Below are 72,089 nucleotides of genomic sequence, written 5' to 3' on the forward strand. Positions count from 1 at the left end.
ACAGGGAATTGGGGATTCCAAGTCCAAAATGAGAAACAATCTCTGCCCTCAAGGAGCTTATCTTCTACCAACAGGCTGCCACTTGTAAACATATAAGTATGTTTGTAATAGTAGATGCTTAATAATTACTGGTTGCATTTAATTATTTAGTTTAGTCCTTTATTTTATTTTATTTTTTTGCTTTGGACTGGATCTTTGATTTCACTGGCATAGGGTCCTGGCTTCTATCAATGTAGATTAACCCCTGTTCTGTAATTTATAATCTTAGAGTTGCCTGAGGTCACATGGTTTGTCCAGGGTCACAGAGTCAATTGAATTGGAAGAAAGAGCAGTCCTAAATATCCAATGTCATGCTGCCTTTATTCTTTATATTACAGATGAGCCCAAAGAAGTCAAGGACACACAGCTATTAGGTACCAAGGACAGGGACTGGATTTGAGGTTTTCTGGCTGGACATAATGCTGGGTATCTCCTCCCCCTCTCTGTGCTCCTAGACTCTGAAAATCTTTATTGAAGAAGAGGGAAACTTGGCTGATAGGGTGAGGGGGGCTGAAGCCAGTGAGACTCTGACCTTTATATGTATAAGGATCTCTTGGGGTTTGGGGTATGGGGTGTTAATTTTCCATCAAGCCTTGCTAATCCCTACCCTGAGGAACTGAAGCTGCTGGGCAGGCAATGGAATCAGATACTATAATGTGGTCCTCTTAACAAGATACACACACATTCTACATGAAGCCTCATTCCATAAATCAGGTTAACCTTTTCAACAGGCTCAGAGAAAATTAATTGTTCATATCGAAGCACATGACCTTTTCCCAGGCCAGGATGAGTGGCTTTGGCTAGGTTTCCTCCGCCTTTGGGAGCTCAGCAAATGCCTCGTTGGTCCTGCACTCAGAGATTCAACTGTGGGCAGCCAGTTAGTTGTTCTGGGGTTCCTTGAGTCTGCTGGCTTGCCTGGAGCAGGTGAAGTGGGGTTCAAGTTTGCCATAAAATAAGTACTTGGTTCAGGCCAGTTTGTATGGGAGGGGCATTTTCCTGAGAAGTCCTTCCTGGTGGGTTGTGAATTAAGTTCTCCTCTCCCTCAGGGAGTGAAATGATTCATTCCCTCCTTTCCTTTGTCATCCTCTCTCTTTCTCTTTCACATATCTGTAGTGGCCCAGCCATTGCATTGAGGGCTATCTCCAGTAGTCCAGATTTATATCTTGCCACTGGACCCAGATGGTTCTGGAGGGGAAAGTGAGGCAGGTGATCTTACACAGCCCTCCCTCACTTAAATCCAATACACTTGCATGTCATGGCATCACCTCCCTGATGTCATGGTCTTTTTGAGAACAAAGGACAAACAACAACCTCTGTGTAGATCTGACCCACAAACTGGAATTGGAATTAATCAGGAGTTCACTGGATGGGCTTATCTCCTCACTTAGACTGAAGGCTGCCTGAGTACAAGGCTCATCTCCATCTCAGACTGCGGGTTCCTTGGAATTAGTCAAAGTTCACTACTTAGATTAGGGGCATTACGAGAGTAGAGACTATTCTTTCCCTATGACCAAGAGCTTTCCAGGACAGGATCTCTAGTTCCCTCTCAGATTGGGGGTTCTCTGAAGGGGAGGAACTGTGGTTCCTCCATTTTACCTCTAAGGATCCTGAGGGTAGGTCCTATTCCTATTGGAAGAGAAGACTCATATGATCATAGAATGAATGAATGAAGAGGATTGGTTAAGTGTATATTATGTGTCAAATCCTGAAGATACGAATACAAAAGAGGGATAGGATAACCTTTTCATTTAGGGAAATAATCTCCTTCATTTTACAGAAGGGAAATTGAGGCACAGAGACATAAGCTGACTCACCCAGAGTCATACACATAGTAAATAGCAAGGCAGAGATTTGAACCTAGTTCTACTGATTTCAAATTCAGCACTGTTTCTGCCGTACCAGCTTAGGTAGGTGCCTTGACAACAATTATAATTATAACTGACATTTATGTAACACTCTTTAAGTTTTACAATGCACTTTACATAAATTTTTTTCATTTATTTGTCATAGAATCCGAGCAGATCAGAGATTTAGAGCTAGAAAGGACCTTAAGAGTTCATCTAGTTTATCTCCTCTCATTTTACAGATGAAGCAATTGGAGCCCAGAGAAATTCATAGATTTACCCAATGATTAATAGATGGTAAATGGCAGAGCAATTTGATTGGGTGTCTTATTCCTTCTTATGGTCTACAGAATGACAGCAGAGAAAGCCAAGAGCCTAGGGCAGATGGGGATGCTGGATGAGCTCAGTAGGTGGGTTTTCTTAGGGAAGGTCATCGAGGAAGAGTCACTTAGTTCTCAGGGACCAGTGCAGGTTTCAGACAACTGGTGGGCTATAATTTCAGTGACCATTCATTCTTAGCATAGGAATGCCCCAAGGAGCTTGTTCTCAAAGATGAACAGCTCCTGGAATTTAGGAGTGCTTAGCCCTTTAGTAGGCAATAGTGTGGATCCTGGTGGAAGGGCATCTTCTCTTTATGGACCCAAGACTAATCCCTAGGAATTCACAGATTATAGAATTTAAATTTGGCAAGGATCTTAGAAATTCCCTCTAGTCCAATCCCTTCTTATTAGAAATGTAGAAGCTGAGGTCCAGAGAATATCAAAGATCATAGCTTTAGGGATGGAATGTTCACAGAAATGATCTAGTCTAACCTCATTTTATAGCTGATGAAACTGAGAATCAGAGAATTCATTCATTCATTTATTTATCTACCTATTTTTATTTATTTACTTTTCTATCTATTCATTCATTCATTTATTTATCTACTTATCTATCCATTCATTTATTTTTCTACTTATCTATCTATTTATCTACTTTTATATCTCTCTTCATTAATTTATTCATCTACTTTTCTATTTATGCATTCATTTATTTATCCACTTATCTATGTGTTCAGTCATTCATTTATTTATCTACTTACATATTGATCTACTTTTTATCTATTTATTCATTCTTTGATTTATTTATGTACTTATCTATTTATCTACTTTTCTATTTATTTATCTACTCATCTATTTATCTACTTATCTACCTCTTTACCTATCTACCTATATATTTATTTATCTACTTTTATATCTATTTATTTATCTATCCATCTATTTATTTATTCATTAATTCATTTATTTATTTTGGGAAGCCATTGGGTTGTAATTTGCATTGGTTCATACAGCTAGTAAGTATTGAGTGTCTGGTACTGGATTTGAACACGGATGCTCCTAACTTCAGGGCTGTTCCTCTATCCATCATCTAACTGCCTCCATACCAGAGAATTTAAGTGAGTACACAAATAGCTAGTGGAAGAACAAGAAATCAAACTCAGCATATCCTTCAGCTCCCTTGCTGAATTACCTTGCCTCTGTAATTACCTTGCCTCTGATTTTCCATCTACCACTGGTACGACCCCCAATAGGCATGATACTAAAGATTCCTGCCTTTGACCAAGGACCCACAGTGACTTTCACCTTTGTTTATAGTTGGGGGTAGGATTAAGGTGTAAGGGACACTTCTGTAGTGATTTGTGTCCTAATCCCATAATTTGATGTATTGGGACAGGTCCCAAGTGGGCTTCTTGTCTTTGCTAGTTTTATGCCATATAGGTCAAGTTCAATCTTCACCACATGATGGCTCATTTTCCACCCAATAGCAGTTGATCTAAATTCCTCTTCTTGGCTTCCAACTCTAGGTCCTTGGGTCCAACGTATTCTTCAGTCATAGTACTTTATTCTCAGTGACCAGTATGGGGGTGGAGTTTACTTTCCTCCCTTACACTCCAAAACTTTCAGCAAAAACACCTGCACTTTCAGATTTTTCTTTCTTGCTTTCTTGCAACCATACTAACACATCAAGTATGGGTGATTTTTGAGTAGATATTCCAGTAAGATGGGTATTTGTCCAAAAGAACAATATGTTATGGTGGAAAGAATCAGAGGATCAGCATTCAAATTGCTTTTCTGACAGACTCACTCTGTGACATTCGACAAGGTCACTTCTCTGGGACTCATGATGCTCATTATCTTTTAAATGAGGGAGTTGATTGGATGGCTTCTAAGGTCCCTTCTAATTGCAACTCTATATGGTCCTATATATGTGTGTGTATATATATATATATATATATATACACATATATATATGGTTCATAAATTTAAGAAAAAATATTTTAATCACACCATTTCAATAAAATTTATTTACTTTGTAATCCTATGTATTTTATTTTGTGCATTTAAACACATTATTCTGAGAAGGGATCATATAATCCCATATCCATGTGGGATCCATAGCTTTTACAAGACTGTTGAGGGGTCCAAAATTCATAATTCAAAAAAAGTAAAAAAAAAAAAAACCTTTACTTGAAATCTTTCCAAACAGAGTCAATGACTAAGGCACTCTTAATCAATCATATTTAGTCACTTTATATTTGTTCTTTATGGTTATGCCAAATGTTTAAAAATCTATTTATTGATGTTTATTTTTCAAATGGAAATTCCTTTTAAAAATTGTTCTTTTACTTGAATTCTTTTCCAAGTAACTTGTGTCAATATAGCATCTCATAGATGACAAGGAACTGAAGGATCACCTGGTTCACTTAAAACATTTCTAAAACATTCTTAGAATCCTATCTACAGTTGCCTGAGAAGGTGTGATCCTGACTTCCAGGGGTAACTCTCAAGGATGAAGATGTTAACATCACTGGAGAAAGAATGAAAAAAAGGAGACAATTTGGTGAGATGAATGAGAAAGTTGTCCAGGGAGTTTACATGGGTGGCTAGCATTTAAATGGCACTTCAAAGTTTGCAAAATGCTTTGCATATGTTATATGTTTACAATGACCCTTGGAAGTAGGTGCTATTATTATCCTAATTTTGCATTTGAAGAAATTTAGGCATAGAGGATCACACAGCTATTAAATGTCTGAGGTTGCATTTAAACTCAGATCTTTTTGACTCTGGGATAGGTAAGTAGTGCATTGGATAGAATACTTGGACCTGAGTCAGGAAGGCTCATATTCCTGAGTTCAAGTCTGATCTTGGACACCATTATCTGTGTGAGCCTGGGCAAGTCACTTAACTCTGCCTCAGTTTCCTTATCTGTAAAATAAGCTCGAGAAGGAAATGGCAAATATCTTTGCCAAGAAAGTCCCACTCATACCAAAGGAAAGTGAGTTTGGGGAAGTTATTCTCATAGAGGTTTGAATGGAAATTATGGGAGTGAATGGATAAGGGAGAAAAAGTGGTGAGGTGCCATCTCAAATATCAAAAGGAGAAGTCCACCTAGATATCCCATAGATGCCTGAAACTAAACACCTCACCTCCTCTTCCCATCATTCCAGCTCCCCTTTTCAGTTAATGGCATGTCTGTTGTCCTCTTTACCCACGTTAGAAACCTAAGAGTCAGCTTAGCTCCTCCCTCTTCAGTCTTCAGGGATCTTTCTCTCTTGCTAAACTCCTGCAGCCTGCACGGCCTGTGCCATTCACTTGGCAATTAATCATGTACTGCCTGGTGATAGCTCCTCTCCTGTTCTACTGAACCACAGCTTCTCCCCTGTGTTGCTATTTAGTTTTTAATTTGTTTATGTCTTGTTTCCCCTAAAAGATTCTGAGCCCCTCGGGGGCAGGGGCTGGGTTTTATTCAGATCTGTATTCTTTGGGCAGCACAAGACTGGACACACAGCTGGAGGTCCACAAGTGTTTGTGGGATGCTGGACCATGAATCCTGAGAGAAACAGACTTGGATTGGAGCCATAGAATGTCAGAGTTGGAACATAGGATATCAGAGATAGAAGGAAAAAGAACAAAGAATGTTAGAAATGGGAGGAACGTTAGAACAAAGAATTGTAACAATGGAAGGGTCCTTGAAACACAGAATGCTAGCAGTGAATGGGACCGTAAAACACTGGAGAGGAACCTGAAAATACATAATGTTGACCTAGGAAAGATTTTAGAGATAATCTAGCCCAATTTTTCCATTTTAAAAATGGAGGAATTAAGACCTACAGAATGGAAGAGATTGTTCAAGGTCATAAAAGGCAGTGTGTATGATGGGAGGAATTCTGGCTTAGGAGGCAGAGCACCTGGCTTTGAATCCTGGCTCAGCCATAGGTTAGTTGTATTTCTGGAGTACAAGTTGCTGGAATGGCACTGGTTGGCACCAGGAGCTTGTGGAGGATCTCCCCTCCCCACAACCCTTACCATGAGGTAAGGGATAAGAGGAAAGTGGACATCCAGTGAGAAAGCAGTTTCTTTGCTGGGAAGACCTCAGGAAATAGGGCTCTGGGGTTCCCTTTCCTGGCTTTTGAAGCTCAAGGGAGCTCTGCAAAGCAGAACCCCATAAACTAAGCAGAGGCAGCAATGACTCAAGGAGGGATGGGAAGAAAGAAAGAGAAAGGAAGGGCAGAGGAGATAGAATAGGAGAATGGAGAGGAGAGATGGAAGTGGAGGGAGGAGGAGGGAGGGAAAAAGAGAAAAGGGATAGAAAGAAAGGGAAGAGAAGGAAGAGTAGAGGTGAAGGGGGCTGATGGAGATGGGGAAGGGAGAGTAAAAGAGAGGGGGGTGGGAAGGGAAAAGAGGAATGGAATGGAAAGGAAAAGAGAGAAGGGGAGGGAAGGAAGGAGAAAAGGGAGGAGGGCAAGGCCCAACTGACAGCCCTCCTTCCTTCCCCTCTTATCCTCTCTTCTTCCTTCTCAGTCTCCCCCCCCCCCCACCTTCTCGGTGGCCCCGAGTTTCCCTCGGCCCCTCCCATCGCTGCTCCAGATGTTTCTCCAGCACCTCCCGCAAATCAAACAAACAAATGAAAAATTAAAGCCATTGTTACCCAGAGACTGCACCCGGGCGGCTGCGCCTCTGGCCGCCGCAGACCGTATTTCTAACGCCCCCTCCAGCAGCCCGTCCAGCAGGAGCAGATGGCGGACGGCTGGGATGCACTGCCTTACCTACCCGCGGGCGGGCGGGGGGCTGGGCAGGCGGCCATAGTAGAGGGAGTTGGGGCGGGGGGAGAGAGAGAGAGAGAGAGAGAGAGAGAGAAATGTGTCACTTTGGAAAGTTATTCTCGACTTGCGAGCAGACGGCTGCATTTCACGGTAGCGCATCCCCCCCCCCCCCCCCCCCCATCTTTCCCCACCCCATCCCATCGCTCATTGCATTCCAGCAGAGAAGCCATTTACCCGCAGGTTCTGAGTCTGTTGGATGGATGCGCAGCGCCCCCCGCCCCCACCTCTGCCTCTTCCCCAGCACGCACGTTTCCTTGTTGGGCGAGGATGGGCACCTGTTTCCGTGCGATTTACAAATAAATGTATACGCTCACCTATCGAGGAACTCGCGAAGCTCCTGAGCTCTGCCCGGACCGGGAAATCCTAGAATTCAGTTCTGGGGGAGACCTCGGAGTTTTAAAGGCTAGAGATAAACTGTTAGATCATGAAGGGACTACTGAAGAGGGACTGTCAGAGGTGGGAGGGCCCTTAGAACACAGAACGGCAGAGGTGGGAGGGATCTTAGAACGTAGAAAATCGGAGCTGAAAGGGACCGTTAGGGATGGAAGGGACGTTTACACAGTATGGCAGCTCTATTAGGGGCTGTGGATTATAGAACATAGAATGCCATTCCTGGAAGGGTCATTAAACCATCTTGTCTAGAACCCCATTTTGCAAAGGAGGAAACTGAGCCCCAGAGAGAGGAAGGGCCTAGCTCAAGTCAAGAGCTAATAGGGACAAGAACTCTATCTTCAGTACAGCAGTTGTCTCTGATAGAGATGGACATTAGACTATCGCTAAATGCTCTATACTACTACTTAATGGGAGAAAAGAGGGGGGTGGGGAGAAAAAGAGAGGGACATAAAGAGATAGAGACAGAAATAGAGACACAGAGACATAAGGACAGAGGTAGAGATGAAGACAGAGACACAGACATAGACACACAAAGAGGAAAGAGATAGAGAGATAGAGAGCAGAGACTGAGAGACAAGGAGACAGAGACATGGACACAGAGACAGAGGACAGAGATAGAGACAGAGAGACAGGCAGAGACATAGAGAAAGAGACAGACAGCGATAAAGAGGAGGCATTCATACAGAAATACAGACAGACAGACAGACACACACACACACACACACACACACACACACATGAGATGTGGGTGTAGTCTTCTGTCCCTAGACTAGTGCAAACTGCATAGTATTCTCTCATCTGAATTTTTCCTGTGGACCAGAACAAGTAATTTGAAATGAAAAACCATAAAATAGTGTTGGGGAGGGCAATAATTGTTATTCTCTCAGTTGTAGTAAACAGCTCTGCTAGTGGGTTCTGTAAATTCTAGCTCCCCACAGGTGTGAGGCTGTTGGAGGGCTGGAACAAGGAGGTACCAGGTACTTGCCAGGCTTTTCAGTGGAGCTTCCCTGGGCTCAAGAATGGTATGGGCCGAGAGTACCATCAGTTCAAGTCTGCTGTTATTGAAGGACCATCTCTCACAAGCTGTGAAATTAAGGTAACATAACAGACCCAAGAAAAATGTACATCTTTGGTCCTAGTGCTGGATTAAATGATCTCTGCCCATTTGTTTCTGGTGCCATGATGGCTTATGTTTGGTTAGTTGACTTGGATTCTGTGTGCAGCTATGTGCATATTTGTCTGATCGTCTCTGTCTTTCTGTTTCTCTCTGTTTCTCTGTCTCTGTCTGTCTCTATCTCTCTCTCCCCTCCCTTTCTCTGTCCCTCCCTCCCTCTTTCCCTCTTTGTCTCTGTCTCTGTGCATCTGTCTCTCTCTCTGTCTCTCTCTCTGTCTCTGTGTGTCTCTGTCCCTTTGTCTCTGTCTCTGTCTCCATGTCTCTGTCTTTCCCCTCCCTTTCTCTGTCCCTCCCTCCCTCCTTCCTTTTTTGTCTCTGTTTGTCTGTCTCTATCTCTATCTCTGTCTCTGTCGCTGCTTTTCTCTGTCTCTGTGTGTCTCTGTTCCTGTGTCTCTGTCTCTGTCCCTATGTCTCTGTCTCTCTCTATTTGTGTGAGTACTAAATACAAAGCTCAATTTATCATCTTTGATTCCTTGTCATGAAGGGCAGAAACATCTGTTTAGGAACCTTCCCCACATTGCTTCTCTTCCCATAAACCTTTTCCTATCCTAATTTCTCTCTTCCAACATTCTCTCTCTCCCATAAGCTTCACTTTCCCCCTATATCTCCTGCCTTTCCCCAAGCCTTCTTCCCTTCACATTACTTCTCCTTTCTCATTCCCTCTCTACTCTTATACCTCTTTTCTTTTCTCATCCCACATACATATACATATCCCATATACAACTACACAGCTGTGTACAGGCTGCAGGGTAACTAAAGTCAGCTAACTAAACATATTCCCATCATAGCAGCAGAAACATCTGGGTAGAATACAATACCAGGGCCATTTAAGTGCATTTACCATGAGACTATCATCTTACTTTATTTTTTCTCTTTTCCAAACCCTGAATTCCTAAAATATCCCTCTCCTGTACCTTTTTAAAAATTTCTTCTTCTATCCCATCTCTTCTCCTGCATGTCTTTTTTTTTCTCATAGCCTCTTTCCTCCCACATTCCCTCTCCTCTCAGAGGCCTTCCCTTCTCTCATCTTCTCTTCTTTTGCCTATTCCTTCCACTTCACTCTTCTCTTTCCTTTCCATTCATTCTCCTTCAACATCTTCCTTCTACATTTCTATTCCCTCCTCTCCTCCATCTCCTTTCTTCTTTCATTTTCTTCTCCCCAATCTCTTTCCCTTTTCCATACTCTCCCTTTTCTCATCTTTCCTCTATTCTCTCACCCCTCTCTTCTCCCTTTCATTCCTTTCTTTTTTCCTATCCTCCTTTCCTCTCTCACCCCTTTCTTCTCCTTTTCTTCACACAACTCTCTCCATTCCCATTTTCTATCCTTTACCCTTATTCCACATTTCAGTTTCTAATCCTCCAAGTTATTACTTTATTAAGAATGATTTGGAGTGATGAGACTGGTTGCAGGGAGGCCAATTACAAAGCTTTTGGAACAATCCAGGGGAGAGGTGATAAAGACTGGGAATAGGGTTGTGGCCATGTGAACAGAGAGACAGGATATAAGGGATATCCTGGAGGTGGAAAAAGCAAGCTTTGGCAACTGAGTGGATATGTGTAGGATTAGAAAGACAAGGAGTTGAGAGTAACACTTGAGGGGGTGAATGGACTCCAGAGGCAGCCTGTTCTACTTTTATATGACTCTCATTGATAGGAAGTTCTTCATCCTATCAGACTTCAACAATAATTCTGTAATTTTCATTCTTTGCTTTTAGTTGGACCTTCTAGGATGAAGCAGGAGAAAATGGATTCTCTCTTCCATAAGATAGTCCTTTCAAATATTCGAAAGTGGCGGAACATACCCTCTGCTAAGGCTTCCTTTCTCTAGGTTGGAGTCGATCTCTCTACTTTGTACTTCTTATTTATTTATTTATTTATTTATTTATTTATTTATTTTATTTAATAGCCTTTTATTTACAGGATATATACATGGGTAACTTTACAGCATTAACAATTGCCAAACCTCTTGTTCCAATTTTTCACCTCTTACCCCCCCCCCACCCCCTCCCCTAGATGGCAGGATGACCAGTAGATGTTAAATATATTAAAATATAAATTAGATACACAATAACTACTTTTTACTTCAACCCTATGGGGGTATGGCTTCTAGTTCTTCCAGCCTTCTGTTTGCCTTTCCTGAACTTCATCTTTTTAAAAATGGATCTCCTTTAACTAATACTAATTTTAACCCCCAACACTACATCTTGAGTGGGGGACCTGAAACGGCAATCTTGGCTTTATATCTCTGTAGATTTGGTCAAATTGCTTACCCTCTTGGGGCCTCAGTTTCCTCAATGTAAACTATGGGGGTTGGATTAGATGATCTCTCATATCTCCTCCAACTTTAAATCTATAAACCTAAATAGATAGTTTGACCAGGAAAAAATACAACAGGACTCTTCTACTTAACTATTCTGCTCTACTTCCCATATTCCCTGTAATGAAACCTAGGACATTGATTTTGGGGGCTGCTGTATTGTATTGTATTGTGGGGGTGGGGTACTGATTTTTACAGTTTTTTACAGCTGCAATGATCCACAAAATGGGAAAAAGCTTAAAAGTCACTCCTTTTAGCCCTTTTATTTTATAAGAGGAAAATGAGTAGTAAAGAGAAAGAACTCAGATTAAGTGATTTATCCAAGAACACTTAGTTAATAAGAGTTAACAACAGAAGGTGATATGGGGACCTCTGACTCCAAATTCAAAAACTCTGCCATCATCCCTGCAGAATAGCATTAAGAAAATAAATCTGCTTCCCCCATTCTCTGTCAAGTAACAATGATTTGGTATTATCCAGTATTTGAGGGACTAGCTGCCATCATATATTTTACACAGGGGAACTGATTCCAGATTGGCATTTAGGATTGACAGAAGTGTATATGGATAAAAACAAGAGTGGACAGTCTGGAGAGTAGGAAGTAGCTCCTAGACCTGGGAGGGATCTGGGTTTCCAAATAAGGTCATAGATTTAGCTAAACTGGTCTGTTAGCCTGCCTACTCCTTTCATTTTAGGTGAGGCAGCCCAGTCAGAGCATCCTGCATTATACATTACACTGGTGGAGGCCTGGGCTTGGGCTCCATAGAAGCTGTCTGCTTATTTACATGAATATAAATTAACCACTTTGATCTCTGGTAGTTAATTAAAAAAACTAAGTGGGGAAGCGCTCAGGAAGGACCAGTGTGGGGAGAAACCTTTCAATGAACAAATCTGGGCAGTTGGAAGCGAGGTTCGGGGCAAGGGGAAAGGGCTGAGATTTTGGTAATTGCAGGAACAAATTGGACTTCTTGCCCTGGTTGAAACCTTTGAAACTGTTGTTATAGCAAGAGGTGAACAAATGAAAACACAGAATCCTGCAAAGAGAGACTGCTGTTCCTAGAAGACCCCAGAGACTTAGTTTCCAAATTTGGTTCAGCCCACTAACTCACCTTGACATATAGATTGCTAGGCAAGTCAGAGTTCATATATGGAGAGCTGGAGGCGACCTCAGAGGTCAGCTTGTCCAAGCCCTTCAAAGGATCCATCATCAGTCCTGAAACCTATCAATGCTATTAATTAATAGGTGGAAAAACTGAGGCCAAATGATGTTGAATAACTTGCCTAAGGGAGTTCATAAAATGACAGAGCTGGGGTTGGAGTTCAGGCCCTCTGGCTTCAAATCCAGTGATTCATGTCTTTCCATGCCATTTATTGTTTTGCTATTCTCTACTTCTCTGTTCAAGGACCTTCAATTGCCAGTAGAATAAGGTCCAAACTTCTTAGCTCTTTGTGGTCATTCATTACCATCCCCTTTCTCTCTTTTTTCACTGTCTCTCTTCCCTTGTCTCAAATATACTCTTTCCTCATCTCTACCAATTAAATTTGTTTTTAATGCTCAACCCATGTATTATCTTGTGCATGAAACATTTTCTTCTCTTCCCAAAGTGAAAGCTTGTCTTCTTTCTAAAACGTACCAGAGCACTTTGCTTGGCTTTTTTTTTGTTGCTCCTATCACATTTTCCCATATTTTATATTTATTTGTGTAAATGTTTACCATCCCCCCAAGAGATTTTAGATTTTAAGCTCCTTTGAGCACAGAACCTATATGGTCTCTTCCAGTCAGAACCAAGTCCTCTCATCCTCTGCTACCCAAAACTCTTGGTCAGTGGAGCAGAATGTCTGATGCTCAATGCATCCATGCTGCAGTAGGGGCTTCTAGGGACAGCTGCCTCTTTCCTTCCCTCTGCCTCTTTTCTAGTTCGTTGCACATATCGATTGGCCCAGCCAACAATAATTAATTAATAAATGGAAGCCTCTTGGTCCCTGCCAGCCTTGGGCTGTTTGCTGGGCAGGTGAGGGAGGTGGGCAGGGAAAAGAGGGAGGGGGATGGAGAGTGGAGGCTGATAAGGTTTCCACTCCCTTCTTTCCAATCAATGGTAACTGAATTCCTTGACCTAATAGATTGCTGTCATTTTAATTGGAACAGAGACTCTGGGCTGTAAAACTGCCAATCAGATTCTCTTGAACCCCATATACCGGCTTCCCTTTCTCAGCCTGCTCCCCAGCACAGGTGACATTAATATTCTGAAGGCAGCTGTTTTAGCGTAAGTGATCAATGCGTTACAGATGTTGCTGGCAGATTCAGTAAATAGAGTATGGGAGAGATTGTCTCTAGGTAAAATTGACTGCATTTGCTGGGCCTGGCTTGGGGGGCTGACTCAGCACCTGCCCCTATTGAGCATTAGGCATGCCAAGAACAAGGAAAAAGGGGAGAAGGAATAAGTCCTTGGCCTCTGAGCTTGGGCACAGCCAATTTGTGAGCTTGTACGGGGGCAAGAAAAAAGCAGATGTGGTTTTTTTTTCACTATTTGTATCATTGGGTCATTCATCATCACCTCCCCTCCCACCCCCAAGTTGGAACCTTCCTGTAAGAATTCACTTTCATCCTTCATATTAAAAAAAAATTCCTTTTCCTGGCCAGGGGCTCATAAAAGTGCCTTCCCCCCCTCATATAGAGTGGTGGGGGATCAGATATTCTTCCGATTTTGAGAGTTGTGCATCCTTGGTGTCTTCCTCAATGCCCAGTCCAGGCTTTTCCCTCATGAGTGAGTACTTAATTAGGGATGGTGACTAATGTCTTCTTACAGCTTTGTCTGGTCACTTTAAACATTCCTTTCATCAACATGTTGTTTCCCTGCTCAGAATCCTTCAGTGACTTCCTATTGCCTATAGGATAATAGCTAGGTATAATCCTTATTCCTTTGTGCATTTGGACAGGCACACTTGCTTTCCAATACCCTCTTCTCCTTACCTTGTATTTATTTTTTATATTGCTTACATTTACTCTTATATATGTTGTATCCCTTATAGAATGCAAACTCTTTGAGGGCAGAAATTGTTTTTGTTTTTTCTTTGTATCCCTAATGCTTTCTCTTTCAGATTACCCTCCCTACTCTGTATATATTTTGTAGGTACATAATGATTTACACATTGTTTCCCCCATTATGTTGTATGCCCCCTGGGGTTAAGAATGTTTTTTCCCTTTTGCTTATATTCACAGGGTAGTATCCACTTTATTGTAGCAGTCCAGTGTCTGGCATGCAGCAAATGTTTAATAAATTTTTGTTAAATGATTGGCTAATTTATCATCTACATTATCACTACTACCATCATTATCATTAAATTATAGAATCTCAAGAGTTTTGAGTGACTTTAAAGAGCTAAGTCTTTGTTTCTCCAACTTTGTGGTCTTGGGACCTCTTTACACTCTTAAGAATTATTGAAGACCCCCAAAAGCTTTTGTTTATATGGGTTACATATACTGATATTTGCTATATGAGAAATTAAAACCAACAAATTAAAAAAGCACTGATTCATTTAAAATAAGCTCATTACATGTTAATATAAACATTTTCAATGAAAAATAAAAATATTTTCCAAAACAAAAAAACTTAGTGTGCAGAATGAACTTGTTTCACATATTTTTGCAAATTTCTTTAATATCCAATTTAATAAAAGACAGTTGGATTCTTGTGTCCATTTCTGCATCCAATCTGTTGCAATATATTGTTTTGGGTGAAGTATGTGAAGTATAACCAGCCTCACACAGATGGGTAGTTAGAAAAGGGAGACATATTTCAATAAAAAATAACATCTTAATATTGTTATGAAGATAGTTTTGACCCCTGAAAAGCTCTAGGGAGGGTACCCCTTAGAAGACCAAACTGAGAACTGCTTCTCTAGTCTGAATGAGAAATCTCCATAGAGTAACCCTACTACATAGTCCTACAGCCTCATTGGGGTTCCATATGAGTGGGATTCCATCTCTTGGGGGAACCAATTTTACTTTTTGATTTCTCTAATTGTTAGTAAGTTTTTTCTTTCATTTGTTTGATTATTTTTAAAAGAAATATGTACAATCAAGCAAAACAAATTTCTATTTTGGCTATATAAAATGTATGTTTCATTCTGTATCTTGAATCAATCAACTTTTCTATCTGAAGATGGATAGCATTATTTGTCATCATTGGTTTTTTGAAATTGTGTTTCAGCATTGTGTAGAGTTCTCACTGTTATTATTGTATAAATTGTTCTCATTTTACCCACTGTATTCTGCATTGGTTATAAAAACTCTTCCATCTTGTAGCTTTTAATATTTCTCTGGAAAACTTGGAAGTCCTTTTTCTTTAAATTTAGCTTTCTGGAATATCATATTCTAGAGTTTCTACTCCTTTATAGAGATGGCAGCTAAGTCTTATGTGATCTGTTTCTTTTTTTAGTTTAAATTTTTTTTAAATAATGGCTTTTTAATTTTAAAAACATGAAAAGATAGTTTTCAATATTCATCCCTGCAAAACCTTGTGTTCTAAATTTTTCTTCCTCCCTTCCTTCCCTTCCCTAGTCAGCAAGTAATTTCTACATTTATCATGCTGCACAAGAAAAATCAGACAAAAATGAAAAAAAATGAGAAAAAAAAATCCCAGCAAACAATAACAAAATGGTGAAAATAGTATATGGTAAAAATAGTCCCCTTTTTGGATGTAGATGAATCTCTCCATCATAAGTCTACTGGAATTGGTCTAAATCACCTCATTGTTGAAAAGAGCCAAGTCCATTACAGTTGATCATCACATAGTCACGTTGCTGTATACAATGTTCTCTTGGTTCTACTCATTTCACTTAGCATCAGTTCATGCTAATCTCTCTAGGTTTTTCTGAAATCATCCTGCTGTTTGTTTCTTATAGAACAATGATATTCCATGTAATCCCTTTCTTTCTGGATGCTTGGGAGGTTTCTTTTTTGACCTAGAAGTTCTGGATTTTGGTTATGATATTCCTGGAAATGTTTATTTTGGGATTTCTTTCAGGGAGTGCCAAGTGTAATTTTTCCATTTTCTCTCCGCCCTCTTGTTTTAATATTTCTGATTTCTTTTGTGATGACTTGAGATATGATATTTAGGCTTTCCTTTTTTTGGTCATAGTTTTGATAGCTAGTGATTCTTAAATTACTGCTCTTTTCATTTTTTTTTTCAGATGAATTGTTTTAGACATTGAGATACTTCACACTTTTTTTGGTAATTTTTTCAACTTTTTGACTTTTTAAAAATATTTCTTGTGTTGTAGAGTTATTTATTTCTATTTGGTCCATTCTAATTTTAAAGACGTCTATTGACTTAAGTTTTGTATCTTTTATTACAAAATACAAATTACAAAGAGATACTTTGTATCTCTTTCCAATTTTTTTCTCCCACAGCTCTCATTTATTATCCAATATTTCTCCCCAGTGCTCTTGTTTCTTTTCCATTTTGGGGTTCTCATTTCATTTGTAAAATCATTTTTTTTAATGAAAACTCTTATTTCATTTTTCCTCCAGGAATTCTAGTTGAACTTTTGCTTAAGATTAGGGTTTGTTTTAAGTCTTTGTGGATATTTTCTAGTAATTCTCTTTTTCTGGGTCTGTGTCTTGTGCACCCCTCAATAATAGCTCTTGGTGGGATTCTTTCTTCATTTACTCATTCTTTTAGCTTTGAGATTTTGTGTTTGGGTCAAGGTCAAGTTTAGAGTAAGAAGCATACAGTTGTTTCTTACATCTTTATTTGCTTCTTATGTAGCCTAGAGTTTGCAATTGAACTGCCCTGCCATAGGTACAGGTTCCTTCCTTCATCGGAACTGATCTATAGTGACCCAGAACTGGGTAGTGACAGAACTGTTATCTGGAATTGATTCCTGTTTTTTGCACAAGATCAGGTGTCCCTGTATCAGGTTTGGGAACTTTTCTTGGCCTGGTACATTTCTGTAGGCAGGTCCTCACCCAGTCTCTGCGCTGGAATTCTCAGCACCACTGTTCTTGGCTAGACATGGTTCCCATTATCAGGATACCTTTCTGTCTGTCTTCCTATGCTGACCTAGACTGGAGAAAATGTCTCAGTGTGATGATTTTTTCCCTCTTGGATTTCTCAATCAAGGCTTGGCCTTGATGCTTTTTCTAGATCTTTGTGGAGTAATTTTGAAAAAATATACTTCCTGTTGCTCCACCATCTTTGTTCACTTCCTTCCTACAGATGTTTTTCAAACCAATTGCTTGTCTAGATATGTCTTCCTCATCTACTATTTATGAAGTTGAGTTTCTGGATCAAAGTGTATCATTTGGCATTCTCCCCACCTCCCATTGAATTTCATGTTATTAGATATGATCCTTAATTGTAGTCCACTGAGACCTTTAAGAATCTAATGTGTTAGCTTTCACTTCTGGTTTCATGTTTTCTGTGAATTTGAAAAGCATGCCATCTGCTTTTATTCATGCCCCTGATAAACATCTTGAATTATAAGGCCAAAAATAGATACCTGGGGCACACCACTAGATCTGCCCTTCCAATTTTAGCCACTGTTCATTGGGGATCAGTCATTCAATCAGCTTGGAATTTACCTAACCTAATTTTACTCTCATTGAATCCACATTTCTCTACATCATACATAAAAGTAGCACAAGTGACTTTGTCAAATACATTTTTTTGGAGAATTTTAGGTTTTATTGACTCTATTACATTCCCTTTTTTATTTTTCCTGTCAATAAATGGAATAACCTATTCTGAAGGAAGCCATACTGGCGCTTAATGATCACTCCCTACGGCTCTCAAAACATTCTTTTAATAACATGTTCTTGAAATTTACTAGGTGTCATCATCAAGCTCAGTAGCTTATAGCTTTCACATTTTATCCTATTTCCTTCTTTGAAAACTGGGGCAACATCTGCCCATCTCTAGTCGTATAGTATCTTCCCACTTTCCATATTCTTTTTTATTTAAAAAAAATTCCCATTATCTTTCATTTATTCATTATGTTCATGGTATTTTCATTTTCACATCTAAAAAACAGGAAAAAAAGTTTTGTACACAGAAACAAGGATTTATTCTGAATATCTTGCTGTCTATTTTTAAAAACGGAACACAGTAGAACCAATATTATTCTATTTGTCTATGTCTCCTTTGGAAATTTCACCTATTTTTTCTGCTTGATCTGATTTCCATGTCCAGATCAGGTTTTTTATATGACCTTCTCTCCTCTCTTCTCCACTTTTGTCCTCTCATCATCTCCTCCCTTTCCCTCTCTCTCTTTTCACTATTTTGACTTTATTTTAATATTTCTTATCTCATGGACAATATTTTTTGTCCTTTTTCCCCTTTCTTTTCCTTTATTTGGTCCTTTCTAATTTTCAAGGAGTCTGTTGCTTGGGCAAAGTTTTGTACCTCTCGCGCCAAGCTGTTAAATTCTCTTTCCAGTTCTTTCTTTCAAAATTATCTTTTCTCCCCCATTTCATCATCTCACACTCATTTCTTTTCCAAAGAATATTTTAAAATTCCAAAAAAATTTAAAAAGTTACATGATCTTTCAGGACTCAAAAGACAAATTTGTCATTTCCCTCAGGATCTTAGGATAGAATTGTTTGTCCATGCCTGGTTATTTGAAGTCATTGAGGACAGATGGATATTTTTCTGGTAACTCCTCGTGTACCTTTGGTTGAACAATTTTTATTTTCTTCCTTTCAAAGATCTGACCTAAAGATCATTCTCTTTAGAATCATCATCATCATCTTCAGCAACCAAATAAGGAAGAGAGGGTGATGGAGTGGAAAGCACAGAGCTTTCAGTCTGGAGATGTGTATTCAAACATTGGTTATAATGCTTGTTAGCTTTGTGACCTTGGTCTGATGCTTTCTAGATCTTAAAGGACTTATAATAATGCAAACAGTCATCATTAAGAAATTCTGAAAGCCTGTAGTAGGAAGATATGGCAAACTACCCCAGTATCTTTCCCAAGAAAATTTTAAAAGGGGTCATGAAGAGTTAGATATGATTCTCGAATTGACATAATACCACCACCACTAAACAATAATCTTTTATCTACTAGGTTTCAGCCTCAGTGAATGATTGTTTAAACTCAGAGAATCCCTTGGGGAGCATTTAATGACTATAAATCTCTTGTTTTACGAAATAGGAAGCTGAGATCCAAAGAGGTAAGATGATATAACCAAAATCACATAGTAATTTTTAGAGCTTTAAGTCTTTGACTCTCATTTTAGTTGGGGAAAAGTCTGCACTCTATTGCCCCAAATGCAGCTAGATGGTACAATGCATAGAGAACCAGTACTGGAGTCAGGAAGATCTGAGTTCAAAAACGGTTGTAGGCACTTCCCAGCTGTGTGATCTTGGTGACCGCCAATTACCTCAGTTTCCCCATATGTAAATGGAGATCATAATAGCACCTACCTTCCAGGATTGTTGCAAAGATCAAATGAAAACTTTGTAAAGTAGTTAACATAGTGCCTGGCACATAGTTGTTGTTCAATCATTTCAGTGCAGTCTAACTCCTTGTGACTCCATTTGGGGCATTTTTGGCAAAGATACTAGAGTGGTTTGCCATTTCCTTCTCTGGCTCATTTTACAGATGAGGAAACTGAGTCATACAGGTTTAAGTGACTTGCCCAGGGTCCCACAGCTAGTAAGTATTTGAGACCAGATTCTCAAGCAGGTCTTTTTTGATTCCAGCTCTGGCACTAGGTGCCCTGTGGCACATAGTAAATGTTACATAAGTATTTAGCCTCTTTCTTTATCAGCCAGCTGTAAACCACTTATTTATTAAGTTATTTATTATAAATAAATAATGATTTTATTTCTTATGATTTTATAATTATTAATTTACTTTAATTAATTATACTTATTAATAAATAAATAATTATAAGTGCTTCCCATGTGCCAGGCACTGTGCTAAGTATTGGGAAATACAAAGAAAGACAACAACCTGGCTCCATCCTCAGGAATTCAATTTAATGAGGGAGACAACACACAACTATATACACACAAGATAAATACTAGGTTAATTATATATAATCAAGAGAGGGAAGGCACTAGCATTAAGGGGGATCAGGAAAGGCTTTTGGCAGATAGTGGGATTGTAGCTGGCCTTTAAAAGGAGTCAGGGAAGCCAGGAGGTGGTGCTGAGAAGAGAGAGTATTCCAGGAATGGGGGAGAGCCAGAAAAAATATAGACAGGGATGGAATATTTTCTCTGAGGAACAGCAAGGAGGCCAGGGTCACTAAATCATGGGGTATATGAGGGAGAATAAAGTGTAAGAATACTTGAAAGTGAGGAGGAAGGGTCTAAGCTATGTCTGACTCTACCAGACGTAGGGGCAGTTTGGGGAAAGGCTGGGAAGCAGGACAGGGAAACCTGGTCAGCAAATAAAATTGTATCTTCCTTTCCGTGGCAAAAAAGGCCAGCCACACCCTCAGAGGGGGGTGTAGCAGAGGGGGACCGAGGCTTCTCCCAACAGAAAGTCCCTGTGGGTGCCCTAGCAGAGCCAAGATTTGGTCGTTAACTGTCTGACAGCTGTTCATGGTTTCTCCCAGAGTCATTGCCGTCTGGGACCCGTCTAGATAATTAAAGCATTTGTGTTTCAGGCACTTAAGAGGGTATTTTAGAACCGTACAGGTCTCGTAAATGGAGTTTATTTACAGTGGGCTAATTGGGGAGCTAGTGCTGAGGCAGGCTGCCCCTCCAACTACCCTCACAAGAGAACAGAGACAGACTGAGCTTCGGCCCAGGACTTGCAGCACGCCCTCCAGCAGCTGGCTGCCCTCCCAGTTCTTCCAAATAATGAGAATAATTGCTAATGATGATAATAAAAAGGCTATCCTTTGTCTGCAAGGGTACTGCTCTGCATCTGCCCGACTCAACGTCTTGCACAACTTCTTTGTGGCTCAGTTGTCTTTTGTGAACTATAATGGTATCAGCTGAAGAGATGCTGGCTGGGTCAGTGATCAATCTGGGGCTTGGGTCAGGGTTCAATTCCAGGCTTGAGTCAGGATCTGTGCATTCACTCAATAAACATTTATTTAGTGCTAGGTACTCTGATGGGCACTGGGGATATAAAGGCAGACAGAGATGGTTACAGACTTCTAGGAGTTTATATTCTACTAGGCACAGAGGAAAGATACAGTATATACATGAATGAACAAATAAATTAAATATAAAAAACCAGAAAGCATTTTTTTCTGTATGTATATCTGTGTGTATGCATGTACAGGTGAGCACATGCACTAATAATTGGGAAGAATCAGGAAAGGCCTCTTGTAGGAGGTAGCAATCCAATAGAATGTCCTTGAAAGGATTTAGTGGGGGTCTCAAAAATAGAGGGGGATATCATTCTTTTTTTCCCCCTGAGGCAACTGGGGTTAAGTGACTTGCCCAGGATCACACAGCTAGAAAGTGTTAAGTATCTGAGACTAGATTTGAACTCAGGTCCTCCTGATTTCAGGGCTGGTACTCTATCCACTGTACTACCTAGCTGCCCCAGGGGGAATATCATTCTGTGCAAGACACAGAAGTGGGGTCTGTAAAAATATCAAGTAGACAATTTGACAGAGTATATGAATAGGGAAATAATGTGTCATCAAACTAGGAAGAGAAACAGGTATCAGATTATAGAAGTTGAATGCTTTTTGATAAAAGATGTGGAAGGTGATATCATTAGGGAAGCCTTTTGTAGTTGAACTTAGGTCTTCCTGACTGCTCTATCTACTATTCTACCTGGCTGGCTATGTAAGGTAGTGAGGACTGGAACTAGGATGGTAGCACTAGTAGGAACAGGAGGGAGAGAGAACAGAAAGAAACTTTCCAGATGTCAATTAGAGGATTTACTTGGTAACTGATTGGATGTGAAGAACTAGGAAAATATCAAAGATGATGGAGGCTTTTGGCCTAAATAACTGGGAAGATGGTGCTATTAGATATATAGTACTGGAAGGAGGAGTGTGCTAGTAAAATTTTAACAACCAGATCTCTGGAAAATAACACAATTTAAAATTTAAGCTCTGCTATTAACATTTTCTCCATCATTTTCTTAAATCTAAATAATCCACAAAACAATCAAAGCCCTGATTTGTGGTGTTTATTGATTCCTAAAGTACAAATGTTCACACCAAAAATTTAACAATTAGCTTTCAAACATGACTGTGCTAGCTTTAGCATAAACTTGTCTGAAGGAAAAGGTCAAAATTGGAGATAATAATTCACCTAAAGGTGGTAGTTGAAATTATAAAAAGAGAATATATATAGAGAAGAGTTTTAAGTCTAGGGCTTAGATCCCCTACTCCTAGGGCCAAGACCTCTGATACAGCTGTGGTCTTCCGCCTTTCTAGCTGTCTTGCTCAGGTCAAGGGCTGCTGGCTCTGTGTGATCAGTCTTACTTTCCTTCTCTGCCCTCACACTGAGGGTTCTGCACTGTGATTTCAATAATGGTCAAGCCAAGAGAAGGACCAGCAGGCAGGGCGGACCTTCGCCAGGCATCCTTAGCAGAGTTGTCTCCTAGAATTATTCAACCAGAGAGCACAAACCCTCAACAGGGGAAAGCTCAGAAATTAAGAATCCATGATGAGAGAAAAAACAGTAGAGAGATAGAACAAGCAAACAAGAATAGGAAAACTTTTAATGCCATGGAAGGAATTGAGAGTTCTGAGGGAATTCTCCAGGAGAAGATGAAAAATCTACAGGGCAGTTAGGTGGTGCAGTGGATAGAGCACCAGGAATTCACGAAATCAGGAAAATTTGAGTTCAAATGTGACCTCAGACACTTACACAAATGTGACCTTGAGCAAGATACATAACTCTGTTTGCCTCAGTTTCCTTATTTGTAAAATGAACTGGAGAAGAAAATGGCAAACCGCTGCAGTATCTTTGCCAAGAAAACCCCAAATGAAGTCATGAAGAGTTGGACATGATTAAAATGATTGAACAACAATAACAAATCACTGGAAGAACCCTAGAAAAGATAACGAGTCAGTTGCAAGGAACATAAGAGCGACTGGAAGGACTAGTAAAAGGAAGTAACCTCACTGGGATGATTACTCAGAAGCTAACACCCCTAATGTTGGTGTTTATTCTTTGTTCTGGAGAGGATCATGACATCAGGAAGGTGATGCTATGACATGCAAGTGACTTGTATGAGGAAAAATTGTGCAAAGTCACTAACCTTATTTTCTCCTTTAGAGTCTGGATCTAGTGGCCAGATATAGATCAGGATAAGTGGTGATGGCCATGGATATAGCCTTTTTAAGCCAAGGTTTTTTTTTTTTTTTTAACAAACCTCATTTTGATTGAGGCAGCACCCATTCAGTGATTCAGGTAGGTTAGAAAGAAAGGCAGAGTAGAATGGTCCCATCTGACCCCTTAGTCTGCTCCCAGTCTGAACTCTGACCATGGTCCTGATCATTGAATGCTGACTCCAGCCTTAGCCTGAGAATATATACATTTTCCACCAAATATCCTCAGCCAATCAATCCTAGAAATGGTATCTATGAGATATGAAAAAGCTTTGTTGGTACCTGGAAGTTTCATCCTCTGCTCTAAAGGACTCAGCTCCAGTATTGGGAAGTTTCCTCATTCACAGCCATGTTCAGTTGTGTCTGACTCCTCCATGATCCCATTTGGAGTTTTCTTGACAGAGATACTAAGGTGGCTTTGCCATCTCCTTCTCCAGCTTATTTTTCAGATGAGGGAACTGAGGCAAATAGGGTTAAGTGACTTGCTCTGTGTCACACAGCTAGGAAGTATCTGAGGCCAGATTGAACTCGGGAAGATGAGACTTCTTGATTCTATGGCACTTTGTCCATTGTGCCAAGAACCACAGAGCCAGAGTATTTCAGAATCCTAGATCTGGGAGAACTCTAGGTTGACCATCTATTTCAATTCATACTTAAACTGGGCTCCCTTCTTCAACACCTCTAACAAAAGCTCATCTGGGTCCAGCTTCAAAGCCTCCTATGAGGGGGATTCCACACTCTCTGACATAGCCTATCTTCCTTTGAGGCAGCTAGTGGTAGGGTGCTATCTAGTGATAGAAGGGAAGCTTTTCCTTCTATCAGCCTTAAATGACCATTTGGTAACTTCCAACTAGTTCTGCTCTTTGAAGCTAGGGAGATGCTTTAATTGGGTCATGGTTCATCTCTTCCTCCCTCCCTCCATCCTCAAATTATCTTGTTTTGGATTTGCTTGTGTACATGCTATATTCTTGGTCTCCCTCTGGCCTCCCTCAAACAGCACTTAAAACTTCCTGAGGACAGAGGTTGCTTTGTTTTGTCTTTGGATCCCTATCCCCTATAACCATAACAACAATGGTAATAATAATAATAGTAATATTTAGAATTTGTACAGTGTTTTAAGGTTTGCAAAGACTTTGCATATTGCCTTGCATACAATGGACATACACATATTCGTTTGTCTAATCCCTTGGTTCCAGTGCAGGGAAAATCTCATTGAACAAATAGCAACAATGATATAGAGCAAAGGCAGCACTCATTTCCCTGAGTCTTACTTTTCTTAATTCTAAAATGAGGCATTTGGACTAGATGACTCTAGTCATCTAGATGGTTTTTTCTAGCTTTACATAGACTTGTGATATCACCAGGAAAGTTTTTATTAGTTTGGCCACTGTTCTGCAGCTTCCACTGCTGGAGACTTGGCTGAGACTGGGAGATGTTAAGTGACCTCTTCAGGGTTGCACAGTGTCAGGGTCTCATAACTCAGATCTTCCTATCTCCAAGGCTAGGTCTCTCTAAGCCAGAGGATCAGATCCACTAAGCCAGACTGATCTTCCTTTTCCCCATCATAAGGCCTTCAGGAGGCAATGATCACATCTCCTTCATGTCTCTAATTTTCTTAACTAATGTTAATTCTCCAGTCTTCCTACCGTCTTCCTCTTGACCAAAGCCAAATACAAGATTGTCATTTCTACTTTCTGGACACTATTGTTCAATCAACAAATATTTATTAAATGCCTACTATGTGTAAGGTACTGAGATACAAAGAATGAAACATTCCTTATTCCTACTTATATTCTGTGAGGGAGACAGTATATACATATATAAACGTATGCCGGATAAATATGAAATGAATATAAGGTAATTGGGGGTGGGGACTAATAGCTGGGTTGGGGAGGGATCAGGGGAAAACCTCAGGTAGAAGATGCTACATATGCTGGGTGCCTGGAAAGAAGTAAGGGATTCTAAGGGGTGGGGCTGAGGAGAGCATTGTTATCATGGGAACAAAGATCCAGAGAAGAAGTTTGGGAGAACATTAGCTTTTTTGGGCTTCCACGTCAACACTGTTGACTCCCGTTGAGTTTGCATATTGAGGAACACAGCTCCTCCTGTGATGAAAGTAATAATAATAGCAATAATTATGATGATCATAATGTTCATTAGATATGTTCTCTCTCCTCAGCAGGGCACTGGCTGGGTGTCGTTATCTGGGAGCCAATGGGCTTCAGATGAGATTTAGGTTCCATTGTTGCGCTCTTTCTAGGCTAGGGATGAGGGAAGAGTAAGAGGGCTGTTTTCCTGGGCTCTCCTGTGATGCTGTACCAAGTCTCCTGTGCTTAGCTTGAGTGTTCCTGCCATGTGAGGGTTGTCTAGAGTTATTGTGCTTTGCTTTAGCTGGGTATAGGTCACCCCAGTAGCCTTGGGTTAGCTCCAGTCACAGAGCTTTGATTCAAGGGTCTGAAATGTGGAAGGAATAAGACAGGTTCCTGTGACAGGATGATTTCAAATGTCATAGGCTAGTCCTGGAAGGGACCTGAGAAGTCTTCAAGTCCAGCCCTCTCCTTTTATAGATGAGGAAATCAAGATCCAGGGATGGTAAGCACCTGATCAGATTGCCTGAGATGGGATTTGGTCTCTTCTTGACTCCAAGACTTGCATTCTAACCACTTCACTAAGATAGTGTCAGGACACAATAACAGGTGATACTAGGAATATTGAGTGGAGAGTTGGGAGGTAGGGTTTGTATTTTGGCTCTGCTACTTATTTTACCGTGACCATGCATGAATCTTTGAATCTCTGTTTTCTCATCTGAAAAGTGGGGCTAATAATCCTCAAACCATTTGCCTTACAGAGTTATGAGGAAAGGTCTTTATGAATCATAATGCAATACTGAAATAGCAGCCAGCATTAGTATTCCTCCTCATCTTGTCTCCCCCACAGTGCCTAGTATATAATAAGTATCACATGCTCTTAGAAGGGCAAGGACTACCATTCACCTTTATATATCTTGTAGTGCTGAGAATAGAATGGTGTGCTCAGTAAATGGTGAGCAAATGATTGTTGAATGAACAGAGGAAACAGTGGTTATAGGAGGTATTATGTTTAGATCTGATGATCCATTAAGAGTGACAGTAAAAACAGCTGACTAGTTTGGAGGGTGGACCAGGGAATAATCAATTTGAAATTGACTTAATCATTGAAATGAAACTGCTCTCTCCAAAGTTACCAATGATCTCTTAATTGACCAATCCAGTGGCCTTTTTTCAATCTTCATCCTTCTTGACCTCTTTGTTGCCTTCAGCACTATTGATTACCTTTTTCTGCTGTATACTCTCTCCCCTCCAGGTCATTTAAAATGCCCCTGTTCCCTCCTAGTTCTCTGATTTGCCTGACTGCTCCTTCCCTATCTCCTCTTGGGACCACCATCCAGTTCATGCCCAGTAACTGTAGGTATCTCTCAAGGCTTTGTCCTAGATCTCTGTATTATCTCACTTGATGATTTTGTCAGATTCTGTGAGTTCTACCTAATCCTTATGCAGATGATTCTCATAGCTATTCCCATAGTCTAGCCCTAATCTTTCTTTTAAGGTCCAGTTTTGCAGTATTACCAACTGCTTTTTGGACACCTCAGATTGTATGGACAATCATGGACAGCTCAAATTCATCATATCCAAAACATTGTCTTTTACCCCAAACCTTTCCTTCTTCCCAACTTTATTTCTGCCAAGGGCACCAACATTCTCCTTGACCAAGCTTGTAATCTCAGTTGTTATCCTTGACCTATCACTTAAATTCACCTTATGCATCCAATATGTTGTCGAATCTTATCACTGTTACTTTCACAACATCTTTAGTATCCATCTTCTCTCCTCTCATATAGCCAACTGTCCAAATACAGACCCTCACCACCTCTCATTTGGCTCATAGCCTTCTGGTACATTTTAATGCCTCCCCTGCTGCAATCCATCTTTCATTTGATGGCCAAGGGGATTTTTCTAAAGGGCAGATATGTCCTTGACACCTTTCCCTCAATTAAAAAATAAACATCAGTGGCTCCCTATTGCTTCCATTTGTTATTTAATCTTCATAATCAGGTTTCTTCTTACATTCTCAATCTTCTTACACTTTACTCCCCTCTATAAAATCTATGATTCAGCTATACCTGCCTTCCTACTGCTTCTCCTATAGGCAATATCCCAACTCCTATACCTGGAATGTGTTCCCTCTCTCACTTTTAACATCTGGCTTCTTTGGCTTCCTTCAAGACATAACTCAAAACCCACCATCTGCAGGAAGACTTTCCCATTCTCTCCTACTATTAGTCTGTTCTGAGATTACGTGATTATTTGCACGCTGTCTCTCATTAGAATGGGAGACCTCTGAATGCAAGAATTATTTTGCCTTGTTTTGTATTCTCAGCATTTAGCACAATATTTGGACATTGTAGGAGTTTTGTAAAAGACAGCTAAGTGGCTCAGGAGATAGAACACTGTATCTGGAGACAGGAAGACTTGAGTTCAAATTTGGCCTCAGACACTCACTAGCTTTGTGACTCTGGGCAAGCCTGTCTTCATCCACTGGAGAAAGAAATGGTAAATCATTTGAGTATCTTTGCCAAGAAAATTCCATAAGACAGTATTGGCGTGCTCTGGTTTGTGGGGTCATAAAGAGTCACACATGACTGAATAATAGCAACAAAAGTGCTTCATAAATGTTTTATGGTCTAAATTGTGGTAAAAGCTGTGAGCAAGAAGTGGTTAATTTCCTGCCAGGTGCTTTTTTTAAAGGACAGATAAAGGTTACTCTGGAGAGCATTAGAGGACCAGAAGATGAATAGGGGTTAAAAGGGTGAGATGGCAGCCACAAATCCTTATACAAAATCTTAGGCTTCTACAAGGAGAAACTTGTCAGACTGCATTTGGAGTACTGCGTTCACTTTGGACACCACATTGTAGTAGGTACCACAACTGGCTAGAGGGAAGTTTTATCTGGAGAAAGAGGGACTTTGGACAACAAGATCACTTGGAAGTTTAACCCAGAGAAGAAGGACAACAAGATTATTTGGGGAAGTTTAACTTGGAGAAGGAGAAATGAGAGCTCAAGTATATATTAAGCACCTATTGTGTACCAGGTACTATGCTAAGTGCTTTACAAATATTATCTTATTTGATCCTTACCACAACCCTAGGAAGTAATTGCTATTAAAACTCAGACTAGGAAACTGAGGCATTCAGAAGTTAAGTGATTTGGCCAGAGGTACACAGCTACAAAGTTTCTGAAGATGGTTTTGAATTCAGGTTTTCTGATTTCAGGCTCAGAGCTGTATCCATTGCACCACCTCTAAAAAAACTTGGAGGGACCATTGGTTTGTCTTTAATTATTTGAGGAACCTTCCCCATGCAAATGGAATTAGTTTGATTCTTCTTAGTTCCCAAGGGCAGAACTAAGAATTGATGTGTGAAAATGATAGGGAAGGAGATTTTGGTTCAATAAGAGCAACAACTTCCTGAGAATCTGAGCTGTTCAGTAATGGAACTGAATGAGAAATGAGCTTCTCATTACTGAAATGTCCATTTGGAGACGCCTATCAGTGGGGCTAGCAGGATTCTGCCCCTGGTAGCTCCGTAAACGTTGGGCTTCATCACTTCTGCCATCTTTTCTCCTGGTCTTCCCATTAAATACTTCTCAGAGCCACGATGAAACAGGAAAAGTTTAAAATGCTTTGTAAAATCAGAAGACAATGTTAGCTTTTTGGTCAGTTGTTTATTTCAATATAGAGCCAGAGCAATAGCAGCAACTTGGGGGTCAGTGGTGGAGGTGGGAGTGAATAATTTGCAATTATTCAGAAATAATTGATGTAAAAGCAAAATGTGCTAATAAAACTTAACCCCCCCAGAAATTTAGATTTCTCTGTATATAGTCACAACTTAAAAATAAATCCCTGCAGGCCATGTAGAGTGGGAGTTTCTGTCATTAAAATAAGTGATTTTTATTTAAAAGGAAACATATTAAAAGGCTCTTTTCATTGTATCTACTCCACATGTAGTTGTGTAGGGGATTGTTTACCTTGCCAACCCCAATCCTGGTTCTATTCATTTGTAAAAGTCATATTCTAGGTGCTATAGGAGAAAGATCTCTGCATTTGTATCCAGGAAGACTGGAGTTTAAATCCTAAATCGCTAGTTATGCCATCCTGGGTGATTCACTTAACTGCTGCCTACCTCAGTTTCCTCACCTGTGAAATGAGCAGATGAGATTCAGTGGCCTCCAATTTTTCTTCAAGCTCTAAATGTAAGATCTTATAATTGGTTGGATAAGATGGGGATATTAATTTAGAGCAAGTGGGAGTGGGAGTGGTAGAATATAGGGTGAGTGAGAAGAGGTATATTTGTTGTTATTCAGTCATTTCATTCACATCCAACTCTTGGTGACCTCAGTAGGAGTTTTCTTAGCAAAGATAATGGAGTGGTTTATGATTTCTTGCTTCTGCTCATTTTAAGGTGAAGAAACTGAAGTGAATGGGATTAACGGATTTGCCTAGAGTAACGCAAGGAAATGTCTCAGATTGAATTTGAACTCCTGTCTTTCTCCTGATGCTTTATCCACTGCTCCAACTAGCTACCCAATCGACATACTAGCTATCACCAATAATTTCAAGGGCTGATTAGTGGAAGAAGAATCAGATCAGGCATTCTTAACATGGAAGAGATTTCTGGGGGGCCTCTGAAATGGAATGGTAAAATTGTATCTTTATTTTCATTAATCTCTAACTGATATGACTTTTAATTTTTTCCCCTGAGACAATTGGAGTTAAGTGACTTGCCCAGGGTCACACAGGTAGGGTGTATTAAGTGTCTGAAGTTAGATTTAAACTCTGATTCTCATGACTTCAGGGCTGGTGCTCTATCCACTGCTCTACCTAACTGCTCCTGACTTCTTTTAATTCTTAACTAAAACTCTGATGCCTACAGGAAGCTTTCCTTAACTCCTCTTAATTCCTTTTGTTAATTATTAATTATTCTCACTGCTTTACCTTGGTTAATTATTTTCTGTTTATTCTGTATATATAATTTACTTTGTGCATGTTTATTTGCAGGCTGTCTTTCCCATTAGGTTGTAAGTTCCTTAAGGGCAGAAACTGTCTTTTGCCTCTATTTGTATCCCTAGTTGCTTAGCACAGTATCTGGTACATAATAGATGCTTAATAAATGTGTATTGGTTTTATTGAATTGAATTGAAGTTTAGCATTTTCCTCAACTATAATTTTTATCTTTTAAGGCAGAATTGTCATTTTTGTTATATTGTCTCAGCTTATTCATGAGCAGTTGATATATATTACCAACAAAGTTCAGAAACAAGAAATAGAAAAAGAAATTCCATTGAATTTTTTATAAACTCTTGACAATATAAAATACCTGGGAATCTACTTGCCAAAACAAACTCGGGAACTATATGAACACAATTACAAAACATTTTAAACACAAATAAAGTCAGATAAAAACAATTGGGAAAATATCAACTATGAATTAAAAAAAAATTCTAAGAAAGGATCATAGGCTTGAAATAGCCCAGGCAATAAAATTCAGGACAGCCAAGGTGTTTGCAATTTAGAGAGCAATTTATTCACCAGCTGGGATAGATCTCTGGATCAAGTTCTGTTCCAAACCCAAGTAAAGCCAGGCTTATAAGCAATTCTTGTTCTGCCTTGCTGTTACAAGAGTGACTTGACTTCTCACTCTAGAAGGGGGATGCTGGGGAGCTTATAGGATGTCTGACATTGTTAGGCAAGCATTCCATCTGAACATAGTTGAGCAACATTTTCCTATAAGCCTGAGGCCCCTTGATCCAGGAATGAGGGGCCAGTCTTTTGTCCATTTCAGTTTCATTGGGCTTCTAAAGGGTAAAGTTAAGATTCCCGGGATGGGCTTGTTGTACTTTATTCTTGAAAACAGAGTAACTGGAAGACTGACAAATTTAGGTCGGATGCCAGGAGGAATTTCCTAACAATTAGTTAGTTAGCTTGTGTATGAAGACTATAAGATTTGCAAAATACTTTATGAATGATGTCTTATTTGATAGCTTTATAACACCCCTGGCAGGTAGGCGTTTTTATTATCCCTATATTCTATAAGAGGAAACTGAGAAACAGATAAATTAGGTGCCTTGCCCAGGGTCATACACATAGTATCCAAGATAAGATTCAAACTAGTAGTCTTCCTGACTCCAAGTTCAGCACACTGTGCCACCTAACTGCCTTGAGTTATCCTGAAAAAGGAATGAATCACTTTGGAAAGAAGATTGATTTTTTGAGTGGGGGTTGTGTTATAATAAATGACCTCTAAAGTCCATTCCAACTCTTTGATTACATGATTCTGTTTGGACACTGATGGGCTTTTAAAAATATGTCCCATATTAATTATCTTCTCTGCCTCCATTTAGCACATTTCACATTTTCGCAGTTATAAAGTTAGCAAGATCGCATTGAACCTGGCCTAGGAATCAGGAAATTTAGCTTGCCATTAACTTGCTCTGTGAACTCAGGTAAACCTTTTCTCAGAATCTCTTAAATCTCAGAATTGAAAAGGACCTCAAATTACTCAGTCACCCCTATTTGATTCACATTCTTTGCCAAGAGATTCCCCACAAACAGTCATCCTTTATCTCTATTTGAATATGTTTAGTAAAGGGGGACCGAATTCATTTCTTCCTAATACAACCTATGTTCTTATTCTTAGGAAGGTTTCCTTTTTATCAAACTAAAATCTTTTCTGCAAACTTCACCAATTATTCCATACTCTTCTCTGAGACTTAGTTGTTCTACTTGAAAAATAAGGTGTGATACTATGTTCGTTTCTTTTTTTTTCTGTTGTTTTCCTCTCTCATGGTTTTCCCCCTTTGTTCTGAATTTTTTTTCTCCCAACATAACTCATAAGGAAATGAATGACCTTGGGCAAGTCACTTAACCCCAACTGCCTCAGCAAAAATAAATAAATGAATGAATAAATAAATAAATGAAATAATACATTTATTTTTTCTGGTTATACATATATGTATAACCAGAAAAAATAAAACAATTAAAAAAAAAGGAGAAATAAAGAAGGTGTGGCCTTAGTTAAACCAAGACTTGTTAGCGTATTATTTCATTTATTTAGTTATTCATTCATTCATTTACAGCTAGGAAGCATTAAGTGTCTGAGATCAGATTTGAACTCAGGTCCTCCTGACTTCAGGGTTGGTGTGCTATCCACTGTGCCACCATTTTGTTCTGTTAGCCTAACCTACTCCGCTGATCAACTAGTCTTTTTCTTAGCCAGTACCAAATGGTTTTGATGACTGCTGCTTTATAATATAGTTTTAGATCTGGTACAGATAGGCCACTGAAGGTATTATTTTAAAAAGAATAATGTCTCCCATTGCATCCAGGGCCATCTCCAGTCATCCTGATCTATATCTTGCCACTGGACCCAGATTGCTCTGGAGGGGAAAGTCAGGCAGGTAACCCTGCATAGCCCTCCATCACTGAAATTCAATTCACTTGTATATCATAGCATAACCTCTTTGAAAGTGAAGGGCAAACAACAAGAGACCTTAATGGTCTCTAAGGCTCCTTCTTCAGTTGACATTCTATGTTTCAAAAGATCCAACCATGAGGCAGGATCTCCTGTCATGCCTCTTGTCCCTTGCTTAGGGGCAAAGGACTACAGGGTGACTACATTCATTCTTCCTTGAGGAGAGCCCTGCTTTTGAGGCAAACCCAGAACTTCCCCCTGTGTCCTAGCCTTGGACAGATAGTGATGTTTTGGGCATGTGGACTCAAAGCCTTTTCATATCTCATTAGCTCTCCTCTGGGCTACAATCCTTCTTGGTTAGTTTTGCAAAAATATTCATTAAAAAGCCTCATTATAGAAACACTGCAATGTCTTTGTAGTGATAGTTAGTGGGTGTTTTGTCTCTGGAGATGTTTGGTCTGGTAGGGGGTAGACTTTACTCTGCCCTTCATAACTAATCACGCTAAATTAGGGAGAAGCCTTTCCTATGAAATTACAGAATATCAGAGTCAGAAGAAGCCTCCAGGAATAATCAAATACGTTCTCTTCTCTCCCTACCCCCCCATTTCCAGAGGATCATAAGATCAGATATCTAGAGATGAGAGCGGACTTTAGAAGCGGAGTCCTTCTTCATTTTTTATGGCTGAGGAAACAGAGGCAGAGAAGCTTTTGTTGTTCAATTATTTCAGTTGTGCCCAACTGTTCCTGACCCTATTTGGGATTTTCTTGGCAAAGATACTGGAATGGTTTGCCATTTCCTTCTCAGCTTATTTTACAGATGAGGGAACCGAGGCAAACAGGGTTAAGTGATTTACCCAATATCACACAGCTAAAAAGTGTCTGAAGCTGTATTTGAACTCAGGAAGATAAATTTTCCTGACTCTGGTCCACTGCTCTATGCACTATGACATCTTCTAGCTACTCTTAAATCAGTTAGCTAATGAAGATATCTATCTGTGTATATATCTATATGTACACATATATAGGTATGTATATATATATATATGTTTTATATATAAACACACATTGAGAGAAGTAGAGATAAAAAGAGAGAGAGAGAGGAAGAGAAAGAGAGAAAAGGGAGAATAAGCAAGAGAAGGGAAAGAGAAAAGATAGAAAAAGAAAAAGACTAAGAGAAGAAGAAAGACAGAGAACAAAAGAAAAAAGGAAAAAAGGGGAGAAAGATTGAGAGAGAGAAAGAGAAAGAGAAAGAAGGAAAAAGAGAGATAGAAACAGAGTTAGAGGGAAAAGCAGAGACAAAAAGAGAGAGAAAGAGTGATACAAGAGAAAGAGAGAAAAGGTAGACAGAGACATAGAGAAGCAGAGAGACAGAGAAAAGGAGAAAAGGGGAAAAAGAAAAAGAAAGAGAGAGAGAAAAAGAGAGAAGAGAAAGAGAGAAGGACAGAAACAGAGGTGCATACAATTAGTATATGCCATAGATAATATGTCTGAGGTTTATATTGTTTGAGGTTTATCGCTAAGACTTCCTGATTACAGGGCCAGTGCTCTATACACCATCATCCCTGTTTGGGACAGATCTCTACATTTAGATCCCGTCACCATTTGCAGGCCTTTGTACTGAGCCTGTGACTTTCCTTTAAACCCATTTGTAGTTTTGACCTTGTTGGCAGTCTATTACGGTGCCCTGTTTGCTGTAGTCTGTCACTGTTTGCAAAGGCTGTGTTCTCTGAGAACCTTTCATGTTTGCAGAACCTGTCATGGTTTACAGAGCCTGGTTACTGTTGTCAGAACCTAACCCAATGTTGAAATTATCCCCGTTTTTAAAAAACGCAATCTTTCAGTCCCTGGAAGCCTTTGTTCCCATTTAAAGATCCACTCTGTCCCTGCCTGATGCTCCTGCTGATGTGTCTTTATGCTCTAAGGTTTCCTATTTTATCCTCCCAGATCCTGATGGCTACAGGGGTTTATGTAGAGACAGCCTCAACAATTCTTTCTGAGGCTGCTCAGAATGTAAAGGGGGTGGGGGGCGGGGGCTAGGTCCTGAGAAGCCTGTTTGGGTCACTGGAAGAGACTATCTTCTCCTTCTCTTTTAATATGAGCAGCTGCTCTGGGAGCTGACTAAAATATTGCAGAATCTCTCATGGAAATATCCTCACAGCCCTTCTTAGCAGTTGGTCCCTTAGATCTCTGTACAAATAGACCTCAGCACATTCACACTTACCCGAAGGGAGCTGGAGTTGGAACCTTTAAAACAATTCCTTATTATTAGGAGCTGGGCCCGAAGCCCCAGCTCTATCGCGTCTCTTCCGCCTCCCCTGTGTTTAAGCTGAACAGACCCTGGCACTGTCATCCCTGAGCGACCCACAAAGTCATCGCCGACCCACCCAGGGCTCGATGTCATTTATCTCGCTTGAGATCATCTCATCAAATTTGGGGGCTCTGGAGAGGCTGCAAAGCCGGAGATGTTCGATATGATCACATCTACTTAAAATGCAAAGGAGAATCCGTGCTTCAGAAACGCTGCAGAGAGAACAAGATGCGAGGCCAGGATAGAAATTTATGAGCCATGAAGTCGGATTTGAATCGAGCATTTGCAGCATGGCACAGCAGGCTGCTGGTGGGTCTGGGCCCTGGCCCGCCCTCGGAGGGGTGCGTGGGGTGGGGGGGACCAGGAGGCCTGAGATGCCAGAGCCTACTGCTCTCCGGCTGCCCCAGCATCTTCATTCACATCACATGTGGGCTTTCCTGGGTTTGGTCCCTGTCTCACTCCACCATTCCCTTGTAGGAGGCAACTTCTGTCCCTATGTGGTTGGTCTCTGTTCAGTTCTGGCCATGGAGAACTTTGGTCTTCCAAACAAAAGATCCTGGTTACTCTACTCAGACTAGATCACTGTTTGGAGCCGGGAGGCCAGGGTTCTAATGTTGCCTTTTTGACTTTCAAGATTTACTTCCAGCTTCATCCATAAAATGGGAATAATAAAGCTTATACAAGGTTCTTGTGAAAGAAACACTTTCTAAGCCATAAATCACTGGAAATGAATATTTTTTATAATTAATAATAATAGTGATTACTATTAATAAACAATAATCAATAGGCATATGGATAAGGAACTATACTTATGATGTTATTGATATGGGTAACTCCCAGAGGAGACAGCTCTTTTTGCTGCTTCAAGGACTTAGAGAGTTTCCTACTATATTGGACCACAAAGTCAGTAAGTGTCAGAGGTTATGATTGACCTCAAATCTTCCTGGCTCTGAAATCAGTTCTCTACTATGTCATCTAGATAATCACACTAGATAGTGATAACTGATATGAGTAACAAATAATAGCTAGCATTTATGTGACATTTTAAGATTTGCACAGCCCTTTGTACTTCTTAATTCACTTGGCCCTTTGACAATAATTATTATTAATAATAATTCTGAAGTGATCTTAGAAATGTGTATTTCATAATCCAGGACTCAGTTTTCCTAAATGTAAAATGAAAAAATTGCCTGATACACACTTTTACTGACTGACCACTGCTTTTTAAAAACCTCTTTTCTAGCTAAACAGACGTTCCAGCTGTGTTTACATGTGGATTCCTGGAAAGTCTGGGAGAGAGGAAAATTGTTAGAGGGCAGGAGGACTCATGTGTGTGTGTATGTGTGAATCCCAGGCCCCCTTGCTGCCAGTGTCACCCCTGTCTGTCTGAGAGCCTCAGAGATGCAGAATTCAAACAGGATGGAGGCCACTGGCTCCTTTCAAACCTCAATTTTGTTTTCAAACAATATTTATCAGGCTTCCTAATACGTGCTTAGCAGAGTTCAATTTCCTGCCATCAGTCAAAAGCGGTGGCATTTGGAAGCCTGCGCTGAAAGGAGGATTTGTTGCTGCATAGAAATTAAAAGAAGAATGAAAAAAAAAACCCTTCTTTTTAAAGATCGGAGTCTGTGGTGCTATCCTTGACCTCTCTCTGGACGGGAGTCAAAGCCCTGGCCTGCTTTTCCTGTGAAGAATCTGGATTGAGACTCAGGAGGTTCAAAACAAATGTCATTGCTTATTGGCCACGAGACGATAGGCAAGTCATGGTTCAGGGGAAGTTAGAACTGTCAAGGACCCTGGAGGACATCTGGTCCAGTGGTCTCATTTTACAGATCAGGAAACCGAGATCTACAGAGGAATATTGAGTTGGAGAGCCAGGATTTGAATTTAGGATTTGACTCTAAATTTAATGCTCTTTCCATTGCTCCATGTGGGAAAAACGTTAGTTTTCTAATCCACAAAATTGGTATGAGAATTCTCAGCCTGCCTACTTCATAAAGTTGTTGTGAGGATCAATTGATCAAATGGACTTAAAGTATATTATAAAAGGAGATGAAAGAGGAAATTTCTTTAGGCTAATGCTAAAACACTAATAATAATAGCAGCATAATAACAGGGCTACCTTTCTTGCCACTGGCAGGAGGTGGAAGACTTCCCAATTAAAGCTTCAGGGAGAGTGGGGCAGGATAGCCAAAGTTGCCCAGAAAATTATGATAGAGCTGGGTGAAAATATGGATCCTTAGGGTCTTTTCTCTTGTACTACTGTAATTCAGAGTCCCTTTCCTCTTTCTCTCATAAGAAAATATGGGTAATTATTGACAATAACAATACTGACTCAGATTTCTAAGTTTTACAATTTGCTAAATGTTTTCTATCCATTATTTCTATCCACGATTATAGAAATAATCAATCCATCTGACAGGTGAGGAAACTGAGGCTCAAGGAGAATAAAAGGCTCATCCAGGATTGCTCAGCTAGTGAGGGGCCAGAGCTGAGGCCTAACTGAGACTTTCTGATTCTAAACTAAGAATTCTTTCTACTACTTCCTGTTGCTCCCCACCGTTCTTCCCCAGACTTTTGGTTTCCATTCAAACTGGTTTTCTTTCTTGTTCTTCACATGTGGCATCTCATTCCAAACTAGATAAAGCAGATCAAATGAGATAATTTTCGTAAAATGCTTGGCACAATGCCTGGCACATAATGGGTGTTTTTGTTGTTGTTTAGTCATTTTTCAGTCCTGACTCTCTATGACTCCATTTTGGGGTTTTCTTGGCAGAGATACTGAGTGGTTGCCATTTCCTTCTCCACCTCATTTTACAGATGAGGAAACTGAGGAAAACAGGGTTAGTTGACTTGCCCAGAGTCATATCTCCAGGAAGTGTCTGAGGCTGCATTTGCACTCAGGTGTTTTTGATTCCAGGTCTGATTCTAGGTACTTAGCTGCCCATAGTAGATGCTTAATAAATACTTATTTCCTTCCTTTATTTCCTCATTTGTAAAATGGAGCTAATAATACCCACCTCCCTGGGTCTTTGTGAAGATCAAATGAGTTATATTTGTAAAGTGCTTAGTACAGTGCTTGGCACATAAGCACATAGTAGGTGCCAAATAAATGCTTATATCCATCTTTGCTTCCTCATTTGTAAATTGGAGATAATAATACCAGCTTCCTGGATCTTTGTGAGGATCAAATGAGATATTTGTAAATGGTTTAGTTTAGTAACTAGCACATAGTAGCTGCTTAATAAATGCTTATTTCCATTCTTCTTTCCTTGTTTGTAAAATGGAGATAATAACATGCAACTCTCTGGATATTTGTGAGGCTCAAATAAGATAATTGTAAAGTGCTTAGTAGAGTGCCTGGCACATAAGCACATAGCAGGTGCCCAATAAATGCTTATAACCCTCCTTGTTTCCTCTTTTGTAAAATGGAGATAATAATACCCTCAAAATAATAACTCCCTCAAAAACAGTCTGACAGGGGAGACAACATGCAAACCACCATATAAAGATAAAACAAATAGAGGGCAAATTGGAGATTATTTACTGAGAGAAGGCATTAGTATTAAAGGGACTGGGACGAGCTTCCTGGAGAAAGGGGGATTTTAACTGAACCTTGAAGGAAGTTGGGGATTCTAAGAGCCAGAGCCAAGAAAGGACAGCATGTCAGGCACAGAGTGGCAGCCTATATACAGGAAGGCAGGAGATAGAAGAGGGATTTATTTCAAGAAGCATTTATTAAGCATCAACTATATGTACTAAGCACTTTACAAATCTTATCTCATTTGATCTTCACAAAAACTCAGGTAGGTGGGTATTATTAGCCCCATTTTACCAATGAGGAACAAGAATGGAAATAAGCATTTAATAATACCTACTGTATAAGTGCTTTACCAATATTATCTCATTTGATTCTCACAACAATCTTATTAGCTATTATCATCCCCATTTCACAGTTAAGAAAACAAAGGCAGACACAGGCTAAATGACTTGCCCAAGATCATACAATGAGTAAAGATGTGAATCTGCATTTCAACTCAAGCCAGCCTGACTTTAGGCTCAGTGCTCTATCCATTGTGCTACTTAGCTGGTGTTTAATAAATGATTGTTCAATGAATAAGTATGTAACATGCTTTCAGATTAATAGACCTATATATTATTGCTAATTACAGACCCTTTTGTTTCAAATTAATAGAACACAGAATGCTGTAGGTGCCTCATTTTGTATAGGAGAAAATGGGGCCCAGAGAGTTATAACCACGGTGTGCCGACTGGGGCTTTATTCAGGCCCTGACAAATGTACAGGGCTCATGCCAAAAGCCATTCTCCTCAGTCTTGACAGCGGAAAGCATCAGGGCTCTGAAGTCTTCTGAAGATGGAACCCGTCTTTCCAATCCTGCACTGCCTCTCCCAGACTTGGAGCCTTCCCAGGTCGGCTTCAGAGGACAGAGCCCGAGGTATCAGGAAGTTGCACACTAGTCCCGCATTGCTAATGGATGTGGACCGTTATATTTAAACTGGAGCTGTTGATGCTATCAGCTCCTACCTACCTGCCTCTGAGAGGCTGAGACCTTGCCCTCTTCAGCCGAGTCTCCATGAAAAGAGTGGGAGGTATGGTAAAGATTTGTCCTTTTCCTCCTGTAACCCAACCTGGGCAGTGCTGGACAACTACAAGCTAACTTGCATTTAAAAATTAATCTTCCTTCCTTCCTTCCTTCCTTCCTTCCTTCCTTCCTTCCTTCCTTCCTTCCTTCCTTCCTTCTCTCTTTGTTTGTTTTGTTTATTGATTTATTTACTTATCTTTGGAGATACAAAGAAACATTGTTCCTGTCTTCAAGAAGCTTACATTGTAAGGAGGGAAATAATGACATGGAAACAGCTAAGAATACATTAGCTATATACAGAATAAAATAAAAGTTATCTTAGAAAAAAGACACTGGTGATGTGCCTATGTGTGTCTCTGTGTGTGGGTGCTGCCTCCCCTGTACACACACACAGACACACACACACACACACACACACACACACACACACCCTCATGGTACAAAGTCTTATAGCCCCACACCTGTAACCTCCTCCTTTCGCTGTCTTATTGGAGCATTTGGGCTCTGCACAACTTTTTGGACCTTACCCACTATTACTGAGAAGGGGGAGACAAGGGTGCCCGTGTGGAATTTCTATTCTAATGGGGATGGAAAAGAGAAGCTGGTGAGGAGAGGAGGTTGCAAGCTGCCTCTGCACCATCCATCCTCACCCAGGAATCCCAGATCCCTTGTTTCTAGCACCTGGATATCAAGAATGATTGCTTAAATTGGCATCTCCTCCTGTACCTCCTTCAGAGGGCACCCTGGGGTCTCTCATTCTCCTCATCCCACCCCACGGTGGGCACCTTTATTCTCTCTTGCCCAAGGTACAAGAATTTCTTGTTGTAGCTCCAGGTGGAGTGGGGCACGGCAGCCAAAGTTGCCCAGAAAATTAAGGCTGATCTGGTAAAATGTAGGCCTATTGCCCTAAAAACCCCTTTACTTGTGCCAATTCATAATACAGAGCCCAGATCTTTCTCCTTTCTTTTATAGGAAAACATGGGTGACCGCAGGCTCTTTCTGCAGCAGAGGGGTGAACTCCAGTGGTTCAAGCTCCCCTTGGTTGTGGCTGGTTTAATCCCTTGCTATGGCCTGAGCCTCTGATCTTTATTGACCTGCCAGACTCTAAATAGGATTCTCATTCAGGTTGAAAGAAAGGGGTGAAATTGTAGACCCGGCTCTCAATCCCCCCTAGCTAGAGGGAAGGGAGATGATGCTAGCAGGAAACTCAGAGAAATTTCTTGTGATTTTTTTCTTTTTGGGGGAGGGGTGGGGAGAAATCTGTTTGAGGTGGGGCCAGGCTGGGAAATGACTGGCAGGGGAGATAAACATGATTTGTGACTTTCTGACGCTTCACTGGTTTGAAAATAAGTTCTGAGCCCAGACCCGGGATTGACGGGGGGATGAGAGTGACGGTGCCTCCTTGATGCTCTCTGACTTTGGAAAGTGTCTGAGCTGGGAGCGGGGGTGGGATGGATCTGCACTGTTAGATCTGATCCCAGAAATTGAGCCCCAGCATCCCTAGCTCCACGTGATCCAGGGCATGCAGGTGACTCATAGACACAGGGTCTAAGCTGACTTAGGAAGGGATTTCATGTTTTTTTCCCCAGAATATATTTGTTTTCCCTTAGAAGAGAATTTTAAAGTAGAAGGGAATATTAGAACATAGATGACCAGAGTTGCAAGAGACTTTAGGACATAGAATGCCAAAGTGAGGAAAAAAATCATGAAACAGATCATCTCTAAAATGTGTAAATGTTTAGAACACAGGCCACAGAATGTCAGAACTAGGGGACCTAGAACACAGATCATAAAATGTCAGAACCAGGGGACCTAGAACACAGGTCACAGAACGTCAAAACTAGGGAACCTAGAACATAGGCCACAGAATGTCAGAACTAGGGAACCTAGAACACAGGTCACAAAATGTCAGAACTAGGGAATCTAGAACAAAGACCATAAAATGTCAGAACTAGGGGACCTAGAACACAGACCATAAAATGTCAGAACCAGGGGACCTAGAACACAGGTCACAGAATGTCAGAACTGAAAGAGATGTTAGAACACAAAATGTTAGAACATAGGACACAAAATGTCAAAGCTGAACCTAGAAAATAATGAACTAGCATTTATGTACTGGTTTAGGATTTGCATTTTACAAAGATTATTACATTCCATTCTCTACAACAACTGGGAAAGGTGGGTACATTATTACCCTTATTTTGCAGCTGAGGAAACTGAGGCTGAAAGGGCTTAGGTGGCTTGCCTATAATCATATAGCAATGTGTCCAAGTGAGGATTTGAACTAGGATTTTGATTCCAACGCTAACATTCTCTGTGTTGTGCTCTCCGGTTGACTACTCTCTCAGAGCTGGCTCGGGCAGGGACTTAGAAGTGATGCTATCTCGTGCCACTTTTCAGATGAGGAAACTAGTCCTCAGAGAAATGGAGCCCAAAGTCTTAAGGCTGAGCTGGAAGCAGAACCCCACTCCTGATTCCCAATTCAGAGCCTTTTTGGTCTTTGCAAAAGTCTTTCTTTTGGTTTTGCTCCGGAACAAATGTGCTTGTCCTTAGCTCAGAGTAATTACTCATAAGGGGATAAGCCAGTAGGAAAACCATATACAAATATTTCAGACTAGTCATCTATCCTTTCTCTAAAGGGCTGCTTCTTGGATTTGAGGTTCTGGTTCTAGTGCTTTCATCTGGGATTTCTGTGGAATTATTGTCCTTGAGCTCATTATCTTTCCTGAAAACATTATCTTTCTTCTCACTTCCCTGTCTTTCTCAGTGCATTTGAGACTTGTCCCAAATTCCCCATGTTTTCACTGGCTATCCCTCATGCCTGAAAACACTCTCCCTCATCATTTCCATATCTGACTTCCTTGTATTCCTTCTGGAATCAGCCATGGCCCCACCTTTTGTAAGAAGTCTTTCCTAATTCCCTTTAACCTTAGTGCTTTTTATCTGAGATTATCCCTGATTTATCCTGTATATATCTTGTTTGTACACCTTTATTTACTTGCTTTCTCTTGCATTAGACTGAGCAAAGACTGTCTTTTCCTTTTCTTTTTATCTCCAGATCTTAGCTCCTGGAACATAGTATGTGCCTAATAAATGTCAGCTGACTGTCTGACTGGATTCTCCATCCTTTCCTCCTACTACCAGAATCAAAACCTTGAAAATTTGGAGCTTCATTTTCCCTTTCTTTCAACCCACACATATTATGGGTCATTTATAAGATGACAAAGTTTAGAGCGTAGACCTCAAAGACCACCTAATATAACTGTGTGTGTCGGGTATATATATATATATATATATATACACACACAATGGGACCAGGAGAGGGTCTTGAGCAGAATCAGGGATTTCAGTACAGGTCTCCAAATCTAGTACTTAAAATCCTCTGAGTCTCAGATTCCCCACTAGTAAAGTAGACATTAATACTAATTTCATTGTTTATGGAATGATCATAATGAGATAATGTATTAAGATACTTTAGAAGTTTAGATGACCACAGACACGTCAGTGTTCAGTAAACCTGAACCGGATTTATACTGATTTTGTCAGAGTGATAAATGATAGGGGTCTGCTACATGATCTTGCTTAGTTGATGCAACCTTTCCATGTATAAGATGCTCAGGATTTTGCTTTTGTTAGAATTGTGATGATATGTGAGGGGTATGCCTTGGAGAGATGGTGGAGCACGTGTAGACATTCTGTAACTGGTTCTGGTTGACTAATCATGTGGTGAAGGGGAGAGGGACTCTTTGATTAGCTCTAGAGGCATTCAAAAAAAACCTGTCAGCCTCAGCCACCTGTTCTTTTTCTTCCCTTGCTCTTGGGGGATCCTGGTGACTCACAATGTCCAGTAGAGACCATGTGGTAAGGAGAAAGGTCCTGGGGCTATCTCCCCTCTGCTCTGAGAAAAAGGCCTCGGCTTTTGACATTTCCATTTGTTCTTTTCTGTTTTAGGTGAAAGGAATGGAGTCCCCCAGCTTAGTGAATTTAAAAGGTTGTCATTAGAGCGTCCCTATTTTTCAGTCTGGGTTCCAGCTGGGAGTTGCAGCCATTGATGCCCTGAGGTGCAAAGAATGACCTTCAGGACTCCAGCCCAGCAGTGTCTGGACAAGGAATCAAGATGTAATACTGTATTTGTTGGAAATACATTTGTTGGAACCAATGCTGTGCAGGAACCGAGCCAAGTTTTGAGTCCATCAGAAAATGAGAAGGTATAGAGGAAACTGCCCCTGAACTGTTGGGAAAATGTTTGCATGTTGTTCTTGCTATATCTTCAAAATAAATATCTTTTTGTTAAAAGCTAATTGGTGTTAAGTGATAAAATGGGACAGAATAGTACTAGTTACTGGTCCCTAACAGATGGAGAGAGCACAGCTGATGGGGGCTCAAGCCAATGGCAATAGGGAAAAAATGCCCTAGCCCCATTAGGTACCCTAGAGCCTCAGGAGGAGATGTAGCCATCTGGTTCTTTGTAACACATATGCTCTAGCCCTCTGAGAGAGCATATACAATACAGTAATAATAACTAATATTTATATAACCCCTTAAAGTTTACAAAGTATTACATGAATGAGCTCATTGGATCCTCACTATAACTCTGTGATAAAGGGACCGTGGGTATTACTATCCCCATCTTACAGGTTAGGAAATTGAGACTTTGAGAGGTTAAAAGCCCAAGCTCATACAGTAGTAAGTGTTAGATATAGGATTTCAACTGAGGTCTTCCTGTCTTCAACTCTAATACCTCTGAAATTTCCTTTAACTCTAAAGTTTGGTGATTCTGTTTTCCCCTCAGACTGAGGGCAAGGTATTGCTCATTTCATTTCATTCATTCATTTATTCATTCATTTGTTTATTTATTTGAGAGGCAATTGGGATTAAGTGACTTGCCCAGGGTCAGACAGCTAGGAAGTGTTAACTATCTGAAGCCAGATTTGAACTTGGGTCCTCCTGACTTCAGGGCTGGTGCTCTATCTATCTATCCCATGTTGTCCATTTTATTAATTCAACTTGGTAAATATTTATTAAGGAATATAAGACTATATTCAGGTCACTATGTTAGGGGATAAGATTGTAAAGATCAAAGGTGACCCATTCCCTGCCCTACAGAGTTAGGAGTGTGGAGAATATCTTGCACATATAGGAAAGTGTCACAGGTAGCAAAGAGTTTGGAGAGTGGGGGAGAGATCTGGACAGGGAAGGAGAGAAATCTAGAGATCCAGGGACATTTGGAGAGGGAGAGAACTCTTGTCAGTTGATCAGATCAGGGAAAGTTTCATGGAGGAATTGGCACCTGACCTGGAACTATCTCAAGGAAGGCAGGGTGACCAGAAACCATATATTGAGATCATAGAACACTAAACAGATCAGTCTGTCTGGAACATAAAGTCACAACCTGGAATAATGCGAAATAAGATGAGTAGGGAGGTTGGTGTTTCACTTATAGTGGAGTCTTAAATGCTAGGCTAAGGGTCTGTATTTTATCCTTCTGTCCTTTGTATTTTAAGGAATTCTTGGAAGGTTTTTTTAAACTTTTTTTTTAGCAAGGAAGTATTGAGGTCAAGTTTGTGTCTTAGGAAATCTCAGTGTGGTGGGTCGGAGAGAGGAATGGTGCTCCAGAGAGCATATTGGACTTGGATCTCCTCTCTGATACTCTGTGACCTTGGGCAAGTATGCCTCAGTTTTCTCATCAATAAAATGAGAGGGTGAGACTATATTCTTAGATGGACCCTTTTAACAAATGATCATTTCGATGACCGTTAAGGAGGCTGTTGAAGTGATCTGGGCAATAGATGATGAGGGTCTGAGATACAGGGCTGATAATGTGAGAAGTGAGCAGATGAATTGGATGCTGGGGAAGAAGACTTGACAATAGATTGGTTGTAGACATTAAAGGAGAGTAAGAAGTTACTCTGAGTCAGTAGGAAAATTGAGGGGTCATTAACGAAAACAAGCAATTTGAGTAGAGGGACAAGCTTAGAAGGGAAGATGAATTCAATATTGGGTTAAATGAATATTAAACTTAGGTTTAATATGTCTTTGGGACATTCAGGTGAAGATATTCAACAGCCATTTGGAGATACAACTCAAAGGAGGGATTAATGAAACATTAAATCTCTAAAGGTTTAGAGATCATCTGCACAGAGTTAGGGAATAAAGAAATATAAGTGGGGGACAGATAGTGTGGTGCAGTGGATAGAGTGCCAGCCCTGAAGTCAAGAGAACTTGAGTTCAAATCTGGTCTTAGACACTTAATACTTTCTAGCAATGTGACCCTGGACAAGTCACTTAATCACAATTGCCTCAGCAAAAATAAAAAAAAAAACACAAGTTGGGGAGATTCCCAAAAGGAAAAAATATACAGAGAAGAAAAGATCCTTGGTACATAAACACACTTATACAGAAGAAGGATAACAAACTAGTAAAGAATGAGAAGGAGATAAGTTAGACAGGTTGGATGAGAAGTGGGAAAAAATGTCATTTAAATCAAAGGAGTGCATCCGCTAAGATAGTGTGGCCTGCAAAGTCAAGTCTAAAGGTCAAGGAGGATGAGGTCTGTGAAAAGAAAGTCAGGTCACTGATAAACTTTGAGATGGTAGAATCAGTAGACTGCAGTTAGAAACCAGATTGCAAGTGACTGAGAAAAATGGGGGATGGTGAATGCCGAATATGCTTTGTAGGATTGTAGCAGCAAAAAGGAGAGAGATAAGACTATAACTTGAAGGGGTGACGGGTCAGGAAGGCCTTCTAAGGACGGGGGAGATAGCCAATGTTTGTAGACAGAGGGGATGGAATCAGTAGATAGGAAGAGACTGAAGATGAGAGGGAATAATCCACAAGGCCAGTACTCAGAGGAGATGAAGAGATTGGGTCAGAGCTAAGTAAGGATTAGCTTTGGCAAAGAGAAGGGTCAGCCTTGTAGCCAGGGAGGAAGCATCTTCTGAAGAAGGTCAAGTTTAAGTATCATAAAAGTGGAAGGAAGATATCCAGGGGGAAGAAGAGCTAGCCAACAACAGACTGGAGGTTTCAAGGGCTCAGCAGAATTATGGAGGAGATGGATTATGGAGGGGAAGGTCTGAACTGGATAAAGATGAGAGTGTATGAAAGATATAAGTATTTTTTTCCTAGGCAGCAGGTAACTTTGAATCATAAGAAGGATTAGAAGAGATTCTTCCAGGGCTGGAGAATTGCCAAATATGGAGGAGGTCTCTGTTGATGGTATATCTCCACTAGGATTCCTTCAGGTGATTGCCAGACTTTGAATCATGAGCATGATTAAGACCAAAAGTCCTCCTAATTGAGATCAGGACCAAGGTTCTTTCTTCACAGGAGAGACTTTTTGGGGTCAAGGATCTTATGCTTGATGCTCAGACTGGAGGCTCTCTGGAAGGAGGGTCACATCTTCCTCTCAGATTTGGGACTTGTCTGAAAGTAGCATAAGCCTTCTGTGGGATCCCTGGGGGCAGGATCATCTCTCACCTTTTGGCCTGGGGTACCCTTTGAGGACAGGAGCTTCATGATCATTTCTCTCCTTTCCTTCCCAGCTCTGTCTCTTCCCCTCCCTCCCACCTGTGCTATCTCCTGCTTCTTCAGGGGGATGGGATGGGTATATCTTCTCCTACCTTATCTATGGAATCATGCTTTACAGAACAGAGAGATTGTTCTTTATGGTTTACAAAGCACTTTGCTCTCCGGGTGAGAAAGGTAGTTATTATCACCTTCATTTTACAGATGGGGAGAGAGGGTTGGAGGCCAAAGAGATTAAGGGGTTTGTTTGAGGCCTTATAGCTAGTAAATGTTGGAGCCCACCTGCCGTCTCCTAATACGGTGCCTTTCCCACTTTGTTAAGCTGTTCTTCCTCAGAGAAATCATCCCCAGCTTTTCTCCTGGGATTCCAGGGGAGGAAATGGGTTTTTGACCTATGGAATGTCCACTTCATGGAATGATTCAAGAATCAATTTGTCCTTGAGGGAAGTGAGAAGAGCACAGTTTGGATTTGGCCATCAGGAAACTTGAATTCAAATCCTGATTTCTAATTGTAGCTGTGTTATCCTGGGCAAATCACTAATCTCCATTTCTTTATCTGTAAGATGAGCATAATAAAATGGATACTAACTGTACCCCTGGGTGGCTATAAGGAAGGCCCTTGTAAGCTTCCAAAGCACTATAGAAACAGGAGCTTTTATGATTATTATCTGTGTTACAATTTGCCCCTTTATTCATAGGATATTTGAGACAATGGGGATTCTGAGCTTTTGTCTGGGGTCTGGGATTTTGGGGACTGTGAGCAAAATCCTGTGTTTCTCTCCGACATGAGAAGCCCTGGGAAGATTACCCATAATAAAGCTAGAAAGGCAGGCTTAAAGCTGTCCAAGTGTGTGATGGGCAAACTCAGCCTGTGGGACTGGGGCTGAGGGGGGGGGACTGTAAAATCAAATGGGAACCAATCTTTTCACAATAAAAGCACTTGATGTTCTCTAATAAAAACACCCACATCTCAAAACAGCAGAGGAGGTTTTATTGAGGATACCTCCTCCAGGGATTGTTCTGCTCGAGATGGTGGCCCAGGCCAGTGTTTATAAGGTCTCAGGTGATTGACTGGAAGTGAGCTGGGTGGTAAGAGTAGGACAGGACTGGGCTGAGACTAACAATGTCCAAGGATTCTGCGGACCCTCTGTAGGTTCCCCTAAAAGCCAGTAGTTCAGGCATATAGAGGAGTCCCTGAGGCACATCATTATTCTGGCTTCTACAGCAAATTAAAATACTTTGGGAGCAGCTAGTGGACCTGAAGTCAGGAAGACTCATCTTCCTTAGTTCAAAACTGGCCTCAGACACTTACTAGTTATATGTCACTTAACCCTGTTTGGCTCAGTTTCCTCATCTGTAAAATGAGCTGGAGAAAGAAATGGCAAAATACTCCAGTATCTTTGCCAAGATACTGTACCCCAAATTGTGATCCCAAATGGCGTCATAATTAGCTGGACATGACCAAACAACAACAACATGAAGCACTTTGCTCATAGCCATTCCGTGAAGTAGCCATAAATATCCTTATGTCCATTTTAGAGATAAGGAACTTGAGGCACAAAGAAGTATCCATGATCACACAGCTAGTAAATGCTGGGCCATGAACCCAATGGGGGCATACTATCATACCTGACACATGGACATTCTCTGAATGCTCAGTAAATCATCTCTCCCATATTTCCAGCTTCATATGTAGCCAAAGTGAGTAACAATCACACTGGGACAGAGGAAGATACCTTCGGAGACAACAGTATGCTGGGTACCATGATGCTAAGTCCTGATGCTGCTGATCTAGTCTGTCTGCTTGGTTCTGCTTTCATGTAGGTTATTAGTAAGAGTTTCATTCTTCAAATGGTTGTGGATGATGTGAGCCTTGGCTGTGGCATTGGGAAGCTTCTTCCCTTTGCCCACTTGTCTGAGTTGAATTGCTCCTTTGAAATCCGTCCATTCTGAATGGGTCTGGGGGATGTTTTGTTTCTTTGTTATTAAGAAAATGAAGACCCCCGAGAAGAGGATCTGTTGATTGATTATCTCTCATCAGGCAAGAGGAATGACACAGGTTTAACTTAATCATTTTACAAGAGTCCTGAATCGCAACTAGGCCAGATTGTATCATGTCTAAAATGTATAGTATAAATAAAACAGCTCTAAAAAGTATTGTACCTTTTATCTCTAATTCCTAACACATGACCTATCAAAGACAAGGAGGGAGCATTTGTCTGTGTCTTCTATAGGAAGAAGGCACAGAGATCAAAACATTGCTAAAAAATGGCTAAGGTAGAGACAGAATGGAATGATGCTACCACATGGTCTGGAGATCATCTACATCCAGAGCCATATTCAGTCATCCTGGGCCCAGATGGCTCTGGAAGACCTTGCACGGTCCTTCCTCACTTAAATCTAATCCACTTGCATGTCATGGCATCCCCTTCCTGATGTCATGGTCTTTTTCAAGAACAAAGGACAAACAATAATAACTATTATTATTATTATTATTATTAGTCCCAGATTCCTCACCTGTAAATTTGGGATAGACAATGGACAATATGATACTTAAAGTTCCTTTCTACTCTGAGTTAACTATGAACCTGAGAGACACATAGTTTTTAGATGATCAGTTTAGGGCTCTAGGAAGTGGGAGGTTATTGCTACCCTAGCCCAGGCCTGGGATGCACTCACTTTAGATCCTTGAGTCCCTGGAAAAATGGAGTCATTTCTCATCCCAATTTCTGCTCTTTGTACCTTTGGTTCCATTTCATAATTGATTATTCTTTTCACCTTCCTCCACAATCTAGCCAATCAACCCATGTTCCTTGGGTTCTGTTTTGGTCTGAGTTAGATTTTCTTCCTTTCTGCTAAAATGGTTTTTTTGAGAGCATTTCTTTCCAAAGGGATTTTCTTCTCCCCATCTTTTCAAGTCATGGGAGTGAAGGGGGGGGCAGAGGAGGAAATACCTCAAATCTCCTTTAGCCCTAAATTCCCTTCCCTTATTTCCTGGTGAGTCAGGAGCTGCTGCTTGTCTGGGTTGAATTCTGGGTTGTTGTAATTAAAGTACTTTGGTTTTTTTTAAAGCAGTGTAGAATTGGAACTTGCCATCATTTTATTTTATTAAATAAGGCAGTGGGGGCATGAGGCTTCTTTCCATCCCCCATCCCTTCAAGATTTCTAGTTGGCTTCTTTTCCTTTGAATTTGATGCTGTTTCCTATGTTTTCCATCAAGCATTTTATCTCATTTTCTGACTCTTTGATGTCTGAGATGATGAATTTGGAGAAACATGAACAAGAGGTTGGAAGAGCAGGGGATTTTCTGCACAGGAGGATGCTCAAGGGACATCACACTCGTGGTACCTTCTCCTTTCTTCCCCTCTCTTCTCTGTCACACATTTCTATATCTTTCTTGTCTTTCTCTCAGCATGCTTAATTCCATGTGTCTGTCTCTTCCTGCCTCTTCTCTCTCTCCTTTCTTCTGTTGAGCTATCAGAGGGTCTCATGCACTCAGCATAATTATTCCAAATTGCATCTGAAACCTAAATGAAAAACCTTAAGGGATGGAATAGGCATTTATTTGCCTGAGTTTTTTTGGGGGGGTGACATTTGTGCAAGGGTAGGGGAGCCTATTCTCTTTCTGGTTCAGTATTTCATGCAGACTGACAGAATCTGGAAGGGTAGTGGCCTTCATTTATTCCCTCTCCTACAACTCGTAAACATCAGTTAATAAGTTGCCAGGATCCCTCCCCTCTTTCCCTTCTCCCCCCATCCAACCTGCTCTCCTAGCCTTGTGAGCACAGTCTAATTTCCAGAGCCCGGTATTTCTTCCTGGCCCATGACAACTTCAGGTGCAACCAATTTAATTTCACTATCTTGTAACTCATCAGGTTATTGTCATTAGCATCCTGGGTACCCATGGGAGGCCAGAGGGGATGAGTCTATCCTTTCCTGCCTCCTCAAAATAGATGCTCCTGCATATGTCTCATGACCCGGCCTCTCCTCCACCTGCCTGCTCCTTCCTTTTTCCTTCTCAAGGACAAAAGTACTAAATCTAGCATCAGAATGGGAAAGGACCTTTAAAATCCTCTAGTTCAAGTTCCTTTCTTTTCTCTAAGGGAAAACTGAGAATAAAAAGGGACTTATTTAAGGTCATATAGCAGAGCAAGGACTAGGACAAAAGACAATTAATGCTGAGGACAAATGCCACTGAATTTGAAGGGGACACTGGGGGTAATGTAGAGGTTGGACTAAGGGACCTTTCAGGTCTCTTCTGAGTCTATGACCCTGGGTTATCAGAGCAGTTGGGAATGAATCCCCACTCTGTGGATATTTTTGTGTGATCTCACCTCTCTAGACCTCAGTTTGCTCATGTGTAACTTAAGGGGATTGACGCCCAGTTTTCCTCTACCCTCATTTCTAAATCCTCTAATTCCATGAATCCAAAGTATGTGACTAGGAAAAGCTGTCTGTGGAAAGTTCCAGGGGAGCTCATTAAAGTATTCTTATTATAAACATATTACTATAGCATCCTACAGATGCAAAACATTTTGATAACTAGAATTATTAAGGTTTGAAAAACAACCCAGTCAGATAAGTACTATATATTCCATGGCCTACCCCATGCTCTCTGGGATCACACATTGGCTGGGTTCACTCATAAGGGTGGAACCCCAAATCACTTCTCTTTAGCTCATTTAGCTCCCATCCAAAGTTTCCTCTGAGAAATCTCAGAATTTAGCTTAATTATAAGTTGTATCTGGATCTTCATAGATGTGGGCAAAAGTCTTCTCAATTCTTCATTAAGCATTCAAGAAAGAAAGCATGTGAGGTACAGAAAATGAAACCACATATGGCCCTGTAAAAACATATAGAGGACCCATGATAACCCATAAACAATCTATACTTCTTTTCATTCTGTTGATTTACATCTTACCCTCCCAGGCCCTATACAGTCACAAGCATTAGCTTGTGCTATAAAATACATCTCAGATGGCAAAATAACTGATCCAACATTCTGGAAAGTCCCATTTCCACCCCTTATGGTGGTATCCTGAGGGCTTGTATTATCCCAGAAAAGAAAATAAATTTGAGTTCCTGGAGTTTCCTAGAGAGGTAACCCTCTTATGAATGTCCTGCACTGTCTGCTTGACTCATAGTTGTAATCGAGGACAAAATTCAGGTTTTATTTGTTCCTCTTCTGCCTCAGTTCCATATTATTCTTTCAGCTTTTGAGGTCTTGTGCTGCTTGAGTCATCTTGGAACTCCCCTTCCTCTTTACTGAAGGCTGAATTTTGGGATTCTTTCTTCTCCAAGAGGCTCACGCACCAAGGTTGAACCTCATAAATTTGCATGAAATTATCCCAGAATATGGGATATTGGCCATATGGTTCTCCTCTTTGGGACTGTGAAGTTGAAAGGCTATAAAACTGTTAGGGGGGTCTCTGACAAAAGGGTGTCAAGGAGAGGATCTGGATACTCCAGACTCTAGAAATTCTTTTTATCCTATCACTTTCTCTGACTGCTATGGGCATTGAAGGAGAGAATCAGCCTCATAAATATAGAATTAGAGGGACATTTAGGAGTCATTTAGTTCGGCCCCCTCATTATACAGATGAGGAAAGTGAGATCCTGAAAGATTTAGTGATTTAGTCAAAGTCACACACAATTGTCAGAGATGGACTGGAACAAAGATCTTTTCACTCCAGAGTCAGTGTTCTTGCTATGGTCAGTGTGTTAGAATCCTCAGTCCCCACCCAAAGAACATACCTATTTGATCTCAGCTTCCTTCCTTCCTTCCTTCCTTCCTTCCTTCCTTCCTTCCTTCCTTCCTTCCTTCCTTCCTTCCTTCCTTCCTTCCTTCCTTCCTTCCTTCCTTCCTTCCTTCCTTCCTTCCTTCCTTCCTTTTCTTCTCTCTCTCTCTCTCTCTCTCTCTCTCTCTCTCTCTCTCTCTTTCTCTCTCTCTCTCTCTCCTTCCTTCTCCCTTCCTCCTCCCTCTCTTTCCCCCTCCCCTTCCCCTTCTCTCCTCTTCCTCTGCTCTCTCTCTCCTTCTCCCTCCCCCTTTCCTTCCATCTCACTGTTTCCTCCTCTATCTCTCTGAATCTCTGACTCTCTCCTTCTCTCCCTTCTCTTTCCTCTCCTTCTCCTTCTCTCCCCTCTTCTTCTCTTCGCCCTCTCCTGCCCCTCCCTCCCTCTCTTTCTCTCTGTCTCTGTCTGTCTCTCTCTCTTTCTCCCCACCTCTCTCCCTCTCCTCTCCCTTCCTCCTCCCTTTCTATTTCTCTCTCTCTTTGTGTTTCTATTTCTGTCTGTCTCTCCCCAAAAGGAAAGAGTGACTTTATGACAAACACTATCTTTTTCATTGCTTCAAGTCACCTTCATCTGTAACCCTTCAATTATATTGGCAAAGAAATTTAAAGTAGCTGTGATTTGAAAAGAAAAAAAGACAACCCCAAAACAACCCGTGATTTCCTTGGGATGGAGAACTCCTATTGAGGAAACTCCTTTTACCAATGTAGACCAATCACTACTTTGCAAGGTACTCAGAATTAAGCTGGAGACTGGGAAGTATTTAACAATGGGCTCTGAAAAAAAAAAGACTAAGGACACACTGCATTTTACTATTTCTCCTGAACTTTTAAAAGTCTAGATAATCAACAACACAATAGATGAAGCCATGATTTGAATCATTTGCCAGGGTGTAAATGCTCACCCTGAACATTTAATGGCCTGTTTGAGCTAGTTCCATCACATCCCTATGTGACTTGTCTATGATCACACAGCTAGTAAATAAGTGAGGAAGGATTTGAATCCAAGTCTCTTGACTCTAATTCTATATGCCATATCTTCCTGCGTAAATATTTAACAAATATTCTTTAAATGTCATAGATTCTAGGCTGTAATTCCAGGGGTTACAAAGATGAATAAAACACGTTCTGTACCTTTAAAGAACTGAAAGTCTAGTAGGGTTCTAACTTTTCATTTCATGCTTTAGTTTAGGTGGACTAGATAGAGTGAGGGTTTTCCCAGCTTTGAAAGCTTGACTCTAGGGGATACAAAAGGTTACCTAAACTCCAATACAAGGTAGGATGTTCTAGCGGCCAGAGGGAAGTACAGATAAAATGAGTGGGGATTTCAGAAAGGGGAGAGGCTACTTCTTGGTGGATTGATTCAGGTTTTCTGAACGACACAGACATTTAGTCTAGATCTTTAAGGTTTGTCTAGATTGCAGTGGGCCATCTAGGGAGCTGAGTGCAACAGTGTGAGAAGGGGAGAATTATACCAGGCTTTAGTTAAAACTCTGAAGGCCAATGTTTTTCTCATAGTTGTCACACTGAGTTATGGAGGTTGTGGAGTTGTTCAGAAATCTAGGCACAGGACTAGTCAGGGAAGCAATCCCTTCTTCTATTCTCCCTTCCACAAAAGGGTAAAAAAGTAAGGTCGTCGAATCAGAATTCCATAGGGCAATGCTTCTCAAACTTGTGTTTTAAGTATCTTTATACTATTAAAAATTATTGAGGATCTGTCATTATAGATATTTTCCATATTAGAAATAAAAACTAATTTTGATTTTGTGCACCCTCTACTAAGGGTTTCAGAGACCCTTAGGATTTCTTGACCACATTTTCAGAACCACTGGGATAGGGCATTAATTTAACCTGGGCCAGAGCAAAGATACAACTAAATGCCCCCTTGCTAAGGGGCCATTGATATTGGAGTGTGCTGGTAAATGTTAACAATGATTATCTCTGGAAAAAATATACATGATGTATTCTTTTTGGGTTAAATATACATTATTAATATCTTTTCCATCATTTTCTTAAGCTTAGAAAAGCAACAAAACAAGAAATATGATTTGTAGCATTTGCTGATTTCCAAGGTGTGAATGGTCACAATGAAAATTTAACATTTGTTTCCTCTAAGCCCTTTGAAGTCCCCAGTTCCAGCACACTCCTATTAGAGAAAGTTTGTTTCCTTGTTCCCTCCCAGTCTTCCTTCCTTCCTTCCTTCCTTCCTTCCTTCCTTCCTTCCTTCCTTCCTTCCTTCCTTCCTTCCTTCCTTCCTTCCTTCCTTCCTTCCTTCCTTCCTTCCTTCCTTCCTTCCTTCTATCATTATTTTCTCAGTTTAGGTGCTACTTTCTTTGTGAAGGGTTTCCCCTCCTCCCAAGCAGGTATCAGTACTCTTGCTGTCCATAAGCTATCTTGAACTCACATATAATTAACAGATCTTCAGAATTGGAAGTGATCTACTTCTGGGGCCATTTAGTTCTTACTCCCCAACCACTGATCATGATTCACTTCCACATTATATGGAAGTCCTCTAGCTTTTGTTGAAGCTCTCCAGGGAGATTGCATCCACTTCCTGCTGACTGAGTCCATTTACTTTGGGACAATCCATTGATTTGGAAAGTTATCCTGACACTGAGCCTCAGTCAACCTCCCACTCATTGCTCCTAGTTCTGTAACTGGGAGTTAAGCAGAAAAAGTTCAATCCATCTTTGACATGATAGACCTTTAAAAAATGAGGAAATGATTAGCATCTCCATTGCTGACCTTTCAACTGCCCTGCCTTCTCTTCTGCAGACCAAACATTCTTAATTCCTTTAACCCAGAGGAGGGGAATCTTTTTATCTGCCAAGAACAATTTGATTTTTTATAGCATCATTCATGGGCTACACAAAATCAGCAACTTATAGAACTCAAGCACCAGGAGATTGTTGAAATCTAGCTTTCAGTTTGTCATCACCTGTGATTGCCTTAGCAAATGATTTCATGGGCCTTCTATGGCCTTCGAGCCAGATGTTTTCTATTCCTGCTTTAACCAAAGCTCCTAGGGCATGAACTTAAGGCCCTCTGCCATCCTCATTGATCTCTGTCTAGATATGCTTCAACTTATCAAGGTCCTACCTACAATGCAGTGCTTAAAACTGAACATAAGGCTTCTGATGTGATCCAACAGAGCAGAAGACAGTGGGATTATCATCTCCCTACCACTGGACACTGCTTACAATCTTTCAATATAGCCTTTTTTTTGGTTGCCAAAGCACACTGTTAACTTGTATTAAGCTTACAATTTATTAAAACCTCACTGTCTAGCAATGTCTCCTTGCCATCTTGGATTCATGAAGATGATTTTTCAAACCCAAGTATAGAACTTTAAATTAAATTAAATATAATTTAAATTCAATTGACATTTTATTCAAGTTCATCTTATTTGTCTTGGTCTAACATTTTAGCCTATGGAGATCTTTTGGTATCCTGACCATCACCTAGTGTGTTGGCTGTTCTTCCCAGTTTGATGTCTCCCGCAGTCAAACTGAGACCTGTTAAAAAACCCGAGCTTAAAAGGTCAAGGTCTCCCACTGTATCCAAAGCCATCTCCACTCATCCAAATTTATATCTTGTCAACTGAATCTTGATGGTTCCAGAGGAGAAAGTGAGGCTGGTGACTTTGAACAGCTCTCCTTCACTTCAGTCTGGTTCATTTACTGTCATGGCATCCCTAATGTCACGGTCCTCTTCAAGAATAAAAGACAAGGGGCAGCTAGATGGTACAGTGGATAGTGCACTGACCGTGGACTCAGGAGGACCTGAGTTCAAGTCTCACTTTAGACACTTGATACTTACTAGCTGTGTGATCTCAAGTCATTTAATGCCAATCGACTCTCAAAAAACCAAGAATGAAAGACCAACAAAAACTCATTGCTTTTTGGATAGAGCACCAGCCCTGAAGTCAGGAGGATCTAAGTTCAAATGTGATCTCAGATACTTAACACTTCCTAGCTGTGTAAGCAAACTAGGGCAAGTCACTTAATCCCAATTAGCCTCAGAAAAAAAAAGTCAAATAGATTCTAGTCCATGCACAAATGCCTTCAAGGATGGAGAAAATCACCCCCTTTTGAGGGGTCCTCTCCACCCTTCTTGCCCTCAGGGGGAGTATAACCCAGACTTCTTCTTTTGAGCATTCTCCTGCCCCTTCCCCATATTCTCAGAGTCTAGCCTTCCAATGAGTCCAGGCTCCAATTTTTGGGCTCATGCTGGCATAATATGTAGGTTTCTTTCCATGAGTGGTCAGCTATTCCCCCAGGACCTTTGGAGACTCTGAATGAGTAGAAATGCTTGGCCCTAACAGTTCCTTTCCATTCTGGCAGGCCAGAAACTTTATCCAGGAAATACCCAAATCAGGAGGTACAGCCCCAAAGGAACCTCCACAGGAGCCCATCCTCTTCACTAGGGGCTGGATCATTATAAAAGGTAACTGCTTATAATAATACAATTCATTCTCTCTTGCTTGGGGGCAGGCTCTGATACAAATGAAGCATGCTTTCCATTAGGACCCTCCAGAAACAAACTAATAGGCTGCAAAGAAGGCCATTTGTAATGTTACCATAATTCCTATGATTCATTAAGCAGAAATGGAAAATGATAACATTCCCCCCCCTAAAAAATAAGAGTCCTTACAGAATCACATGCTGGGATCACTTAGTTGAACTATTTTATTGAGTAAGCATCTTGTTGTGCTGATGCACAGATTATACAGGCCCAGCTGGGGAGTTTTACATTTACTAAAATTAGAGTGGGGAGAGGGAACCCTGCTAGGTCAGCTCAGAAACATCCCTCTAGCTGTCCTGCCTGAGCTCATCCTCTGCAGGTCTGGGGCTCTTTGGGTAGAGAGAGAGAAGAGAGGAAGATCTTGCTTTTAATGCTTTCTTTGGGTTGGTTGTTTCAGTGGTGAATTGCAGCATCAACTACAAGAGGGGAGGACTTTAGGAGCCAGAATTTATCCAGGGTGCTGAGCATTCACAAAAACGTGAATGTACTCCTCTCAGATGCAGCTAGGTTGTACAATAGATAGACACAATCCAAGTCAATAAGACCTGAATTCAAATCCAGCCTCAGAATTTACTAGCTGTGTGAACCTGGACAAGTCATTTAACCTCTGTCTGTCTGAATTTCCTTAATTATAAAATAGGGACAGTAATAGCACCTACCTCCCAGAATTGTTGTGAGGATCAAATGAGGTAATATTTGAAAAGCACTTAGTACAGTCCTAGGACATAAGAAGTGGGTTCCCTTCCCTCCCCTTCTCTCCCCTTTTTTTCCCTCCCCTTTCCTTCTCTTCCCCTCCCCTTCCTTCCCTCCTTTCTTTGTTATTATCAGGGCCATTTTTTTCCTTAAGGCTCAGCTCAGGGGGCTAATTTCTTTGTGAAGGCCTTGACTTGCCTCCTCCAACAGGTGTCAATGCTCTTGCTTTCTATAAACCACTTTGAACTCATATAATTTCAAGCTGGTTAGATCAAACCATTTTCCCCTATGGAGGCAAGGAGGCAAGTTGACAGAAACAGCTTGAATTACTCATGAGCCCTGACCCTAAAAGAATTTACCCACCCCTGTATTTATCCTCATTTGATCAAACCTTCATTGGTGTACTCAACATCAGGTTTGCTTATACTAGACGGATGCTTTTGTAACTCAATTCAGTTCAGCTTAACAAGCTTTTATTAGGTGCCTACCTAGGGCAGACACCAGGTTAGGCCCTGAGGATATAGACAAAAATGAAACAGTCCCTCACCTTAAGGAATTTATAACACGTTCCAATATGAAACCACAAAACTTTTGACAGTCTTGGGTTATTTCAAATAAGTCTTTGATTGGAATAGAAATAATTTCCTGGGATTTTTGTATGGCTTACGTTCCCAGGACAGACCAATACTGGTACCCATGCGTGTCAATAAGACAAAAGCACACGTTCTTGTATTCTTTTGTGTGTGTTTTACTGGTGGTTTCTTTCTTTTCTTTTCTTTCTTTCTTTCTTTCTTTCTTTCTTTCTTTCTTTCTTTCTTTCTTTCTTTCTTTCTTTCTTTCTTTTTCTTTTCTACCCCTTTCTTTTTTAAAATAGTATTTTGTTTTCCCTCTAATTACATATAAAGAGAATTTTAAACATTCCTTTTACAACAGTTTGAGTTCCAAAATTTTTTCCCTCCCCTCTTCTCTTCCTAAAATGGTACAATTTGATATAGACTATACATGTGCTATCATTTAAAACAATTTCCATATTAGTCACAGTTATGAAAGAAGAAACAGATCAAAAGGAGAAAAAAAAACTCATGCAAAAGAATAAAATTAGTGAAAAAAGCATGCTTTAATTAGAATTCATAGTCCATCAATTCTTTATTTGTATGCAGATAGCATTTTCATTTGAGAGTCTTTTATACTTGGATCATTGTGTTAAGAAGATCTATGTCATCCATAATTGATTATCACACGATATTGCTTATACTGTGTATAATGTTTTCCTGCTTCTGTTCATTTCACTTTGCATCAAGTGGTACAGATCTTTCCAGGTTTTTCTGAAATCTGCCCGTTCATCATTTCTCATTGCACAATAGTATTCCATCACATTTACATATCACAGGTTGTTCAGCCATCTCCTGACTGATGAACATCTCTTCATTTTTCAATATTTTGCCGTTATGAAAAGGGTTGTAATAAATATTTTTGCATATATAGATCTTTCCCCCTATTTTATGATCTCCTTTCTATATAGACCTAGTAGTGGTATTTCTGGATCAAAGGGTATGCACATTTTGATTGCTCTCTGAGTATAGTTTCAAATTACTCTTCAGCATGGTTGGATTAGTTCAAAACTTTACCAACAGTTCATTAGTGTTCCAATTTTCTCATATCTTCTTTAACATTTATAATTTTTTCTTTTTTTGTCATATGATCCAATTTGATAGGTGTGAGATGGTACCTTGGAATTGTTTTAATTTGCATTTCTTTAATCAAAAGTGATTAGAGCAGGACTTCATAAGCCTATAGATAGCTTTGATTTCTTCGTCTGAAAGCTGCCTGTTCATAGTCTTTGACCACTTACCAGTTGAGGAATGACTTGTAAATTTCTTATAAATTTGACTATATATTTGACAAATCAGAGCTTTATCAGAGAAACTTGCTGTAAAGATTTTTTTCCAGTTTTCTACTTCACTTCTAATCTTGGTTGCATTAATTTTGTTTGTAAAAAAAACTTTTAATTTAATATAATCAAAATTGTCTATTTTACTTTTTGTAATGTTCTTTTTTTCTTGTTTGGTGGTGAATTCTTTCCTTCTCCATAGATACAATAGGTAGATTATTCTTTGCTCTTCTAATTTGCTTCTGGTGTCACCTTTTATATCTAAATCATATTCCCATTTTGAGTTCATTTTTGTAGACTTGGTGTGATATAGGGTCTATACCTAGTTTGTGCCCTATTGTTTTCCCAGAAATTTTCATCAAATAGTGAGTTCTTATCGCAAAGACTGGGGTCTTTGAGTTTATCAAATATTGGATTACCATGGTAATATACTAGTATGTCTTATGTAACTAAAGTATTCCACTGATCCACCACTTATTTCTTATCCAGTACCAGATAGCTTTGATGATTACTGCATTACAATATTGTTTGAGAACTGGTATTGCTAGATCACTTTCTTATATTTTCCCCCATTAATTCCTTGATATTCTTGACCTTTTATTTTTCTAGATGAATTTTGTTATTTTTTCTAATTCTAGCAAATACATTTTGGTGGTTTGATTGGTTTGATACTGAATAAATAAATTAACTTGGGTAGAATTGTCATTTTTATTCTTTTGACTCAGCTTATCCATGAGCAATTGATATTTTATCAATTGTTTAGATCTTTCTTTATTTGAAAAGTGCTCTGTTTATGTTCCCTTTATTCCTATGCTCTCTAGTGTTTTTAATAGAAAAAGGTGCTACATTTTGTCAAGAGCTTTTCCTGCATCTATTGAGATAATCATGATTTCTGTTGGTTTTGTTATTGATATGGTCAATTATCTTGATTGTTTTCCTAATATTGAACCCTGTATTCTTGGTATAAATCCTACCTGGTCATAATTTGTAATCCTAGTGATATATTGATATAATTGGCTTGCTAATATTTTATTTAAAATTTTTGCATCGATATTCATAAGGGAAATTGGTCTATAATTTTCTTTTTCTGTGTTTAAGTATCAGCAACATATGTCATAAACAAACTGCAGTAGGGCTCCTTCTTTGCCTCTTTTTGTACACAGTTTATATAGCATTAGAATGAATTGTTCTTTCTTTATTTTTTTGCTGAGGCATTTGAGGTTAAGTGACTGACCCAGGGTCACACAGCTAGGAAGTGTTAAGTGTTTGAGATCAAATTTGAAATCAGGTCCTCCTGACTTCAGGGCTGGTGCTCTATCCACTGCACCACTTAGCTGCCCTGAATTGTTTAAATGTTTAATGTTTTAAATGTTTGGTAAATGTTTTAAATGTTTAGTAGAATTCACTTTTTAATCCATCTGGTCCTGGGGATTTTTTCTTAGGGAGTTCATTAATGATTTGTTCAATTTCTTATTTCTAAGATGAGGTTATTTAGGAATTCTGTTTTCTGTTCTGTTAATCTAGGTAATTTATATTTTCATAAATATTCATCAATTTGTCAAATTTATTGGCACATAAATGGACAAAATATTTCCTAATCATTGCTTTAATTTCTTCTTCATGGTGCTTTCACCCTTTTAATTTTTGAAAGTGGACATTTGATTTCTTTCCTTTCTAATTTTTTTAAAAATCAAACTAACCAATGCCTTATCTATCTTATTTTTTTTTTTCACAAAACCAGCTTATGGTTTTATTTATTAGCTCAATAGGGTTTTTTTTGGTTTTCAATTTGATTAATCTCACCTTTAATCCTTTAATTTTCAAGATTTCTAATTTGGTGCTCAATTGGGGATTTTAAATTTGTTCTTTTACTATTTTCTACTTCCAATTCATTGATCTGCTCATTATCTACTCTGTTAATTTTACAATTTAGATACAGCCCATTCCCCCATCCAAGTCCTGCCTTGGTTACATCCTAAAAATTCTGGGATTTTGTCTCACTGTTGTCATTCTCTTTAATGAAATTTATTGATCATTTCTATGATTTGTTCTTTGACTGACTTATTCTTTAGGATTAGATTAATTTCCAATTAATTTTTAATATATCTTTCCATTGTCCTTTGTTGAATGAAATTTTTATTACATTATGATATTAAAAGAATATATTGAATATTTCTACCTTTCCATATTTGATTTTGAGGGTTTTATATCCTAATATATGGTCAACTTTTCCCATGTGCTATTGAGAAAAAAAAAATATATATATATATATATTCCTCTCTGTTCCCATTCAGTTTTCTCTAAAGGTCTGTCATATTTAACTTTTCTAATATACTATTCACCTCCTAAGTTTCTTTCTTATTTATTTGGATTTATGAAGTTCTGAAGGGGGACAGTTGAGATCCTCCACTAGAATAGTTTTGCTGTTCTATTTCTTCCTTTAATGCACTTAACTTTTCCTTTAAGAATTTCAATACTAAAAACAAGACTTTATGATGATCAATTATGATGCATGTGGCTCTCTTCATCAATGAGATGATTCAAACCAGTTCCAATTGTTCAGTGATGAAGAGAACTATCTACACCCAGAGAGAGGACCATGGGAATTGAGTATGGACCACAACATAGCATTTTCACTTTTTCTGTTGTTGTTTGCTTGCATTTTGTTTTCTTAGTTTTTTTCCTTTTTGATCTGATTTCTCTTGTGCGGCTAGATAACTGTAGAAATATGTATACATATATTGGATTTAACACATATTTTAACATATTTAACATGTAATTGGACTACCTGCCATCCAGGGAAGGGAGTAGGAGGAAGGAGAGGAAAATTTGGAACAGAAGGTTTTGCAAGGGTTACTGTTAAAAAATTACCCATGAATACATTTTGTAAATAAAAAGCTTTAATAAAATTCTAAAAATAAAAATAAAAATAAATAAATAAATTTAGTATTGATATTACTTCATTGTCTATGGTTACTTTTAGAAAGATGGAGTTTTCTTTCTTATCTATTTTAATAGGTCAATTTTTGCTTTTGTTTTGTTTGAGATCCAGATTACTGCCCCTGCTTTTTACCCCGCCTTTAGCTGAAGCATAATAGATTCTGTTCCAGTCCCTTACTCTGTGTTATCTCTCTGATCCAAGCATGTTTCTTGTAAGCAACATATTGCAAAATTTTTATTTTTGGTCCACTCTGTTATTTGCTTCTGTTTTATGGGAAAGTTCATCCCATTCATATTCACAATTATGATTATTAACTGTGTATTTCCCTCCATCCTATTTTTCCTCCTGGTTGCCCTCTCTCTCTTTTTGTTTTTTCTTCTTTGACAATATTTTGCTTCTGTCTACCACCTCCCTGGTTGACTCCTTCTTCTGTCAGTTCCACCCACATTCTCTTTAATTAATTTTCTTCCCTCCTACTTTCCTATTGGGTAAGATAAATTTTGGTATTCACTGATTGTGTATGTTATTTTTTCTTTGGGCCAATTCTAATGAAAGTAAGCTTAAGTAATGCCCATAGTCTACTCTTCCATCTTTTCCTCCACTGTAATGGGTCTTTTGTACCTCTTAAATGCTAATAATCTACCTCATTCTACCTCTCCCTTCTTTCTACACTCACTGTACTCTTTCTCATCCCTTAATAATTTTATGTCATTTCTTCCAATTAATTTTATACTCATTCCCTCTGTTTATGTACATTTCTTCTAGCTGTACTATCAGTGGTATAATTTTTAAGAATTACAAGAAACATTTTCCCATGTAGGTATGTAAACAGTTCAGCTCCATCGACTCCCTTATGTTTTCCTTTCCTTTTTCCCTTTTTAGGCTTCTCTTGGGTCTTGATATTGAATACAAACTTTTTCATTCAATTCTGGTGTTCCTTTGAAAACTTGAAATCCTTTCATTTCATTGAATTAGTATTTTCCCTCTTGAAGTATTATGTTTAATTTCACAAAATAAGTGATTCTTGATTGTAGTCCTAGCTTCTTTGCCTTTTAGAATATCATGTTCCATGACCTCTAATCCTTTAATGTTGTAGCTGCTAAATCCTGTGCAATCCTAATTATGGCTCCCCAATATATGAACTGTTTCTTTCAGGTTACTTGAGGTGTTTTTCCTTACCCTGAGAGTTCTGAAATTTGGCTATGATGTTCCTTGGAGTTTTTATTTTGGAATCTCTTTCTTGAAATTATTGGTCAACTATTTCAATGTATATTTTGCTCTTTGGCTAAGACATCAAGGCAGTTTTTCTTGATAATTTCTTGAAAGATGATGTCCAGGTTCTTGTTCTGATTATGACTTTCATGTAGTCCAATGATTCTGATATTGTCTCTTTTGGATCTATTTTCTAGGTCAGTTGTTTTCTCAATGAGATATTTTATGTTTTCCTCCTATTTTTCTTCTTTTGAATTTGTTTGATTGATTCTTGATGCCTTTTAGAATCTTTAGCTTCTACTTGCCCCCAAAGGAGTTGTCCTCAGTTAGTTTTTGCACTTCCTTTAGCACAGGGATCCTCAAACTTTTTAAATAGGGGGCCAGTTCACTGTCCCTCGGACTGTTGGAAGGCTGGACTATAGTGAAAACAAAAACTTTGTTTTGTGGGCCTTTACATAAAAAAACTTCATAGCTCTGGGTGAGGGGGATAAACGTCCTCAGCTGCTGCATCTGGCCTGTGGGTCGTAATTTGAGGACCCCTGAGACCAATTGTGCTTTTTAAGGACTTGATTTCTTCAGATGACCTTTGTATCTTCTTTTCCTTTGGTCAATTCTATATTTTCAGCACTTATTTTCTTTTTCCAAGATTTTAACACTTTCTCTTGCATTATTCTCTTGCATTATTAATTTCTTACTTCAATTTTTCGCCTGCCTTTCTTATGTGATTTTGAAGCTCCTTTTAGAGCTCTTCCATGACTTCTTTCTGGGCTTGAGCCCATTTCCTGTTTTAGTTTGGGGCTTTGTTCATAGGTGTTTTGACATTGTTGTCCTCTTCTGAGTTTGTGTCTTGATCTTCCTTGTCACCATAATAATTTTGTATAGTCAGATTTTTTTGGTTGCTTTTTTGCTCATCTTTTTTGACATTTTTTCCTTTCTTTTAAATTGGACCTCTGCTCCTTGAGTGCATGGAACATTATCTCAGACTTCTTGTGCTAGTGTCTGCAGGCCTTGACTATATACCTGGTACTATATTGGTATTTTCCTGAGGTTCACAGGATACCTTAGTATCTCGGATCTACTGAGGGGGTAGGGTGAGGGGAATGGCTGTCACTGCTGGAGGCCTTAGGGTATGATAATTTACCTGGTGCTGAGCTGAGGTTCTAATGCTATAGAATGGCATATTCTGAGCATCGTGGGGGTGTTTCTAGGTTTCCTCAGGGCTACACTGAAGTTCATGGAGGTCTGTCTACTGGAGACTGTCTATTTGTCCAGGGCTATGCTTAAGCATGTTGTGGTTCTCAATCTGGAGTCTGCTCATTCTTTTGGCTATGATGAAGCATGTGTGTGTGTTTGTCCTGGTGTTGGTGTTGCTTGCTCATTGTGCTGGGGCTCAAGATCCTCAACTGGTTTGCTGAGGTGGAGCTTGCAGTTTCTTGCTGGGATGCTTCCAGTCTTGGACTATACTCCTCTTTTATGTGAGTGAGATAGATTTCCCTGCCAATATTGCAAGTTTCTTGGACTAAAAGGTTGTCTTATCCTATCATTTTGTTGGTTCTGTCATTCCAGAATTTGTTTTGAGACACGATTTTATGATTACTTGGAGATGAATATGGGAGAATAATGAGTTTACTCCACAATCTTAGCTCCTAGATGTTCTTACTTGTGATTTCTGTATGTAGCTCATAGGTGGCTTGTCTTCAAATCATGGAACTACAAAGATTAACTAATGATAGAAATAAGTACTTTTATTAAAGATGATAAAGGTCAAAGATTAAAGCAGGAAGAGAGAAGACTCACAAAAATCCTGTAAAAAATACAAAGATCTGACATCAATGGCTTGCTCTGGATGGATTCTTCCATATATCTGATTGAGGGAGGGGTCCTTTTATGCAGATTACCTCTTGGCATATAATCTAGAAAATTACATAAGTCTCTAGGAATTTATAGACAAGGGAGTTCATGTAGCCAGGGATCATGTCATTCTCTGAATGAGCAGCTGTTGCATAGAATTCTGCTGGCTAGAAACTTCTACTCTAGCTGGAAACTGAGAAATACCTTCATTTCTCCTGTCTTTTGTAAATTTCCTCTTTCATAGAGTATATATTATTTATAATTTATTTATTTTATATATAATATATAAATAAATATAATATTATTTATAATAAATACAGATTAAGGTATATATGTATTTCTGTTCCTTGAGATTTAGAACCAAATAGAAACTATATATTATATCTTGCTGTATCTACTCCCTGTATCTTAGTAGAATATAAGCTTCTGAAGGGTAAGGACTGTTCTGTTTATGCCTTAGTATTCCCAATATCCAGAAAAGAACCTTGCACATACTAGATACTTAAGAAATATTTGGTAAATTGTATAATGTAAAATGATGTCACTCAGCTATAACCCATTTTCTTTTTAGAAACTCCTCTTAATATCAATATTTACTTTTTACAAAAAGTTGTGAGTATCCACGAAGAAATTCAATGACAGTGCCCTTGTGTGACAGGCGAAGGAACTGAAATGTGGAGATGTGAAGTGATTTGGCTGAGATCACACATCAGAGCTGGAACTAGAACTCAGAACTGTTGCATCTAAGTCTAGGACTTTTCCACTGTAACATGTTGCCATCTGACCTGGTAATGGTTCAGTGGATGAATTTGGCATGCATGAATGACCTTGAAGAAGGTACGAATTATTGTGTCAGGGAAGGTGAGGTTACTTCAATAGACTGATTCATATGGATTCATTTATAGGAACTTGGAGACATTAGCTTGACACAATGAATCAATCTCTCTGGAAGGAGACACATTGAATGTTTTTCTGGGGTATGAGAATATTTTTATGTATGACTGAGAAAATTGGCCTTATGAAATGTTGGGAGGCAGGGGGAAGAATCTTAAAGACCTTCCAACTTCCTAAACTTCAAAGGAGGAAACTGAGGCCCAAAGAGGCAAGAAACTAGTCCATCATCACAAAGTTATGATTTTGCCTTCACAGACCACTTTTAGTGGAGAATTCCCAGTCCAAAAAGGAAGTCACAATTATGAGATTATCTATCCTCAAGGTATTTCTTTCTCTTGATTTTGACGCTTACCTCTCTGGATTTGGACATGAAAAGGTCTGGAATTTCTCTTGAGCATAATATAAAATAACATTTATATATAAAGCTGTAAGGGCTCTTAGTTGTCATCTTGGTAGCTTTCTTAATTTTTACATGATGAAATTGTGATTCATAGAAGTTAATTGACTTAGCCTCGGTTGAACTGGTGATGGGTAGCAGAATCAATATCCAAACTCAGGTTAAACACCAGACCATTTTTTACTTTGTTCTGTGTCTCAGTTAATTATTCATAGTGATATAAGGGCTGCTTCCTCTCATTCACTTTATGTAAAATATGTATAGATCGAAGACAGGGGCAACTTGGTGGCACAGTATATATATAGTATGCTGGGTCTGAAGTCAGGAAGATTTTCTGAGTTCAAATCTTGCCTCAGACACTTGCTAACTATGTGACCCTGAGGAGTTCTTATGAAAGAGAATTTTGAGAGCTACCACCAATGACCAAGAACAGATCTTGTTTTCTTCCAGTCCCCCACAGATGGAGCTGAACATGGGCAGACCTAGGGAACATAGACATAAACAGAGCTAAGGTCATGCTTATCTTGTTACTGTTATTTGTCCTTCATTCTCAAAGATGATCAGAACATCAGAATGGTGATGTTATTATGCATGTGAATTGGATTTAAGTAAAGTTGGAATGTACAATCACCAGTCTCACTTTCTCCTCTGGAACCAGTGGAAAGATAGAAACCAGGACAACTGGAAATTGTAATGTTTGGGCTAGCTTTCTGGAGATCTTTCAGATGGGTCTTGGTCTTTAGTTGAAGTGATGAAGGCAGCAGAACCACCAGGAGGATGGTAAAAAATGGAATGTCTCGTTTCCAGTTCTTCTCAGTCCTTAAATACCCTATTACAATTACATCATTACATCATATTGATCATGTGTGAATTAGAGAACCATTACATCACTATGCTAAGTATTAAGTATATGCATACAAAAGAACCACCATCTCATCAATTCCACTGAATTAACACCTTCTTGTAAGTATCCTTGTTTCAAGTATACTTCTCCAGAGTTCTGGCCCTCTACAGGAGATGGCCCTTTATGCAGTGGGAGATGTTGGCCTTTTTTAAAAAACTAAGATCTTTTCCAATAAAACATCTCAGTTTCTCAGTTTGACAAAAGCAACAATCAGTGGTAAAGGCCAATCAGTGATTAAGGCTAAGTAAAAAAATGAGGCAGAGAATAGCCTATTTTAACTAATCTAAAAAATTATCAATCTGGAAAGAGAAGATCCTCAGAGTTTCTGGCCAAAACAGAAACAATTGCTATTTATATGCACTCTGAGTCCATCATAGTTCAAACAGTGATTAAGCGGGGTTTAGTCTGGAACCTATTGTTAGGCAATCACTGAGAACCAGAATAATTTCAAATGAGGACATGGTCCTAGATTGCAAACCTGAAGATATCTTTAGAAGTTTCAGAAATCGAAATTTACATTCCTTTGGGCAGAGCTTCTACAGGTAAAGGTGTGATGCCTTATGTAAATGCGGTGGGGAGGAAGAAGAAAATAAAATAAAAAAGCTGGGTTGCTCAACTGGCTGATTTCAGTTGGTTCCCCAGTGGGTCAGCTCCTACTCCTATTCACAGAAGTTGTTGTTTATAGTTTGTTCTTGAAGAGGTTCATGATATCAGGGTGAGCCCTGATAGACAAGTGAATTGGATTTAAGTGAGGGGGAACTGTGCAAGGTCATCAATCTCATTTTCTCCTCCAGAATCGTCAGGATCCAGTGGCAAGGTATAGATCAGGATGACTGGAGATAGCCCTCTGCTTAAGTGAAATACTATGAGGGGAGTGGCAAGATCCTTTCAGATCACATAATTGAATCCTCCATCTTTAGGTTTCCACATTAAAAGTGTGGGTACTGTGACCCATGGTGATCAATATACCATGAGGTAGGAGTATGCCGTTGACTGACAGGCTAAATCCAAAGAGGAGTTTAGAATCCTGAAAGAGTAAGTTGGCTCTAAGGAGAAAGGTATAATGAAGCATGGGGGTGAGAAGAAAGACACCATGAGATAGAATGCCATAGCAGGATAATCCCAAGAGGGATTCAGCAAAGATGGCATAGGTCATGGACAGATTTATAGGGGAAATTTAACCTTGGATGTTTGACATCATAACTTGTCTTTCTAATTGGATACAGTATAGTGGGGGTTCCCAAGACCTCTACCAGGGTGGGGCTATAAGGCTAAGCCAATCCCCATCAGTGCTCCTGCTGTATCAGGGAGTATTATGACCTTATCAGTATTTCAGGCTTTCTCTGCCAACCCCACTCAATTCTTCAGCTCTTTATCAGTATTACTAAAAGAGGAGGAACCAAATTAAGCAGCAAAAGGAGAGCTAGGTGGTTCAGTGGTTAGAGAATTGGTGTTGTAGTCCAGAAAATCTGGGTTAAAATCTGACTTCAGCACTTCCTAGCTGTATGACTCAGAGCAAGTTGCTTCACTGTGTTTGCCTCAGTTTCTCAGCTTAAAATTAACTGGGGAAGGAAATGGCAAAACATTCCAGTATCTTTGTCAAGAAAACCCCAAATGGAGTCATGAAGAGTCAGACATGACTGAAATGCTCAACAGGAAGTAACAAAGGCTGTTAGAAACTAGTCTGACAGCTGAGGTCAGGACCATGGCCAGCACCCCAATTATAGCTTTTCTAGGACAATACAGTGTCATTGCCAAACCCTGAAAGTAGGATGTTCACATATGAAAGACAAAATAACTGGGTCTGGCTCTTTATTTTCAATTCTGGTCTAACTAAATGTCATTAAGAGATGTGAAGGGCATAAAGGTTATGGGATGTGTTATGGGAAATTCTCTTTTTGACAGACCTCTGAGAGCAGGTTGGGAATGTTAACTAGGAGACAAATTCAGTCCTTTCCTGTAATAACCCCATTTTCCACTTTGTGATCCTCTAGGGCCAGGCTCAGGACTAATGCCAGTGTTACTTGTTGCTGTCTCTAAAAAGTATTTTACAATCTAAAATACTTTGTTGTTCTGCTGTCAGGTCAGGCCTGACATTAGATGGGAGGACAGAATGAGGCTCTGTATTGATCTACCTGTATTAAAAAAAGTGAGGGAGTGTTTCTTTGGACAACATTAGAGTTTGCAGAGGGAGTGGGTTGAATCTGATAAATGCTAACTAAGAAAAATCAATTTATGTAGTAGACAAAACCTTGGAGTATGAGTTGAAAGACCTGGGTTTTAGTTTGGGGTCTGCCATTAACAGAACTACAAGAATAATATAATTTTAGAATTATAAAGGATCTTATATGATTCACAAATGAGGAAAGCAAAGTTACTTTCTAGCAGGAGAAACTTGTCCAGTATCACAACCGATAAATGAAAAGGGCAGGATTTAAACCCACTTAAAAAAATCAATAATTAAGGCTGTCATAGTGTGTCAGGAAGAAAGTCTCTTACTTTTTTTGCCTTGATTCACCAATATGTCCGCTGATAGAAATGGGCTAGATATCACATCTAATATTTCTTTTAGTTCCCACCCCAGTGGGAAAAAAGAAAAACAAAACTCTTGCAGTAAACATGCAAGATCAAACAAAACAAATTCCTGCATTGGTCATATCCAAAAATGGTTTTATTTTGCACCCTGAATCTATTACCATTCTGCCAGACAATTGATCATTGCACTGATCAACAGCTTCCTTCCTATGTTATGAAACACATGCGATCCTCTGTATATACCTTGTGATTGGCTAGATTTATTCTATTTCTTGGGAGAATTTTGAATTTGAGTTAGAATTGACTCAGAAGAAACACATTATCTTGGTGAAATTTTGTGGCAAAATTGGTCATATGTTGTTCTTGGTAGAATGTGGTATTATTCTGTGGTGAATCCCATACCTTAAGGAGAAGGAGAGAGAAGCTATATAGAGAAGGTATTCTTTCATAAGAATGGTAGGTGGTGGGGATTATTCTCAATTGATTGAGATTGTTGTTTAGACTCAATTGGTTTACATTTTTAAAAGAACCAATAAGATAAATCCTAGAGAAGTAGATATTAGGCAGAGCTAATCCACTGCAAAGGATTTTGGGAAGAAACATTACTGGTACTAGTGAGGTCCTGACAAAAGGACAAGGGTAGGATACAGTTATGAATAGGCATGACCTAAATACTGCTTCAGGGTGATATCTAGCTCAGAGCTAGATAGGTTTAGTATTCTTGTAAGCTCTCAGCTAATTCATTAAGCAAATTAATTTATTTTAACTTTCTGAGTATGTCTATATATCAGTACTTCAAAGACCTATGATTTTTTCAGTACAGGAATTTCTTCCACCAACAGAGATCAAGGCCCTTTAAAAGCCTTCAAAATTTGCCTTAAACTTAAAGATGTAAGTGACCTGCTCAGTTACACAACTTATAAGTGTCAGAGGTGGGACTGGAACTCGCATCTTCCTAACTTCAACTTCCTAATTTCCTAACACCCACCACACTGATCTCAATCTACTATATTTTCTATGGACTTGAGAATGGAGGATAAAGGGATGAAGAAGAAGGTGAGAGAGTCACTGGAGTTGAGACAATAAGAAAAGTGAAACAGACTCTAAGAATTACTAGAAACTTCTAATGGTACCAAGTTCATTTTGTACCTGAGTAGAATTCTCCTCTAGCCTCTATAGAAAATGGTCAGGTTTGCACTTGAAGACTTGTAGACATGAGAACCTCACTACCTATTGATATAGCCAATATCACTTTTTAAAGTGTTCACCATTGAATTTAAAAATTGTATGAGAAGACCTGATTCTATCAAAATAATTGAGGAAGGAATACTGTAAGTTTAAAGAATTTTG

At 39.6% G+C, this 72,089-nt stretch overlaps 1 long non-coding RNA gene across 1 annotated transcript; it reads left to right on the forward strand.

Moving 5' to 3' along the window:
• The first annotated feature begins 27,844 nt into the window (after window positions 1-27,844).
• LOC116422132 lies at window positions 27,845-48,913 on the forward strand. Its single transcript, XR_004232694.1, has 3 exons — window positions 27,845-28,294; window positions 43,536-43,792; window positions 48,793-48,913. It is a non-coding gene; the product is annotated as an uncharacterized LOC116422132 (long non-coding RNA).
• The last annotated feature ends 23,176 nt before the right edge of the window (window positions 48,914-72,089 follow it).

The sequence above is a fragment of the Sarcophilus harrisii genome, chromosome 3, assembly GCF_902635505.1.
Source record: "Sarcophilus harrisii chromosome 3, mSarHar1.11, whole genome shotgun sequence".
Taxonomy (NCBI): domain Eukaryota; kingdom Metazoa; phylum Chordata; class Mammalia; order Dasyuromorphia; family Dasyuridae; genus Sarcophilus; species Sarcophilus harrisii.